The sequence below is a fragment of the Anguilla rostrata genome, chromosome 7 (genome assembly GCF_018555375.3).
Source record: "Anguilla rostrata isolate EN2019 chromosome 7, ASM1855537v3, whole genome shotgun sequence".
Classification (NCBI taxonomy): domain Eukaryota; kingdom Metazoa; phylum Chordata; class Actinopteri; order Anguilliformes; family Anguillidae; genus Anguilla; species Anguilla rostrata.
This window is the reverse complement of record NC_057939.1, coordinates 12,354,411-12,426,499: the sequence shown is the minus strand read 5'-3', so window position 1 is coordinate 12,426,499 and position 72,089 is coordinate 12,354,411.

Here is a 72,089-nt window from a genome sequence, read left to right as displayed (position 1 = left end):
TTGAAAGAGGAAAATGTATTCTGCCTCCGAGCCGGCTTTGCCCGAGCGCTTCTCCTCCTCCGATGCCCGCTGTCTGTGCAGCCGCTGAATGCCATGCACTGACATGGAATTTAATTCATGTAGTAACCGCCAAGGTGGTGTTCTGAATTGACTTGGATCACAGTCCTTAATGCCACTTTATCACTACGACTGCAATGCCTACTCTTCCCATTAATAAATAAAAGTGAGGTGAGCAACCTTAACTAAATGTGATATCAATAATTTAAACACCTTGTGCTCTGTCTTTGGAATGGTACGCTTCTCTATGAGATTTACTGTACCACCATAGAATGCGTTAGTTTAAGAGTGAATAAATTGATGACATGACACTGACATTAAACTCTTATCATTTTAAACTGGAAAATTGCAAGCAGATAGCTGCTGTCTGTTCTGATTTTTATCACAAATCTTTCCACCGAAGCTAATTAATTCCTGTTCGGATTCACACGGTGTTGAAGACAAACTCATAATGCTGTATGTCAATATATTTTACTCAGTTTTGACAGGGGAAACGGGCAGTTTCTTATCTGTTTAGTCAGAGGGAACAATGTCTGTCCCTGATGGTGATGACGCAGTTTTTGCGCTCACCTCAAGAGGGAGCCGGTCAGCAAGGTGTGACCTTGTGCAAATCCATCCTCATAAATCCTTCCTGACTGCAAAGGGTGTCCCCCCAATGAAACAGACACAAGAGGCCCAGGAGTCAATGTTTCCCCTCCATCTCTCTTCATCTTTGTCTTTCTAGGCCATTGTAAATCAATGGTGCATAGGCCCGGTCATTGGAGGAGTCACAGTCCAACAGGTTTAATGTCTCTTTATATCAACTGTGACTCTAAGGACGGGGGAAGGTGCTTAAGCTGTCGGACCGGTTAAGCGTATTGGTTAGATTAGATCATTCACAAGCAGTGAAAGTGCACTGCACTCAGTCCTCAAAGTGGGTGGGGACAGGAGTGATGCGGAACTCTGTTTTTAACCACAAAGACTTTTTGTCTGTGGCCTTGAATAACATAAAACATTGCAATTGTTCGAGAATTAAAATCTTTTAAAAGTTCAAAGCACCATGGTGGTCAGATTGACCATGGCCCTTAGCTTGGATATTCTATACCCATCATGAGCCTCATCGTAAAAATGGCAGCTAAATTTAGTTTGCAGTTCAGGCCTCTATTCTCTCATGCTCCTGATTAGTCTGACTTGCCAAATGAAAACAAGCATGTATGGTATGCACGCTGTATTTACATACTGTAAGAGCACACAGACACATACTGTATGTACAGTACATACTTTAAAAGCACACACAGACACAATGGGAGTAGCTGAGTTCCTACAGGAGAGACCCAGCTGAGCAGAGAGAAAATGTGCCCACAGATATTAAGTAACAGTATCTCGTGGCTCAGTGTGTTATTATTATGGGATGCGGTCCATTCAAAGTGTTTTCTTCAGAGGGGGTTTGTTCATCTCTCGGGCTGGAGGATAGGTCTGACTTGCAGTGAGAAGGGCTGTCCCACACCCCCCCCCCCAGAGAAATGAGACGGCACAGCTGGAGAAGCTGGGGGGGTGCGGGGGGGGGGGGCGGCGGTATTTTTGTTATCTTGGGGTGCCTTCATGCTAAATTCCCAAGGGAAAAGTCACCACTTCCAGGAACCCGTGAGCTCCCATTGCTATCGCCATATCGCTATCTTCCCTCTTCTGTTGTTAGATGAGTTTCCAGCACATGAACGAAAGGCTTGTTGCTTTTCCGTGACGCGTGGCGAGGGTGTGGGCTCTACCTGTGCTGTTACCCATACTGAACAAACCAAACCTTTGTCGCTACGAGCCAGCACGCAGGTGAGCTCCGTCTCAGCGGGTTGCTGTAACGGTGATGTGTCGTCTGGAGAGGCATTGGCTCGTAATTACGTAGCGCTTATGACATGCTTACCTCACGCGGCTGTGCCTGAAAGGGGTGCTGCGGATGCCAGTCGGCTGTTCTCCCTCCATCTCTTCCCCTCCTCCCGGTCGCGTATTCGCTGGATGCGGGAGATAATGATGCGGATTCGGGTTTCGTCGCATGCCATCGCTCTGTTTACTCGGCTCCTTATCGGGCTTGTTATGCTTTACAGAACGTTCCGAGGACTCCGTGATTTCTTTCCCCGGCCCGGACTGCCGCGCAAATGGGAAAGAAATGAAAAGAAAAGGAGGGGGGGTGGGGGGAACCTGCCATAACAAATCTAGACAAGGCCGTTCCTTTTGGCGACAGAATGACCCACTCTGTCTCGCGCTTTAAATTCACAAGCGGGAGTTTCTCTGCACCGTTTAACGCCGGTGATTGGTTTGCAGGAAGGAGGAACTGAGGACATTCTTCTGTGAAACTGATTATTGACGGACTGTTTCTTCTTCGCTCCGCCGTCCCATTGCTCTTGATCTGTGACTCCAGAACCTGAGACCCGCTTCACGCCAGAGGAGGACAAGCGGTCAGCCCAGTCACAGCACGCCCGCAGAGAACACATTAATCCAGCAGGGCGGCGCCGTACAAACCGGCCGATTCATCTCTCCCTGTTCGACTGGCCCGAAAGATTCAATAATAAATAAAAAGCTGCAATTCAAGCCCTTATGAAGGGAAAATAAAAGGAGAAGTCGTGAACGTAGAGCCCAGCCATGAAGGAATTTGCTGTGATAGAAATTAATGTGTGAAGCCAAGCATAACTCGAATCAACTGGGGGAAATTCAGAGAGGAAATTCAGAGAAGCAGAGGATCCTGCCTGTCCAGACAGGACTCTGCGGTGGAAACAGAGCAGCCCTTTTAAAAGCAATAAGACAAGTGACATGTGCAGTGTCCCTCTCCCCGTTTGGAAACTGGAGACCAGGGAATGTGACTGATGTTTGTAAAGTGGGGGAGGGGGGCTGGCTAATTCCCAGCTTTGAGTACTGTACGCCAGACCGTGCGTAACACAATTAACGCGGCTCAGGGCTAGCACGTTCTATTCTGGTGCTGTTGCTGCATGTTTTCAGAAAACATTGCGCTTGTCTGACACCGCATTCCACACCCAGACAATAGCCCCCATTATGTCATGTAATCCCCCTACACATATAAAGTAGCATAGCAACAGCGTGGTACTGACAAAACAGCACGTGTGATCACCTAGCCTCTCGCCCCAGGCCCTGTCAGAAAATCATGTCATTTTAAGTGCAGCCCGCTTGACATGGGAAAAATAAATACATGAAAATATGGATAATTTCATGAATAAATGAATACAAATCTGACCATTTAGCCTCTTGATGGGCTACAAAGCTGTCTTCATCCTCGCAGCTAAATTCTGCTCTGGTTACATAAACAGCCCTGTCAGGACACAGCAGCCATTAACAGGCTCTGATTAGCTGGGCTGGCTGGCTGGCAGGCAGACAGGCCAACGCGTACGGCCCTCAAAATAACCTCCCCCTCCGGGAAGCCCAACATTAAGGTTTTAACGAATTGGGTGGAGCCCTGCTGAAGAACAGCACTGTCGCTGCCCCGGATCTCTGAGTCAGCAAATTCACTAACCCAGTAGATGATGAAGAGGACGAAGAAGAATCTCTGGTTATGTCCAACCCTCCCGCCCACTCTCTGGCTTTTTTGTTGTTTTCTTTCTGTTACTCTATCTGTCTTCCTCTCTCCATCCCCTGGGGCTCTGAATGTAGGCTCATATCCAGAGCAGTGTTGACCTTGACCATCGGAGATCTGCACGCTCATGAATCTACGCTTTCAGTTTATTTATTGGCCTGTGTCTACGAGCTTTAGGCAACCTGGCTGGGATTGGTGGAGGCCAGTCTTGCTGTGACAGAGACACAGACACTCCAAAGGCACTGCAATTCGTCCGGTGGCTCATGGTGTGAAAAAGTCACGTCCCCGTTGAGGGAGAACTTTTGGGAACGGTAACCACACGCATGCTGTGGAAGACCTTATGGTAGACAGGACCTGTTCGGTTGTCCAGCGCTTGCTTTTGGCTTGAAGATCCCTGGCGTGTCTGAGTCGGCGTAACATGGTCGCCCATCTTAAAGGTGGGGGGCTGAGATTTCAGCCGCCATCTAGTCTGTGTTGTGCTTGAGATTTTGGGGGGTTGAACCAGGTCGAACTGTCTGAGATGTCAGTGAGCAGATTGAACATTCTGAGATGTCAGCGAGCAGGTCGAACATTCTGAGATGTCAGGGAGCAGGTCGAACATTCTGAGATGTCAGCGAGCAGATCGAACATTCTGAGATGTCAGCGAGCAGGTCGAACATTCTGAGATGTCAGCGAGCAGGTCGAACATTCTGAGATGTCAGCGAGCAGGTCGAACATTCTGAGATGTCAGCGAGCAGGTCGAACATTCTGAGATGTCAGCGAGCAGGTCGAACATTCTGAGATGTCAGCGAGCAGGTCGAACATTCTGAGATGTCAGCGAGCAGGTCGAACATTCTGAGATGTCAGGAGCATGACATGAGTTCCCAGTCTAACATGAAGTGTCACAGCATTCCGCTACAGAAGTCACATCTCCAGAGCCTGTAGAGTGTGGCTGTGTCCTGGCTGGAGTGTTGTTCCTCAGAAACGTAACTGTGTCTCTCTGCAGCACAGCCAGAGAGGGCCGCTGTTCTGAACCGGCAGCAGCCCTCCCTCCCTCACAGGTGCACAGCGTTAGAGTGAGCCCGACCAGCTGAGCCCTCTCCCCATTAGCATTATGCAATAACGTGCGTGCGCGCGCTCCACCGTTAGCGGGCTCTGGGGCGAGAGGAGATGAGCCGTCCCTTCTGCCGCTCTCCGCCGATTTCACTCCAAACCCCCCCCCCCTTCCCCCCTCCCGGTGGGTGCTCTGTCTCCGCGGTGGTGCACCGCGGTGCTCTCACACGGTGGCTCCAGCTACGGGCGGGGTACGCGTCTCCCCGAAACCCCGACGGGCGCGTTTCCTTAAGCCTCACTTTCAAACAGAAAAGAAAGCCTCTCAGCTGCTATGCTACGGATGTGGAAGTATCGTCTATGGATAATCTAGTGTTGCTATTAAGCGTTATTAAACAGTCTGAGATGCTGTTTTTAAGCACGGGGTCTGCACAGTTTGGGGAATGAACGCCCTTATTCGAGCAGCCACGTTCACCAAGGAGTGTTTCATATTCTGCATGGATATGCAAAGCGTGATGATAAATTCACCTGTGGAGCTTCGGTAATTTATTGTGGAGGTTGTGATTGACTCGAGTTGATGAATCCGAAGCAGGATATGATCCTGAATGTGAACATGGAATCTGCGAGGCTGCGGCAGTGCTGTGTAAATGTAGCACTCATCTGCACTGTTCCTTCCAAGGCTGTAACAGGCCTACCGTACACTAGCCAAACAGTGGGTCTGTTTCTTATCTCAGAATTGTGGGTATTGAGAAAGTCGCCGTATCACCCAGACGCAGAGACATTAATCATAAATCGCTCCGCGCTGAGCTGGTATTGATTCACACTCTAAACGGTGCTGACGCGCGTAGCGGAATGATTATCTGCATCGCTGGTGTTTCTTGTGAACGCGTATGGCTTTATGCGTCGCCTCTACTGTTGTCGGTATTACTATTTGTTTATTTTTCTTATTACAAATGAAGATTTTTGCTGTGTGGAAACTGTGATGGGGACTTTTTGGTACATTTTTCGTAAAGTGTTTCATCAGTGTTCATTATGTCATAAAACCCTTAACATTGTCTGTACGGTTGCCTGCAATTTCTGTTCTTCTGACTCCGAGAAAGACGTCCCAGGAGTCCAAAAGTCACCCAGCCTGTTTCCTTGTGAAGGTGTTATGCTTCTGAGTTTGCTGCAGTTCTCCTTATTTGAGGTCGGTCCCTGCAGTTTTCTGAGTAAGGTTTCCTTCTCTGTGTACCATGCAAGTGTTTTTTTTCTTAGATGAAAAAAAAAAAACAGCCCCCGGGCCTATTTCGTAAGGGCCTTTTATTGTCCGTCTTCCAAGTGAGAGGATCTGCAGGCTGCTGACAAAATGTGAAAACATTCGTTTGCAGCCTTCCTGCCAAATTTTGGCGAGCACCGTGTGCTCTGTTAAATCTGTTCTTCCATGTGCATTATTTGCAGAAACATCTAGGCTACTTCCCCACACCAGCGATGCCTTTTTTTCCCCATTTTGTATATGCTTCCTTTTATTGGGGCTGGGGAAGTGTTTAACCAACAGACACAAAAGAAATGTATCTGAAATGCCTCAATCAAGTTGTCAGTATCACATTTCTGAGCCTTGCTTGCTTTGTTTAATTCATAGAATGGTAAAGAATGTGAAGCCCCAGCTTCTTTTGAAAATTCGGAGTGACAAACTCATTTATGTCAGATCCACCCCTCAGTGCCGACTTTACTCAAATGAATACACAGTGGAGTAATTATTGTGTGTCAATTTGATACCTCTCAAAGGACAAACAAGTGGTTTGTTTAAACTGAGACTTGCTGATATGAATCCTGAGTCCCCTGAACAGAATGCAAAGCTTTTGTTTTGCTGCAGATACGAGGTCCATTTCAATTTAGTCAATTCTGGAAATCCATTTGAATTTAATTAATTAACTGAAAAAACCCAATTGTTCTATTGGGGATTTTTCAGTGAATCAGTTGAATATCAGTTCATTTCTGGAATTGGCTGTATTGCAATGGATTTCACAGCACTCGAGATAAGGTCAAATTGCTTCCTGCAGTAGGACTCATTGCTTATGTCATATTCTGTGATGTCATTTTTTTTTTAGCAAGGTACAGTGAGTGAACAGCTCAGTTGAACCCTGACCCCCACCCCTTCAAAACCCACACTCTCAAACTTAATCTGTCCTCTTTAACTGCTCAGTAACCGAGAAATATACTGCACTTGCGCTAAGCTAGATGTCCATTGCCGCACACGTTACAGTCGATAGGGAAGCTGCAGGTTTTGAATCTGTGCCCTCACTGTCCGCCCTGCGCAAGGGAAGCTGTAATTAATTTGCTGTACTAATGGGAACCAAATGTACCATTTTTCTGGCACTAGGGAGATGTTACTGCCTGTAGATGGTCTCTCGCTTGTCGTCTTGTGCTACTCGTGCCACTTGATCATACAGGTATACTGCTTATACAGGCTATATACTAGCGTGAGATTTTATATTTTGTTCATAGTCTTAACTGTTTTTTTCTGTAATACATTTATATCCCCCCATTTTATCTTTTTGTTCTCTCTTTTTTTTAAACTTGCCACATCATCTTTGTCGCCCCCTCCCATTGCTACAGTAGGGTCACCCGAAAAGTGTGGCGTCAGCTGCTGCCCCCACTCCCTCCTGCTCTGCTCCTTCGTCAGAGCCTTTGGTCTTTACCCTGGAGGGCTGCACTACTTCTCCAGCTGGCAGCAGTAGGGCTGAAGGTGGACTGCAGGTCCCTGATTGGCCAGGACTGCAGGTCCCTGATTGGCCGAAGCTCTTGTGGGACTGACGTGGTCAGGATTTGATTCATGAGCATTAGGATGTGTTTCTGCATCAAGGACTAGCCGCTCACTGTTTGTTTTAAGCAGTCTGATCCAAGCATTCAAATGTTAATGTGTTTTATATGAACTAACACATACACTTGAAATAAAATAACAATATTTTCATTATGGAGTGGCAAGAGAAGCAGGATTTGTGCATAATTCTTGCCCTCTCTCAACATCATCACAGCTTTATCTCTTCACGACTGGGCAAATTTATTTCACAATCAGCTGCTAAAACAGAGATAATAGCGAAAATAAAAATAGCCTTTTGATTGTACCCATATAAAACTTCAAATACTTCACCTAATAACTGTTTTTTTTATTCACACATTTTTCATACCTCTCACTTTTAAATTTAAATTACATTCAATTGTAATACCCACTGAGCAGTCTTCCAAACTTGAGTAATATTTGCAACATTTCAGGTTCAGTGTAGGAGCGCATTAGAAAAAATAGCTCCTTTATATTAAGTATATTTATCACATGAGTGGGCAGTTTTTTGGTGAATGAGGCAGTGAGAGCAAATGACAGGTGTGACGGTTGACAGGGTTTACTGTGGCAACCGGTCGCCTGCTAGCTTGCCTAATGTATGTGTTTAACTAAAATATTCACGCATGACTGTTTATGATTGCATGCTGTAGCACTTGTAGAAAAAAAAGTTACAACAGCACAGATCGTGGTAATGTGGCCATTTAGCTTCGGGTTCTTCAGCTTCTCCACCGACAGTTCAGAATAGAATCAATGCAATAAAAAGAAATTAACGGTAACAATACAGCATTTTTATTGCATTGAAAGTTATGGTTTTTGTTGCGCTATTGTGTTTTCTACTGCGCTCCTTGCTTAAGGGGAATATTGACCACAGGAAATTATATGAAATATAAACATGTATTTTTTTACCTTTCAGCTAGCTAAAAAAACAAATAAAAAAAAACAAACGAAAAGGAACAAGTGTGCAGCCCTGTTATGTACCAGGCCTTTCTTCGGAGGAAACGAAGGAGAAAAACAACGATCGCATGATAACTGCGCCTAATTACAATGCAGCAGCCGTAGTCAGACGGTTGATGCGCAGCCTAAAGAATATTGCAATTAGAAGCAGTGAGGGGGCGAAGACATACATGTACATCCACTTATCCTTACCCCGCCCCCCCAGGAAGTCCTCACAAATATACCCGTGTGCGTACTTTCTCTGCCACCATCCCTCTCTCTTTCACACACCTCCCTTTGGGATTAAAGGCGCGTGTCGCACTTCTTCCTGTAATTTGCACCCCCGCGTGGAATTCGCAAACTTTTCCTGGCCACTCTGTCACCCACTCCCGGGGTTGTTCAATAATGAATCCGTAATGGTTCAACATCTGGCAGAAAAATAAGAAAGAAAAAAAGAGAACATTTTGCAGGGATACAATCAGCAGATATGAACAGCTGCTGTGAAAAGGAGGAGGCAGATTATGGTACCTCTCCATAATTGTTTACCATAATGGGACTGCTGTCAGGAATTGTTCTGACTATAAATAACTGCATCACCGATGAATGCCGATCATTGCATAAGCATATTTTTCTTCCCTTCAGACGTTACTGAAGTGGCAAGCGCGGAAGAAAAACCTCACCCGACGTTCAGACCAAAGCGCTAAATTACCTCCTCTGTTTAAACACTGCCTCAAATGTTTGTCTTCTTTTTTGTCTTTACACGATGATAGATTGCGCTAGCCTGGTTCTGAAATTTGGGTTTCCATCCCCAGAGTAGCTTGAATGTGCAACCAGGAATCAGGCAAGTAAATATGTATTTTACTTTGTAAAAAAATATATATATTCGTTGGACCGATCTGTCACAAGAGCTAATAATCAGTCAAAGATGCTTGTGTTTCAGAGTAGCCTGAGCAAGGCAGGTTCAGTACCGCAACAGAGGCTTTTCAGTTACTCAGTTTTTGTCATTGTGCCCCTAAACACAGCGGACACAGATAGTCGAGGCAGCCGCTATTTCCCTGCATATCTTCACCCTGAGCCATTCACAAAAGTTGTGATGGGGGCTGTTGGTAAATTGTTGACACGAGTATTCTCAAGGATGTTTTGAGAGTACTTAGGACTCAGTGCTGAGATCCCACCCTTTGTTTGGGGAAAGCTTATTCCAAGTATTCTGCGTTTCATAGGATTTTATTTACTTACGGCTTTTTAAAAATGTACTCACTCCGATGACCCTGAATTCCATTATCTATTGTGATGCGAGAGTAATGTGCGTTCCGTGCTGTTTTTACAAATTTTCACCTTTCACTTGAGGAAATGGGCTGCACTGAATTATCTGTCAGCGGTGTTATGGTGCACTGCACATTTTAGTCACCCCAGCAATTGACAGCGTGATCTCCACAGCAAAGAAACAGGCGTCTCTGATCCTCTGTTTTCATGTACTGTAACCTTCTGCATAATTTCCTTTTTAGCGGCTCGTGAGCGGAGCCCTAGAAAGTAAGAAAGAAAACATAATTAAAAGAGTAAAAATTAAGACACAACAGAGCAGGACTTGAGGCCCTCTGCATAATAAGGCCTCCTTAAGGAAATGTCTAATCACCGCTGAGACTAATTGAATCAGGGAGTGATTAATGAAGTTCCACAACAATTATGACCCTCGTGTAAGTGGAGTAATTACGATGCTCATCTTGTGGACGGTAATGTTGTAACTGTGAATTCGAAAATAACCTTCAGTTTTTTTGTTACAAAATTTTCTCATTGCAGTCAGCCAACGTGATTGCCTTAAGTGAATTACCCATAGTCATTTTTTTAAGGACCGTTCACACCACTGTTGTACTGATTCAATCATATCACCCTGTAGCCACCTTCTGTCTAATGGCTGAAGCTAAGTGTGGCTGCATATACTGTCGTACTTAGATGGGATATTTGCTGAGAAATCCAAGCTGCTGTGAATGGGGATGCCATACTGCTGGAGTCACTGTCTTCCATATGAGACATCAAATTGAGGTCCTGATTCACCATTAATTTAGTTACTGTTAAAGAAGTTGTTGAAGACTTTTTTTTAGCAATCGTCAAAAGAGTAGGGGCATTAACCTCAGCGAACTGGTCCCAAAACTCCTGAAGTGGCTCTCTCATCTGGTCACACTCCATCCTAAGAGCTGATTTGCTGCAGCTGATTGGCAATATAGGCCCATGTATTCCCTGCCTGCCTTGTGTCCTCAGGGTCATCCTGGTGAAAGAGAACTGAAATTGCCCCTACATGGGAAATTAAATAAAGGACTGTAGGGCTGCATCAGCAGGGCTGCATTGCCCAGGATTTGGAGCCACAGGCCCTCAGATTGCTCCCATTCCTTTATCAACTCCCATACATCCAGTTATCACACAGGTGCATATTCTCACACAAATATGGCCATGCTCCCAGCTCGTTTCCACTTTGTTTCTTCACCCAGCACACCAAAGCTGCTGATGCTTTTTTTTTGGGGGGGCAGGGGGGGAGAAGGGGGCATATTCGCTTGAGAAAGTTGGGAAAAAATAGTTTATCTCTGCATGTTTCCATTTCCAGCTGTGGGACACTCACACTGTGTGGCTACAGATCTATGAGGTGTCTAACTGTGAGTTTAGGGGGTGGGGTTTGGGGGGTAAAGGGAACTTGGCAAGTGTGTATGGCAAATTGCATCACAGCTGAGATACTGTATCAGTGTCGACTGTGGCCAGTGGCTGCCGATTGGGAGGGTTGAGTCGCTTAGGGGTACACATTTCATTGCTTTCTAGCGACCCCTGCTGGTCGATCAGGCACCTGTGGACTGACATGTCAAAGCCACATACGAAAGGTCTTCCTCCGACTCCATTCTATGCGATCTTGGCTGTTGTCTGCGATGTGAAAAGAAACAGCTGGTGTCACGGTGTGTCTCAGATGTCTACACACTCCCAAATCAGTAGTGTGGTTCACACATGAACACGGCTGCTGTTGCAGACAGTTGAATATTTAAAATTAGGATTGGGAATTGGACATGTTCAGCCCTACGTTGGGCGCCAAATTTTGGAAAGTAAGAAAAAAGGAAAAATAGAGGAAAAACAATAGAGATACAGTCCTCCAAGCACGCTCATAAACAAGTAAGGTTAGGCCTGGGTCCCTGTCTGAATTGTATGCTGGCTCATGATTCTACCCCAGCAGATGATGAAACATGACTTTATTTATTTATTTTATTTTACTTTCATGCAAGACGGTTCCCACCTCAGATCCACAGCCAAAGCAGCTCATTTAAATTCTCTGCACAAATCATAAGCTTGTAGTTCTAGACGCTCTTGCGGTCAAGTTTAACCAAACATTGCATTCTGAAACATTTGTGAACGTGTTAATGCTGTGGGCTTGTTGCTTCACTGAAAGGAGAGCTTGTCCTCAGACAGAAAAGCAGTATCATTTTGTTCTTGCATAAAATGTGGCGGAAACCTTGATTGGCGTTCTTTGTTGTGAGTGGTAGTGAAGAACACCAGTGCAGCAGTGATCCAGACTACAGCCCAGGATTCCCCAATGAGTCTGTTCTTCATTATGCTGGAGCTGTGGTCTAGCTGCACTGCTTTTTTAATAGCTGTCTGCAGCATAAAAAAAATATATAAAATCATCCCTTGCCAAGTTAAGGAACTAAGTGAAAGTCTTCTTTTTTTTGGATGTAAAAACAGATTTCCACTGGGTAAAATACTATAGAATACCTCCCCCCTTTTCTAACATCATACGCACAGACATACATTTCTGCTGCACCGACATCCATTAAGGTCAACAGAAGTAATGCTAATGAAAGAGATGACTGCGTGCTTTCCTGGTACAATTTCCCACTGTAATTACATCATTTTGAATGTTTTCCACTTCACCGTGCCACATTAATCGCGCATTTCAGCAATTTAATCATAATTAGTGTTAATCGGGATTTGAGCTGTTTCGTAATGCCCTTCAGTCACCTCAGGGCTGTGGAACTATGTAGATATGTCACCCCTCGCAGCTAACGGTGGCTCCCTATCGGGATCAAATAGTGTCCTTCCACTGAGGAGCCCCAGAGCCCTCTGTGTGAGCACGGAGAGCAGATTGGGAGGGGGGGGCGGAGGGGTGGGGGGAATAATGAGTGCCCAGATTCTTTACATTCACGACACGTCTGCAATTTGCATTCAGATTAGGAAAAAAACGGACTGTTCAGTTGAGGGTTTTTTTCCCCCTTTCTTTTAATGTGCTCTTTGATCTGCAGGACATGTGAAAGCGTGTTAGTTATTATTCACCTTTTTTTTTGCCCCAGAGGTGCAACTGGGGCAGGTCTTTGCCACACCTCCCTCTCCACAGAAATACGAAAGCAGGCCAAGCTTGAGTGTTAAATATTCAACGCCCCATAAATGTGCAGCGTGACACAGCCTCAGAGGTGGTGCGGTGCTCCTCACCCGGGAATTCAGAGGCGTTTGTGTGCACAGCGAGCGGAACGGCCGACGTCAGGCCTTCGCCTCAACGTGTGCGGAAGCCGTTCGCTAACAGGCCTCCTCGTGCAGAAAATTAACCCATAAATCTAACGCTCGTGGGCTGCTTATAATATGAGTCTATTATGAGCCGTGTTTGCGTTGAAGAGTGTGCGCTTTTGAGCAAAGGAGCTGCTGCCTCGTGCATTACTCATGTTATATGGTGGGATATTTACTTAAGCAGCTCGGTGCTCTGCTCAGTGGTGCATTGGCTCTGCTCCGCCGCCGAGCCGAGCCTTCAGCTTCCACCAGCTGCCCACTGGAGGCCTGCCATTGGCTGAGCTGTCGGTCTGCCCGGTGTTTCGCAAAATGGCGCTACAGCGATCCGCTCGATGACTGAGGCTGAGCGGCCGAGGTGGGGATCAGCAATTTAAACGATGCTGAACTTGATCAAAAGGCAGAATTTTCTTTTTAGTGGATATTTTGAGTGGATATTTAATTTTCTCGAGACTGACAAATTTACACGATTTCTTTGTGAGATCTCTTTAGAGTTAATGGTATTTGAGAGAAAAAATTCACAGCAGGACATTGTACACAAACAGGGATAATTTAATTGTGGCTTGTATTTGTTGTCTCTAATGCTGTCGCATTTGCTGGAATTAGACTGGCTGGCTGGATAAGACTTTTCCAGTCTATTTCATTCTCTACCAGCTAGAATTTGCATTACTTTTCTTGCAGTGCATTCTTAAATTATCTGGGTCAATTCATTTGTTTAGAGCGCAAATTAATATTTTGAACGACTTTGTCACAGCTTTCAATACCAGGTGGTTTAGAGAGCTGACGAGTCATGCAGGAAGATGCCCAAAACCTAACACCAATGTTTTGACACTGACTCGAAGAGTCTCAGTGCTACTGTGACTTCACAACTGCGACAACATAGCTCAAAGAATGCAAATGCTGTCACGGTTATTCATTGGTAAAACTCCAAATAATGTAAACAATTTAATGAAAGAATGAACAAAATAAATAGATAAATAATTTTTCTGTGGAATCTTGCAGCAAATCCACAGTGGTTGCGTCAAGGTATTGAAGTTTAAACCGAAGAATTTTTTCCAGGACAGATAGGAACAATAAAAAAGAGATACATCAGAACGGTGTTCATCTCCTGGGCCACTTCAGGAATACCACTGTCAGCTAAATCATTTATGTTATCCATTTAGATCTTTCAATTTGTCTGTCACAATTTATTTTGTTCATCTTCCAGGAGTTAAACGTTTTAATAATGAAAAAGAAATCAGATTCCGTTAGACCCATTCCTAAAATGAAGCGAGAGCAGATGCAGTGGAGATGAAAAATGCCAGTGCTTGGTGAACTTTGCCTCAGGCACTGGCTCAGCACAAACCATTTGACAGCCAACAATGCCCAATCGACTGACTAAAAAGTTCTCATTTTCTCACTAGAGAGAATGTAGGAGCTAGCACTGAACTGAATCATTGATGACAGGCTTCATCTCCAGGACCAGTGGACGTAACACACCTGGATATCTTCGGTGCTGGATGGAGGAACACCAGAAACACGCCTTTCCCTCACCTGTGAGAAAGGAGTGTCTCTTGTTAGCCGTTCTGGTGCTTCACAACACCAGTCTCAGGTACGTGGACTTTGGAAGAGACCTTGCCATCATTCTCCTGTTCCCTTGCTTCAATGATACGATCAATTGGATAATTAAGAAGTGCTCTTTAAAAAGGGTCTCTAAAAGGGCTCTAGTGCTGTTGATCTGGCTGTGTTGAAATGAGAGATTTGAGTTTTGCTGAATCTCAGGGACAGTGGAGGACATTTCTCAATTTTAAGTGCATCCCACAGTTGCTGCTCTAGCCCATGGATTGCTGCATTCAAAAATCTGCCTTTTACACTCATTCATTGGCATTCTGATAAAAATGACCACACTTTGGCTCGTTTTTTCCGTGATTTCCTGGATTCTCCAGCTGTTTTACACACGGGTGAGATTTCCTGGTCTGCCGCTGCTTCTCATTCTCAGACATGGTCACATAATAAATACATCCAAACAATAAATAAATTAATAAGTCATAGAAAATGCAGTGATTGATCTTTTCCCCCCAATAACACGTGCTCTCCAGTTGTGTCTGCTCCATAATAACATTATAAAATTCTCCTCCGCCTGGGCTAGGCGATACAGTGCGATAATCTCTGAGTCGATATTTCTTGCTCTCCTTCGGTCTATTGCTATCTAATCTGCAGTTGCGATGTTCCAGGCTTCTCCCTTTTACACTTTCCTGATAGCTTCTGACAGAGCTCTGCCTTGTGCTGAGTGGCCTGTGGGGTGTGAGAGTCACTGGCTCGTGGCCAGGCTCACCACGGGAGTGTACGCTCAACGTCTGCACTGCTCCTCCTGTACAGGGTACGGCTGGGACTGCAGCAATTCCAAAAGGCGCACAAAACAGGAATATTAATGTTTCGCCCAACTGAAAGTCTTCCACTGTGGACTCCCGGTCATGGTTGGATGAAGAGGTGAAGGGTCGAGCCTGTAACTATCGGGGCCAGCCATTGCTTTGAGGGAACAAGGCCCGGATTTTAAAAGATTAATTAAAAGCTCCCAAGAATTTACTGAATTAACGACACAACGTTTTGGTCGCAAAGGCCTACATCAGGCAGTTAATTCATTAAATTCTTGGGTGCTTTTAATTTTGGTGTGCGGATGTCTTATGTATTGCCAGTATCTCTCAGTAAACGATGAGAAACGTTCCACAGCATGCCTGTGTCACACATCCTACCATCTGGCTGCAGGTTTACATGGCCACAACATCACTTTATGGTTTTACCTTTTTGCTGAGTACTGCAGTTGCATTGAATACATGCCAGAGAGCCAGAGGAGCACTGATTAATTGCCTGTCTGCTGTGTGTGTGTGTGTGTGTGTGAGAGAGAGAGAGAGAGTCAGAGAGTGTGTGTGAGAGAGCAAAAGTATGAAAGAAAGAGTGGGAGATGCATAATAATATGATGTGAGCGAAATACCAATGCTCTGAGACAGAGAGGGAAAAAGAAAAAGATTATAAGTGCTGTTTTGTTATATTTCCCTTCTCAATGCTCATTATTAATATATATTTTCACATTTTCACATCCATCTGCTGTTGCTCATTATTACATGTTAAACTTTGGCAATGTGTTTTGGCAAAATTTGAGCTTAAAACTGTCTCTCGCACAATGCACGCTGGGATAGGCGCCAGCACCCCCCACGACCCTGCCCAGGGTGAGCGCGTACAGATAATGGCTGGATGGATGAATTGGGGAAAGACAGACAATTTGGAGAGCCAGAGATTGGGCAGCAGAGAACCGTTCTCTTCTTCTGATTTAGTCAGAGGAGATAACGTAATCACCCATGCAGAGTGACGAGCACGAGTCCGCTTCAGGTCTGGCGTGGACCGATCCGTTCTGCAGCTCGGTCCTTCCACTAAGAGCCCAGTTCTGCTCACAAGATATATTCGCCACTTGTATCGACCCTGCGGGAGCAGAGATAAGTGGCAAATCAATGCATTTGATCAGTATCAGAACCGGGCTGTCAGGACCCCGGGCTAGCCGATCTAGCGGCAGCTCAGCTGCTTGCGCACACAGAAATGGAACGTGCTCTTACTGGACCTGGACCCACCCAAAACTCGACTCAAACGGCAGTGAAAAGGTTTCCACACAATGGTTCCACGGGTCCGTTGCAGAACCCCAACACAGGCAGGGCATGAGGCAGGGTGGGGTGAGAAAATATGTTCTGCTGGATTCACACATTTATTTATGTCTGTCTGACCACTTGAGCTGTGTCCCGCCAAAGCAAGGAATTCAGTCGGGTAATTAAGAACAGTGAGGAGGTATAGGAGCCCAGGCCTGGCCACCTGGGGCGACATAGCTCAGGAGGTAAGACCGATTGTCTGGCAGTCGGAGGGTTGCCGGTTCAAACCTCGCCCTGGGCATGTCGAAGTGTCCTTGAGCAAGACACCTAACCCCTAACTGCTCTGGCGAATGAGAGGCATCAGTTGTAAAGCGCTTTGGATAAAAGCGCTATATAAATGCAGTCCATTTACCATTTACCTTTATCACCCCTGAACTGGACCTGCCACAGTGAAAGGGACACTTACCATATCAAACATCACTCCAGCTATTCCACTTGTAGTACTCCACGGCTGACCAGTGTGCACATGATATATGGCACGGCATTGACCTGTGTGTCAGATAGACCTGGAGATGGAAAATAGGCCCTCTGATTGGGTGATATGAGGTTTTCCATTGTGTGCGTGCATGTGTGTATGCGTGTGTGTTCACATGTTTGCATGGTTCTGCAAATGGTGTAATGTGTATGCATGCAAGCCGGTACATGTGTGCATGCATGTGTTTGTATGTGCACTTGAGTCTGTTTGTGTGTATAATGGAGACACACAAACAGACTCAATGGATGTCATTTATATAGCAGTTCATTTTTACAGTGGACTTCTCCAAGTACTTTACATGGGCAGTTTTGCGAATTAAAAAGACCTGTATGCATGTACCCCGTACAGTGGGGGGAAAAGTACATTCAGTCTGCAGCACTGCTTCAGCACACGACTGGGTTGCCAAATGTTAATGAGACTGTCTCATTAACTGGCCCATCTGGTGGGTTCAGAGACCCCGCGATTAATCCCGCAAACATGTGATTCCAACAGCTGTGGCAGCGCAGCTGAATTCCACCGGCCCTTTCATCACTCCCTGGCACTCTCCGTTTCGCTTGCGCCGACGTGCTCATCTGTACCGTATTATCGTTCATTTGTTCAAGCGCACTCCATAACTTAGGCCCAATTATTTAGCTTCACAGTGCATTTTAAGTGCCGCTCTTTTGCGCAGCACAGTATTTACCAAAGCAGTTTGTGGTTAAATGTCTTGTTCAAGGGTGTCGCAGCAGTGTTCTAAATTGAAATGTGTCCCGCCACCTTTTGGTTACCTGCCCAGTCTCCTTACCTGTGGGAAGCTAGGGTGAGGACTGTCATTACCCCGCCTCCGCCCCCTTCCCCCCTCCAAAAGAACAAATCAGAGGCAAGAAAGCGGCAGGGTAATGGCTTCATTTTTTGCGCATGCAATATTCAGACCGCACTTCGCTGTCCGACATTTGAGCTGTGAGGGGGAAATTATTAATTAATGCTGGCTTGTAGCTGCTCCATCAATTTGGCGTTAATGCTCGCTGTTCTACATTTGGAACAGTGAGTGACTTGCTTTATCTGACAAAGTTCAGACATCCACGCCAACTCTCCGAGGACCGGCGGTCTTAACAAGCTTTGTCCGCAAAGCAGCAATAATCCTTTAATAGTTTTCCCCATAATTCCATTTCCACAATCTCCACATAATACAGTGAAGCAGCGGGAAAGAGGAAATGGACACAATATGCTGTTCTTATTATTGATATCTTTTTAATAAGAGAGATTATTGTATTGTAGCCGCCTGCATTTTTCATTACTGGTGCTGAAATGTAAAGGCCTGTTGCAGCTCCAATTAAGAGAAGACGAAAACCGATATTTCAGTCATTAAATGTCCATTTTAGAGGAGGGCTGTGATGTCTGGGGAACTGCTTCCGCTCTGCGGGACATTTGTTCACAAGCAGACAACTGCCCATTATAGTGAGGGTGCAGGACCTCCCTATGCCGGCTGATTAGATTGCAATGGTAAAAACTGTTACTGTCGGGGAGAACAGAGAACAGATTTACAGCCGACCTCCGAGGCGGCCTCCTGCAGGGTGAGGGGGGTGGGGGGGAGGGGGGGTGGGGGGGCTGGTTCGAGGCCGCAATGACTGTGACATGAGGACAGCCAGCAGCACTGTTCCAGGACATGTGGCCAATCCCAGCCCATCTGGGGAGATAAAGGCGGGAAGAGTGACCTGCGGGGTCCACAAAGTCTCTGTGGAGAGAGAGAGAGAGAGAGAGAAAGAGAGAGAGGGGGGGAGAGACGGAGAGAGAGAGCGCTAGGGAGTGATAGGGAGTGTGAGTGAGTGAGAGATGGGAGATTGCAGAAGAGGAAGAGAGCAGGACTGAGAGAGTGAGTGAAAGAATGATGGTGAGTGAGAGAGTGATAGTGTGAGAGTGAGGGAGAGAGAGAGAGTATGAGAGTAACACAAAATGAGGGTGGGGGAGAGAGGGAGGTGTGACTGAGGATAAAGCAAACACCTGAAGTCAGTGGTCATGGGTTCGAATCCCAGGGGAAGTGGACACTGCTGCAGTCCTGTTCCCTTGAGTAAAGAGAACACCTGATTCACTCAGCTGCAGGAAATGAGTAAGTGTGTGCACTTACAGAAAGAGCTTACCCTGGATAAGGACAGTGGCTTACTGAATAAATGATATTTGAAATATAATACATAGGTTGTTTTTTTGCTAGATCAAGGCTCTTCCTGGGAGAAGTTATGTTCTGAGATTATTATCTTTTTTTTTTACTTCAATGCTATTTTTTCCTGGAGTAGATGCCCTTGTCCAAGTGACTTGCACACCTAACATTTGTCATATTATCAATTTATGAGGCAGCAGAGAATTTGCTGGGGAAAGTTTGGACCATGTAAGATACCAAGCCAGTGCTAAATAGTATAAAGATGTAAGGTTTCCCACATTTCCTTGCCCGAATATGGCACACATTGCAGCAATAAGTGCTAAGGTGAACAGAATTTTTATTGTTGATGAGCTTGGGACTGGGGGATCATTAGGTGTAATGTTATTTATTTTATACAATTTAATGCCAGTTATCTAGAAAATTCATCATATTCATTGCAAGTTATTCACCAAAGTGCTAACCACATGACAAAGGGAGTCTCATATGGGAGAACCATTTATGCCTGAAATAGGTGATGAGCTGGCTAATATGGGATTATTGTTAACCCCAGTGGTAAAAGGTACTGTGCAGCAACTTTACTGAGGAAATTCAGGTGCTCCAGAATCCAGGTGCTCAAGTGCTTGGATACACCTAGCAACTATTTTCCAAGCAACAAGCCACACCGCATAATATTGGCAGGTTCTTTGAGATGGGAGGGGAGTTCAGGACAGTAACTGGTAGCCTCTGTGCATCTGCGGAGTAGTTATAGGGCCCTAAAGTGGTGGCAGCTCAAGCTAAAGGCCCCTGGGGACAAAGTCAATTGTGTCGTGCAGTTGACCTTGGAGTCTTAATCAGCTAATGGCCTGGCCCAAACTCAAACCAGGGCCACTGCCGGCTGCTCTCATTTTGCAGCTACTAACCTCAGTTTGAATTGAAACCCGCAGCTTTCCAGGCCCATGAACACCAGGCCACGCCTACAGCCTGAGGTGTCACCAGTCTGAGATGAAAGGAGTTTATCTCAGAGCGGACACATGTTCGGGAGCTTCTAGCCGAAATCCTGGAATGAGGTTTTGTGATGGTTTGGTCATTCAGGAGTCAGACTGCAGTACATTTATGCTTGTAGTTGCATACTTGTTATTTATTTGCTTTCTTGGCTCGTGTCCACGGCAAGTTTATTCCTTTTTACTGCTGGATGTTTACCAAGGTTTTTCCAGTGGTGCCAAGCTAGTGACCTAACTGAGATTGGGCCCTGACATCTACTGATCACAACCTGAGTCATTCAACCACTGTGTCAGGCTCAAATCTTTATTCTCCTTCAATGCCGTATATTATCTTGTGCTTCACAGAGACCAGTACAGCTGGTAGGGCTGCTGGGAAGTTCTAATAGTGAGTGAGCAAGCAAGCAAGGGACGTGTGCAGTAATGCATTGCAGGAGTTCCCGCAATTCATTTTTAAGGTTTTCGCCATTTGTAAATGTGGGGATGAAATAAGTCATCCCACAGGCCTTTAGGGGTGTGTTTTCGGGCTCTGCAGTCGATCCGAGGACGCTCCAGTTTAACACTCCTGTGCCTGTGTGTGACCCTCAACACGCCCCTCGAAATAAAACACCATGTACTGCTGCCGCACCTTCCACTTTTACTGCGCCCCCTCAGCCCTGTTGACACACCGTTTAGTCTTAATGCATCCGGCAGTATATGCGCAGTTGTAGAACTAGAGGTTAAATCTCATTATGTTGCCCAGATGCCGACGTTTGCTAGATCGACACGAACAGTCATTAGTCAGAGTTACATTTCTATTTATGGCATTTGATCTAATAAATATGTGCTACTGTATATCAAATGGGTGAGATTTCACAGTGCATAACTGCAATGGGCACAAAGTGAGCAGTGCTGTTATATTTATTCTGTGATGTGTGTCTTCTGTATTCAAGGCCTTTTTATATACGTGGTGATTTGTGCTTTTTTACATATGGATTTGTGATGTGATGTTTGATTTATTTATTTATATCGTCTGCAGTTTGATTTACAGTCACTTGTGGTAAGGCATCATAATTTAATAATTGCGATCTGATAAGGGCATGTTAACACCCGAGCTCTGATTACCACACTGATTGCGTACAGGTGTTACTGTACGATCTCTTAAACTCCCCTGTTCCTTACCTGAAGAATGCTGATGGATCTCGGCATCGCACAGGGAAGATGCAGATGGTGAATTAAGGTTGCGTAGTTTCTCTGTGTATTTCAACAAGGTACTCTTTTTTGCTGGTTTGTTTGTCTACAGAGGCATCACTTAACTTAGTCTGTTTGTAGTTGCTACTGCTTTACGAGTGTTGTAAAAAGGGCTATTTTTTGACGATTTACCTGTCCGTCTTAGTTGGTTATCTTATCCATTGTATATTATCTCTTTACTGTTAATGCAGTAACAATTCCTCCAAGAGAGGGTTTGAAAAAAATGTAGGCTGCAGTCCAAAGGCTAAAATATATGATTTGGGAAGGGGGCCCACTGAGACCACATTTGCACAGAGCCCAGAATTATCTGCTGTACCCCTAAATATGGACATAGTAACTAGCTGGCTGTAGGCCTGCATACGGCTTTATGTGTGTTGGTATTCATACAATTATTTCTAATGTCGTATTAAATTATTATTATTATGTATATATAATGTTCTTCGCTCATCTCTAATGATCATTCTAAAACTGTTTACTAAGCATAATATCAAACTAGTGTAAGTCTTAAAGTGAATGTGTCCATATCCAACCACAAAATTCTTAAAATAAATTTTTTTTAAAATATATTCAGGTTTACATCTGCACAACTTTCAATAGTTTTCAAAAGTGCCATTCACTTGTAAATGATTTATCCATTTTTGCCAATTCTTTACTACTCTGGCGGGTTTGCTTCCAACAGGAAATGAGGAGTTCCAAAGGATTCTGGGCACCTTCAGTGCCTGCAGCCTGCTGTGTTGTAGACCCATTCCCCTGAGTGAAATGGAGGGAGGCTGGGCTAATTTGGTCTACTTCCCTTTGCATTGTTAATGGATTGGCCCTGAACTCAGTGAATGAGTAACTATCAGGTCCCAAATAGATTCCCCCAATTGGGAGTGGTGGGGAAGCGTGATTTGTGTATTTATATTTATATATTTATATTTGTTTATATATAAATGAATAAATTAGATTTCTTTTTTTTAAAAAACAGACTGGGCAGCATTCCTGGCTGGTATTTGGAAGGCTTCTGCCTCTGACTGGGAGAAGTGTAGTCTGATTACAAATGCTACGCTCTCTGCCGCTAGAGAGAGTGGCACTTGTAGAGGACGCTAATCGCCCCAGTAACTTGTTTACATGAGCGGTATAATGAAGATTGGGTTCTGAAGAGGTGGCAGCCGTCCAGAGCTTTTTTGTGTCAGTTTGGCTAGTGGGCGGTTTACTTCTGCAGTCCAGGCGGAGTACATGTGCTGGAGTCTAGGAGGGACAAATTAAAAATATAAAAACCGCTTATACTTGTCTCTAGTAATTGGCCTCAAGTCCATCTTTTGGTTTTGCAGGGTGCTGTGTTCAGTTTTTTTTTCTTCTACACATCAATCATCTAATGCGCAGGTGTCAAACTGCCGTCCGGGGGGGCCACAGTGTCTGCCGGTTTTCGGGGTGTTCTCTGCACCAGTGGTTCATTTAAATCATTGATTGGCTAAAGAAGAATGAACACGCCTTGATCTCAATGCCTTAACTGGCAGCTGCTTGAAAGGAAACCACAAAAACCTGCTGACACTGCAGCACCCTGGGAATTCATTTGACACCCCTGCTCTAATGGGCCCGTGTCCTCCATCACAATCCCCCCCCCCCCCCCACCACCCCCCACCACCAAAAGAATAAGCAGCTCCTATCACTCTGGCATCTAGTGGAGTAGCAGAGGAAGTCAAACTTTTGCACTCACCCCTCTCATTGTCCCTGCCACCCTGCCACCCCCGGACCTCGTCTTTGCAGTTCTTTCACAAAGAAAATACGAGAGCTCTCTGCCAATGCAGCTTGCAAAATTCATGCATGGAGCCTTTCTAGAGAAGCCGTTTTGTTCAGCCAATCATGGATATTACTTGCAGCAAGTCAACATGGTGAATGTTGGTGCTGAATCCTAGGAACTGGAGCGTAAATACTGAACATGTGAGAATGTCATGTACAGCGCTCCCTTTAAGGTTGAATATACTTTTCTTACTGTATAGTGTGCTATAGTCTTATTATGCGCTGCAGTGTAACCCAGTCATGGCCACCGTTAGAAATAATGCAAGGAAATGCAGAACAGCCCTACATCAATGATGAACCATTATGACCCATCCACGGTGTATACTGATCAGTGAAGGTTGCCCTATCCACAGGCTATACTGCTCTGTAAATTTTCTCTGGATTTTAGGAGATGTATGACTCCAACTCATTCTGTTTCCATGGCTGATGCTCCTGGGACATTTAAAGGTCTAATTTTAATACACGATTGGGTTTGCGTAAAAAAGTAATGATGTGCTGGTTAATAATAGATTGCAGTAAAACATTTTTCTAATTTCAATTTAACCACAATTCAACAAGGTTACATTAAATTTTAAAACAACCACATGGAGTCCTTTCAGTGGAATCAAAAGGAAAATAAAACCGCATCTTTCTCATTGAGTGTCTTACATGGCAGTGACGGATGGCTTCTTTCCTGTCTCTTACAGGATTATTATCTGCACGTCTGGGTACATCGAGGCAAGAAGCTCTGGAGCTGAACATTGTGTGCATTCCTCAAACTCCGATTTGGTGATTATATTCCACACCGTGAGCCACGCGGTACTACAGGTGAGCTGGCACCGTTCAGAATGGAAGCAGCAACATCTCTCACCGACGACAAACTGGTGAACTGCGGGTTAGCTGGTAATTAACTGAGAGTGCTGACGCAGCAAAAATCAACTGAAATCAGCTTAATCCCACAGCAAAGCCAGCTGCGTCCTGCGTGCGCGTGTGTGTGTGTGGGCTCCTGTTCGTAGCCGTCCAATGACATCGCGCGGACTGCTACCGTGCCCAGGCTCACGAGTCGAGCTCCCTACCCGAACGCGCCGCTTGAGAGCGCGCAGGGCAGGGCGGGGCGGAGCCGTGACAGTGAGCGATGGCGTTCGCTGCGGCTCGATCGGCTGTCAGCGGCGTCTGAGAAGCGCTGCGCGGTGCGCTCCGTGAGTACCGCGCGACGGCAGCGCGCGTCCAAGTGCCACTCCGGTGATCCATTTGAGAAATTACAGAGTGCGCAAAGCTGTCCGTTACCTGACATCGAGTTCCAAATATTTACGTTGAGTCTAGACGGCAGCTGCCAGTCTCTCTCTGTCTTTCCTCCCCCCCCCCGTCTGTTTAATTTCGTATTCGGGGGTCCCGTCTCTTTAACAGATTTTAGCACGTTGTCTCTTGCTGTTAGTCGTGAACGTCCCCTGTTTCTGTGTTACGCTGTGGCTCCTCTGTCTGTTTTCTTCAGTGGAGAAGCAGTGCTGTTGCGTAACTGCTGTGTCACACAGTTAAGTGTAATAATCTCTGAAACCATGCATCAGGCCCTTTGATGGATTCGAGTTCTATTCTCCTGTGAGCTTCCTCAGTAGTCCCCACGCTGGATTGATTCATCTATATTTGTCCTGTCGTGTACCACAAGCCCACACAAGCCCCCCCCACCCCTTTATAATGTCTTTGTTTAAATACCGTTTACCGATGTGTAACCTCATCTTTAGTATTCAGAACAGTGCCAGATAAATAAATAATAATACTAATAATAATAATAATAATAATAATCCCAATTTGGAAATAAAATAAAATGACTATGAAATATTGAAGGTAAAGCATTTTAATACTTCACACACAGATGTATGACCCTGTGCTATTGGTATCTACGGTAACAGCAACATTACCACCTCCTGTTCCTGGGGGCCTCATTTTCCCAGCAGATCTATTTGAATTTTAATCGGCTGCACGTAAAATGATGTGGGTGGGCGGGATAGGCGATTAGAATGCTTTATGACATCATTCACTGGAGTCTTTAGACAGAAAATAGAGCAGGTAATGTTAATTGGGTCCAGTCCCTGGAGATCAACGGCAGATGCTCTTGGTGGAACATTTAGGTTTACTCTAAGGCTTTTTCTAAGCACATAAAATATTAAATAAAATCGCTGCAAGACTCAACTGCAAGGCAACATGTCGAAAAGTGATGGCTTTGTAATGAAATGATTCATACTCCACAGCACAGAGAATGCTTCAGAGAACATTTCAGGCATTTCAGGGGGAGAATAAAATGACAAAACAAAGAAATGATAACAGAGCATCATATTCTCCTGCTCAAAAGGCAGACTATCTCTACATTTCCATAAAACATTCATGAATGCCCAAGAAATTTGTACTGTCTGTTTGCCACCCCACTTCCCCCAATAAAAAAAGTAATTCTCTCTTAATCCGTAATTTAGTCATATTCACTATGTGGAGGGCTGGGAGGTTAATATCTAACAGACAACTCACGTCTCTAAGAACTTCATAAATGAACGGCAACAGTAGAGCATCCTTCATCTAGCCTGCTGTTGTATATAAAATACTTTCTCCTGAGAATGAAGAAAGAAAAGTAATTTTATGAATATGAGGGCAGTGTATGTGTGTATATAGCCTACATACTGTACATAAGCACGCACATGCAGTGCCCTCTTACACATGTGCATGCGTGCATGAAAAAATAAATTCCCATAGAGGACACTGTCCCTTTAGACCACAGATTATAATAGAATGCTGTAGTCCTCTAATTCTGCTAATGTGTGCGTGACAGTTTGTGTGTGTGCATGTGTGCGTGTGCGTGTGTGTGGGAGAGGCTGTTTAAAATGAAATGTTTAAAATGATGAGATTCTTGGGAAACGCATCATGCTGGGAAAATTCTCTCCCAGAATTTTCTCAGCATGATGGGGGCTGGGCCTTTAAAATAGTGTTTTAGAAAACACTAAGAAAAAAGCAAAGGCACAAAGACAGTTGCATGACGCTGTCGAACAAACTGAATTTTCTGCTTCGTTCTTCTGAAAGCACGGACCATTCCTTCTGTCAGGTGCACTGAGGAGCAAGAAAACTCCATTGCCTTTCAACAAGAAAACATGAGAATACCACCACATTAAAAATTTAAAACAATGATAATAAATACCCAAATCTTCAAATATATATAGGAGAATATAGCAGATCAATATTGATGCTGGTAGTCGTCTCATAGGCTTGCTGCTGCCTGGGATAGGCATGCCCGTGTGGAGGCTCCCTTCCGTGTGCGGCAGAGTCGTTTATTAGGCTGGAGCTGTGTCTGCAGCATCTACGGCTCACCTGCTGGGGAATCGCTGAAGGTTCTGTGCAGTTCAGTCAGGTATAATGAGCCTTTAAGAGCAGCGTGAGGCCCCGGGAGAGAATAATATATCATTTACGATATCAGTATGCACCTGAGACCTCTACTTCCATATAACTGGGGAGGAGAAGTGTTCCTAGAGATGGCATCAGGCTCAGATAGGGTTGTTTTTGGCAGTCCTGTGGTTGGAAGGCATGGGTTGGCTTGACTTTGATAATCCCAGGTCCATTCTGCTTGCCTTGTTCATGTGATGTGTCATTTGTTTAATGCCTCAACTGCAGAGACTCAGTGCAGCCCTGTTTATTTTGGCTGCAGCTGAACTCGGGTGGATCTCTGTGGCAGCCATCTTAAGTACTGTAACTGCTTCAAGCTCAACGTCTGTGAGCTGCAAATGAGGAGTCCTGTCAGTACACACAGACACACACTCTCTCTCTTCATCCCCCTTTCTCTCTCTCTCTCTCTCTCTCTTGCTCTCTCTCATATACAGATGCATACCCGCACACACACACGCACACTCATCTACCACACGCATATCTACCCAGCAGGCTGAATAAATGACAGACACATGCTGTGCTTCCAACAGCCTCTCATTTTCACGCTATCCCACAATGCAGGCAGAATAACTGTTCCCGGGCGGTCTGTCTATACAGTAAAGGGGCGTCACATTTCGGAGCTCTCACACATCGTACCAGCACCATTACCCACCTCTCATAAGGGAGATCTTATTGTCCGAAAGGTAAAGACGGATTGCCCTCTGTGGTGCTCAGCCTACACACAGTGTGGTGGCCATGATGGGGCCTTCTTGCATGAAGAAACCACATCTGATCAGCGCCATGTCCTTCTTCCATATGAAAAAACCGCCTCAATAAATAGCAGCTGAGAGGAGCTCCTTCAGATGATCACTTGAGATAAGTGACGTGCCTAGAAAGCGAAACGCGCTGAAGAGGGATGCAGTGCTGCTGGGAAAATACCAATTATGGTAATCCGGGTTAATCTGGAGAGCCCACCGGGCCATCATGGCTGTGTGTGCCGGGCTCAATAACATCAGGGCCCACACGCAGAGCCCCAGCTCCACCAGCAGGAGGCGCCACTCATAGTGATTTGGCAGCATGCGCTCTGACCACCAAACAGCCCACTGTCCTCCTTTTCAGTTCGCCCTGCAGATGAGAAGAAGAGAAAAAAAGAAGAAAGAAGCTTCCAGAACTGTGTGCGTGTGTGCGTGTGCACGTGTGCGCGCGCACGCGTGCTTGCATGCTTGTGCATGCTTGTGTGTGTGGTTTTAGCACAGATTACATTGCTAGTCCCCCTGTTTATAACTAGACTTGGATTTATTATACCAAAATATTTTGTTACTTAAAAATCAATCAAGCATGGTGTTCAAGGGGGAGTTGATACAGATTTTCTGTAAGGATCGGTGTGAGTAGATTATTTACAGTATAGATTTTTGCCTGAAAGAAGATACCCCTCAGGGATCGGTCATAAATTGAAAGGAAAGGTCCAGGTAAAGTACATTTACTGCCTGCACATTTACTCAACAAGCACCTGAAATGTTTTTCGGGTGAAACAGTTTGATCTCAGGGTTTTAATCCACATTTACTAGCCCTTAAATCCCTATGCAGATTAGAGAGAATGGATAGTGGGTGAGAGAGTGTGAAACAAAATTTCAACTTTGACACTATTTTCTAAAGCTACCACTGTTGCAGTGAGTACTATACTGACCAGTTTTTGCCTCATTAGGGTGAAAAGTGACATGAAAGAAATTTCCCCAGCAACTATTCGAATGCAATTTCAGTCTTTTTAAAACCATGCGAAAATCATTTGTTTTTGTTGGCATGTGTAGAGTGACCACTTGTCGTGCACCCATGGAAGTTCAGTCAGTGTCTGATAGACCTATCCCATTCAAAGTGAGCACGTAAGCAGTCCATTAAATATTTAAAGTGTCTGTGTCCCATTATGTATGCTGAAGACTGTGGTTACTTGTAAAAAAGGTCTCTCTATTTTCAATCCATTTACCTGCCATGGAATTGACTGGCCCTCTATCTCAGACAGAATGGCCAGATTCCGCTTTTAAAGGGAAAGAGCCTGAGAAGACGTAAAATCTTAAAACTCGCTCTTGTCACACTGTCCGCCCCTCTCCCGAGATGGGCGTGCTGCTGTGCAGGTGCGAGGGGCGGTTTCCTCATTGATCAGCGATACATTAAATTCCTGTGACGGGCTGACTGAATGCGAGCTACAGGAATATGGGCTGAACATGGCTTTGCTATCTGCGCTGTCACATACTCCCATCCCGGATGTCTTATACGGCTCACGTTTTTATCTCACTTCCATTTATATGGGTATGTATTCACCTGAAGTGATTCAGGTTATATGCCTTTTTTCAAGGGTACGAGCACAGCGTTCCCTCCTGGGAGTCAAACTCGCAACACCGCGGCTGAGAGCCCAGTTCTGTCCTTGTCCCAGTGTCGCTCCAGCCTGGTATTAATCGGCGTTGAGGTCACATGATGACCAAAACGTGCTTTACTGTGCTATGTGCTCCTTTATCGCGACCAGTACTAGGCGGCCCGGGTCCGTTTTAGCAGTCTTCACATTTCGCTCCACGGCTCTGAATTTGTTAATTACTGTCAATATTTTTACGAAATTTAAACGAGTGATTTTTGGATGCAAAATGGCCGCTGTATGTCAGCAGGCAGAGTGGAGAGCCACAGTGTGCAGCTCTTTTACAACAGGCCTTGGTCTCCTCTAAATTATTTCTGTGACGATGTGTCTCTTGCTCTTCTTCTCAGAAATGATGTGCTTAATTTATGAACATATGTCACCATATGTTCTTCAAATTTTATTGTCTTGCATCTTCATGTATTTTTATAAAAATGAACAATGGTAATCTATACTAAAACTGCAACTCTTCATCTTCAGCTTTAGATTAACATCAGCACAAGCATGAAGGCAGATGCCTGACTCAGTTGTATGAGTCATATACTGTACAACTGAGTCGATTTACAGTGAATGGTGACACCACTGCCTTACCCCATTGGTTACAGGATATCAGAGCATTATGACATCACACTGTTTGAATAGGTTTATCCCCCTCAAACCTGAACTGTGCCTCTACTAGCCCCTCCCTCTCTCCTCTGACTAAAGCATGTCATGTTGCAAATGTCATGTTTAAAATATAATGTAGGCCCTCTGTACAGCTTGCTGACAGTTAAAATATCTGTTCAGCTTTAATAGAAAAGTGAGAAATTCAAATTTTTGTGAAAATTCCAACTGTGACTTGTCATTCGCGATGGCTCAGAATGGGAGAAGAGGAGAGGATAACAGAAGACTGGTATTAAACAATGTCGTAAAGTATCACACTGACACGGAGGACAAAGGCTTGTGTGGCTGTGGCTTGCCTTTCTTCCCGATGTATTATTTAAAGCCACGGGTGTCAAATTTAACCAGGTGGGCCGTACGTCAGCTGTTGCCGCCTGCATAATTTCCTGACCTCGTTATTTGTTATGATCAGTTTTAAAGGTGGAGCATATTGATGTTGTAAAGCTCAATATACACAGAGGTTGTAAAAAAAAAAAAAGCACAGGAGGTATTGGCTCAGTGCTGGAGGTGACCTGCAGTCAAGCGAGTTGAGCAGGATGACGGCACAGAGTTCCGCCACTGCACACAGCTCCCGCGCTCTCTTCTAGGGAATATATGGACTCATTTAGTCAATGGCGAAAGATCTGGGTCAGCTTTTAGATAACCTGCATAGGAGAAACGGCTGTGTGAGCAAGCGGCTCACACTCAATCTCTCTTTCTCTCTCTTTCTTTCTCCCTCTTTCTCCCTCCCTCTCTCCTCCATCTCTATCTCTCTGTTTCTCTCTCCCCCTCTTTCTCTCTCTCACACACACTCTATCTCTCACCCACACACACACACGCATACATATGCTTTCTGCCAGCTGTCTGGTAATCCTGTGTGATCATGTCTTCGTCATACCTGCAGTGCAGTTAGCCAATCCAGGATGAGCGCTTAAACATGTGACTGGTGATGCTGAAGTTGATGAAGTCTCCTCCAGGCCGCGATGCAGAGTCACAGTCTGAGGCCTAAGGGATGAACCGCCTGCCTAACAGCTATTCTCGAGTGCCTATGTGCATATTGCCTAGGCAACCTGGCTAAAGCATTACAATAAGACAGAAGGGCAGAGTCTAGCACAGGATTTGAACCTAAAGCCACTGGAGGCTCCCTTTACCCTCAGTCTGACTCACGCACAGGTGTGAAATGAAGGTTATGTCTCCTGGATACGAGGATCTGAAGAAGGTGCAACGTGCCTTCCCCGTCCTCGGTCCATTTAGATTCCTTCGTGGTTCCAGGATACGTTTCACATTATAACCCCGCATTGACCTTCACCAGCCCTATAAATACAAATAGCTCTCAGCAAGGCAGCTGTTTGCACCCGCTGTGCTTTCTGTCACACACGATCAGTGGCCAGCTTGTGTGTGTGTGTGTGTGTGTGTGCGTGTGCGTGCATGTGTGCATGCGTGCATGCGTGCATGTGTGTGCGTATGTGTGTGTGTGTGTGCGTGCATGTGTGCATGCGTGCATGTGTGTGCGTGCGTATATGTGTGCATGCAAGTGTGCATGCTTGCATGTGTGTGCGTGTGTATGTGTGTGTGTACGTGTGTATGTGCACGTGTGCACATAAAGGTATTTTTTCCAGTATTTCATGAATTCATTTGACTGCTAATTTATTTTTTCTTGAAAATATCGATTGCAGACAACAGTCACTTGCCATGTGAAAATGGAAGATAGATATTTGTGTTTTGAGGAGAACTTCATTTTAATTTTTTTGAAGCTAAATAAATGTTAACCAGTATCAGATTGTGTTTAGTCATCCATTTGTTTGAATGTTTAGCCTTTTCCCATTACACGGGTAATTTGCAATTTCAAAATCTCGGCAGGAGACGAGAACTAATTTCTTCTTCAGGTTTTTCATCTATCTCAGGAATTCATAAACTTTCTCAGCCCAGTACCCACTTAGCCTATATGAGCAGATCCATGATATGTGGCTCTCAACTGACAGATATATAGCCAAACATGTTCAAATACGGAATCAAACTTTTTATATTTTTAATATGATGTACATAAGTGACACATTTATGTGCTGCATTGAACAAGAGTAGTGTTTAATTTGATTGGTATGAATATCAATGTGAAATATTATACACTAAACAAAATTATCTGGATACCCCTTGGTCTGGGGCTGTTTTTCATTGTTTCTGTTAGACCCTTTAGTTCCAGTGAAGGCAGATCTTACTGCTGTGACATTCTTGATGATTCTTGATGTTTGATGAACAGTTTGAGGAAGTTTGAGATGAACAGTTTCCTGTGTCGTGACAAAACAATGCCCCCGGGCACACAGAGAGGTCCATATAGAAATGGTTTTGTCAATATTGGTGAGGAAGAACTTGATTGGCGTGCACATCCCATCCAACACCTTTGGGTTCAGTTGGCAAGCCAGCTGCGAGCCAGGCCTAATAGTCCAATCAGTGCTCGACCTCACTAATGCTCTTCTGTCTACCCCTACAGCAATGCTCCAACATCTAGTATGAAGCCTTCCCAGAAAAGTGTAGGTTGTTATAGAAGCAAAGGGTGGACCAACTCCATATTAATGCCCATCATTTTTAATGAGATTTTGGGTGTCAGGTGTACACATATATTTTCTGACCAGGTAGTGTAAATGGTAAGTTATTTTTATCATTTATCTTGTGACCTACTGTACCTCAGCCCCTCCCTCAGCGAGACGTCACGTGATTAAGATGTACAATGTCATTGGCCGAGCACAGGTTAGGCTGATTATCTGAAAACAGATAAATAATCCTACCTCAGAGGAAAACTGACAGAAGAACATTTATTAAACTTTGAGTTTCCTGTCAGTGACACACACGCCCATTTTTTATTGCCAGCTCCACGCCTCTGGGGCGCTCCCTCATGTGTTTGTCGCTCTCTGTGTTTCTTGATCGATGTCTCTCAAATGAGAGGCTCACAATGGAGGTACAGTGTGGGGGATTTAAAGGGCTGAATGGAGCGGATTCTGTTCTGGCAGAGCTCCAGTCTCCCAACATGGAGGCACCGTGCCGCATTCAGAAAGGCTCCTGTGGCTATGGTCACAGCCTCCAGTGGAAGTGTGCAAAACCTCTGGTACACATACACACACACAGGCATACACAGGCATACACACGGGCACATAAACACAGGTGTACACAAACACACGCGCACATACACATACCTGTACGTGCACACGCATGTACATGTGCATACTGTTCACTCTCAAACATAAACACACACACACACACGCACAAGCAGGCATACACAAACACATGCACACACTCACAGGCATATTTATACACACGCACATAAGCACACACACACACACATACCTGTACGTGCACACGCATGTACATGTGCATACTGTTCACTCTCAAACACAAACACACACACACATGCTCATTCTGCTCACACACACCGTGCGGTTGAGCATTCTGGAAGCATCTCGAGCAGTGATTCAGATGCAGTGTCTGGAATGTTCCGATAACCCGTTTATTCGTAGGAACGGCACAATCGCGACTTCTGTGCTCTGCGCTCCAGATGGCCCCAGACACCCTGAAGGAGATTTCCAGTAATTGCCCGTCGTTCATATGGTTACAAGGGGAGAAAGCCTTGACCTTAGATGTGTCCCAGAAAAAAAAAAATTACTGCATGCCAAAATGGCGCCCGGAGATAAGGGGTGTTTATTTAAGAGCGTGAGCACTGCTGGCCTCCAGCGCTCCAGCACAGCCTGAGTCGATGTCATCATTAAGTGTTTTCGGTTCGGGATCGATAGCAGTGTTAATTGCGAAATTCTCGCGCTATAACTTTTGCTGAATAACATTCGCTATCTGCTAAGCAAATGGCCCTTATTCTGGCCGGTTACATGTTAAACTTTCGTCATTGACATAAATATACATGTCAAGCACCTTGCTCAAGGCCACAACAGTTCTCCCCCAGGATTTTGACCGACTAGCCTGGTAGCAAATCAAGTGCCTCCTGCCTCTAGGCCATACTACCCTCCTAAGCGGAAGCTTCATTTGATGAAGTGGGAAGTTTTTGAGTGCCTGCCCCAAAGCTTCAGGCACCACACCTGTTTGCTGGTGTTGTGAGCTCCTTCCTTGTGTCTGAGGTAAAACTAAGTTGTCATGCCGAAGGTGGAACTCTCACTCGGCTCATCCTCAGGGGGTCTCACGTGTCATCTGGATGTTGTCAGGACGACTTAAAACATTTCCACTTTTTTTTTTTTCTGAAAACTCATTTTGCGAATTGAAAAATTTGAAAGAAATTGACAATGTGTCAATTTCAAAGTAATATATTGAAATTTTATTTGTTGTATGATACCTGGAGGTTCCCTGGGATAAACAGATGGTAAACACCAACAAATAATAGTTTAGTTTTTTTTACACCCCCCCCCCCCCCACTTTGTCATATGGGACTGTAGCACTAGATGGGTTCATAGAACAGACAGGTAAGGCATTAGATTATAAGTACACATGCTGACAGTACGTATCCAGAGCATATCCAGAGAGCTGCAGAGTGTGGTAGAGTCTATAAATAGGATAAGCTGTAGGGGAGGAGGGGTTTCGTACTGCAGAAGAACTACGCTGCTGCGTGGGCTCATCCACTGCCTCCTAATGGCGTTTTGGCTAAGGTGTCAGGGATACCTGGAGGTCAGTCAGAAATGGATGTAGAACGCCCAAAACGGATGTGAAACATTCCCTCTTCCTCGCCTCAGTGTTTGAACAGCTGGATAGTCCCAGTGGAGCCATTTACATTTCACACATTTCACACATTTGGCCCTTTTCAATTACGCCCCCCCCCCCCCCCCCAGCCCCCTCCCCCACCCACCTATTTGTGCTCTGGTATATTCATCTTAGGCTGCTGGTTAAACTCAGAATTCATGCTGTAAATGCATTTATCCATTATATAAAAAATACTACCATATTTTTCAACAACTGCTGCATGTAGTAATGAAATTGAGGAAGGAGGCAGTGTGTAAGTTCATACACGCAAACATGTAATAATAATCATAATGATGATAAGGATAACACAAAGTATTATTGTTGGCTTTAGTTTAAGAGGTTTAAAAAAATCTACTTTTTTAAACGGGACTGGAGTATGTTTGTATTTTGTTTGTACAACATTTATTGTGGTCAAAATGATTTAAGTGAAGTGTTAATTGACCCGTCTGACCACATGGGATCAGAACAATGACCAGAGACCGTAAAGACTTAGCTTACTGGAAACTGGACATCTGGCAACACTAACAGCTTCACAATAGCTATAACTTAAAAAAAAGCGAAACCACAAAACTTGCAATTGATGGCATGATCTACAACTCTGGAATAGAAGTAAACAAATTAAATGCTACAGTGTGCTGCACAACCTTCTAGGATATGAACAGCTAGCTTAAAACAAGCCTTGGGTTTTCTGTCAGATTGCTGTCTTGCAAATCGGTGAGCAGAACAAAGTAAAGATTTACTAAGCAAATATTAACCAACCAGAAATAATATCACAGTATCACTGATAATACAGGGACTCTATCAGCTATAGCAGGTAGCTCATTGCAACATAATAATTGGTTAATTCATATTGATACACAGAAGGTAGCGAGTCCACTGCATTGATTTGGGCTGTTGGGATCGATTAATACAGTTGATTTTTATTCAAGTGCCTGCTAGAATGAAAAATGCGTTCAGACTTTAGGCTTGCCCTGACAATGCATTATTAATCCCGACACCCATTGCATTGCTCTTTCTGCTGTTTGTGCTCATGAGACTTCCCTTCACCTGTACAGCCTGTACAGGAGGATGATGGCTTTCTCATGCAACACAAGTACAGTGGTGCCATTTTGAACTATTTCACTTGAGTGTGCAGACAACAGAACTGGACCGGTGCCTTTATTTTGAGAACAACACATTTGTTGGACTTTCGTGTATTACCCCGTGTTAACAGTCACTTTATTGAGGTTCCCAGATTACCTCCAGTAAGTTCAGGTGGATTGGGTGTCATCCATGGAAAATGAGACGAAGGGCGTAGGAGCGAGTTGGATATTGGGTGGGTCACATTGTGCAAAGACATTTTTTGAAAAACACCTTTGAAGCCGTTTCCCTCCAATAAAAAGGACAGGAAACAGGTTTCAGTGCTGTGAAACTTATGAAAAGGATTGTGTTTCAAGTCTGAACACTCTCCATAAATTGAAAAATTCACAAGCCCCTGATTTTAGTTTGGTCCAAGGTCACAGGATTAGTTGATTTTTCCCCATGTTGAGCAGGTTATTTTACAAAATCCGAGTACGGGGTGGGGTGGGGGAGAATGAAGTTTAAATTTGAAAAGGTCTCTCAGTCAGCCCGACAAGAGATTCTGAATCCTGAACACATACTGACTGGTAAACAAACTGTCCCTGCCAATTGAAACGAAACAGTCGTCTGGAGAGGAGCTCTCATCTTTTCAAATTCGACAGCGTCACGGGTATCCGCGCGCACCCATGTAGAATCAGAGGAGCAAACACATTTCTGGAGAGCTACTTCGCATTCGCTTACCACTGCCTTAGTCCGACAAACACAAACTTCAGCCAGACGGGTTCTTCTTCCGCCCCCTGCACCTCGCCGAACGATTTTCTTCATTCCCCCCCGCCCCCCCGCCCCCCTCCGGCTCGTTTCCAGATGGGGCGGCAGCCGCAGCCCGCGCTTCCCGCTGTACTCTTCTCTGCGTCAAGGGGGGGGGCGCTGGCAGGTGCGAACAGACCTGCCAGCTCTACGCCACGCCGAGTAGACCTGTTGTGTTCTGGAGCTCGCCGCAGACCTGTCATCAAGCGCTTTACTTTCAATTATGCCTGTCGAGCCCCGCGTCAGCAGCTGCCAGGGCGTTCTGGCTCCAAAACTATTAACTCAGTTCTCACTCGAAAGTAGAAAGAAACAATTTCTTTATTTATTTTTTATTTTTTCCAGTTCCACTCGGGAGCCTGGCTCGGATTCGCTGGTTTCGTTCGCAGCCACGCCCACTTTGAGCGCTCCTCGGAAGCGGATTGGATCGGAGCGTGCGCTGTCACGGAGGAGGCGGCGGCCGTCTTAAAGCGATGAAATCCGTGGAGAGCACATTAATGAGACCGCGGGAGTTTGGCGCTGACTGACGTCGAATCAAAACAGCCGTCCCACTGGATTTTGACAGCAGTCGTTTTCTGTGGTTAAAAAAAATAATATCCCCTTTAAATTAATATCCGCTTGTTTTCTCTCAAGGCTCCAGGATGCCATCAGCTCATTTGGCAACGGCTAATTAAGGTTAAAATGCAATTCCAATCTGCTTCTCCGTTTTTGTAAAAAGACTGAGGCATACAGTACTGTGGCTTTGGTTCCATTTTTACTCTTTATAAGTAATGTCTGCACGTGAATAAATAAATTTAAGGAATGATGCGAAATGGCGAACAGTCACTGCCTGCTTAATGAAGCATGAATTACTACGCCATACATACACCATTAACAGATAACTCAATGGTGTTTAGGCCGACACGGAGGTCTTGAGGCATACAAGTTAACGGTGGCACTTAATTGATTGTAACTGCCTAATCTCTAGCTCTGGTGTTGTTGTTTATCATTCTTGGTCACTTTTGCTAAAATGTTAGCGAATGTGAGAGAGAAGAGCCCGGGGGTTTGCACAGAGAAAACGCTGCATGAGTTTACGATACTGACGAGGCGCTGTGAACAGAACCTCGTATTCTGAAGCGTTTCGGGTCGTTTCGCCGGAATCTGCAGCGAGCTCTTTTTCAGTTCCGTGTGTTTTACGAACGCGCTCTTGCCGTCGCTAACGCTCGCCCCGAAGCCTCCGCGCGCTCCCTTTATGTTCCCCAAGGGCAGACTTGGCATTCAAAGGAGTGTTTATTCCCATCAAAGGGACTCCTTTGGAGAGACTTTTTCCCTGCTGAGCAGGAGGATTAACTGCAGGTGGAGGGATGGGGATGAGGAGGATGAGGAGGAGGAGGAGGGGGGCGGTGAGGATCTTCTATAAGATGAAGATGAAGGGGACTCGTCTTGCGGCATTCGTCCCCGACCTGTGGAGACCGAGGCGGGCACGGCCCGATCTGCTCTGCGAAGATACAGGCCGGGCCTCAGAGACAAAACCCAGGCCCGATAAGGCTCTGTGCTCTCCCCACTCTCTGTTAGGAGAAGCCATTTACTCCCCCCCCACCCCCCATGCAATAAACAAATAATGTTAGCCTTTACTTGCTCAGTTTGTAAAATAAAACTTTTTCCCCCCGTCTGCCCTCAGAAGATTGCATCTGCTCTGTTTTGTATTCAACTAAAAATACCAACAAAAATATAATAAAAAAAACAAAACTTGTTGTTTCATGGTGTTTACCACAATTAACTTATGGTTTGGCATTTCGGCTGTAAAAATGACTCCATATTACACCCTTAATGCCATCCCAGGCATGCAGGTATGCCTTTAGCACTCATGGGTTAACTGCTGCGCTGTCATGTTATCGTGGCAGTGTGAGCTAATCCTCATTATCTCCCCGACTGCACAGAATCACCCGATTTCTCTTACGGGACAGTTATGATTACACCGCGGCCTATATCACATTTATTTGCTTTGCCTCTCGACTAACTTTCCACTTTCTCCGTGAACCTTCTGCAGCAGCCTTTTATACCGAATGCTTCTAGCGTTAAGTGAACATTTATCTCGGATCGCTTCTACTGTTTTCTCTAACCTTGCCCAGATTAACGGTTACAATTCCGCGGGGTTTGATGGACTAGAAAACCTTTAGGTAGAATCTCACTTATGAGAAGAACGGTGATTTACACTGTGTGGATTACCGCAAGCTTAATGCGGTGACTCATAAAGATGTCCACCCACTCTCCCGCATTGAGGAGACTGACTGACTACACTCTCCAAAGCTACCTACGACTCCACCCTAGATTTGGCCAGTGGCTATTGGCAGGTGGACGTGGCACCCTCTTGGTCTGTATGCGTTTCATCAGATGCCCTCTGGCCTCTGTTAGAATCCCACTTGTTGCCACGGTGACACCGGAGGGTGGGTGAGAGTAGAGAAGCAGTCCTCTCTCTGTCGGTTAGAGGTGCCCTAATTAATGCAGCTCATCCACGGCGTCTGTGGTGTACTTCTGTTCTGCGGCTTTGGCAAACAAACGACTGTGTCAGGGCCCTTAATGCGATCGCCGCGGAGCGCTTCTGAAGCAGGAGTCGAGGACGCTGGGATGAGCACGTTCTTGATTTTCCATTAGCGTTAGCTCCATGGTGGTGAGATAATAGTCCTCTCACGTCGCCCCTGGTGCTGCATTCACCTGGGAGAATTGCCTCGTCTTTTAAGAACTTTTTCTTTTCTTTTTTTTTTCCCATGTCTGAATCAGCAATGCCGACGCCGACTACAGAGGGGGAAAGCGTTGATTAGATTTCGCTTTGTGACGAGACAGCAGAGAGCGATCCTGTCCTCTTTGGTTTCATACCTGTATTTCTCCACCGTAGCAGGGCAGCGGCCTGACAGGAAGTGCTGGCGGTGAGCGATCCCCAGAGAGGGGCGTGCGTCGCCGCCGCCGCCGAAAGGAGGGCGAAGAATCGGGCGAGCTCGAGGTGCGCCGTGTCTGCGCGAGAACGGGCGTGTCACGGGGCGAGGAAACCCCGAAACCGCAGGTGGATTACGTTACGTCTGTTTAAAAAAAAAATAAAAATCTGTTTATTTGTCAGGCGTTGCCTTTTCGTTTGCTCTCATGGAGAAGGCTAGCATGACCTAGCGCAGTAAATCCATCACAGCGGAGATGAGAGCAACAATCAAAACGCTGTGTGTAGAAATGATGTAATCGCTACATAATTGCATCGCAAGCCCGCATGAAGAGTACAACAGTAATCTGCAGAAGCAACATCTCTTGTAGACAAAGTGCTTTTGTTCATGTAGACCGCAGAGAGATGATGTAATCATAATGCTACATGATTGTACATGTGCAGTATCAGTGATCATAATGCTACATGATTGTGCATGTACAGTATCAGTGATCATAATGCTACATGATTGTGCATGTGCAGTATCAGTGATCATAATGCTACATGATTGTGCATGTACAGTATCAGTGATCATAATGCTACATGATTGTGCATGTACAGTATCAGTGATCATAATGCTACATGATTGTGCATGTACAGTATCAGTGATCATAATGCTACATGTACAGTATCAGTGATCATAATGCTACATGATTGTACATGCACATAGTATAGTATAGTACTGACGGGGGGGATTGTGTGTGTGGTATAGGACTGGTGTCGCTGTTGTGTGTGCGCATGTATGCGTTTTGTTACGTTCGTGAGCAGTAACACAGGAATTGTATTACAGTCAGGACAGGCTGTCGTCGTGTGTGCAGTCAGGCTTTGGTTCAGAGCTGTGTTGATGTGTAACGTCTTGGGTGGTTTGTGTCATGATTTCGGTGTTGGATCGGTTAAACTGGAGCGGTGCGGTGCAAACATACTGAATCCTCACAAGAACGCTGGGGAACAACTGAGTGGGCGTTCGCATCGTGTTTATGCATGTGCTTAAAATAGCACTGTGTGACTTATTACATAACGTGCCATTTCATATCTTCTGTTCAAAAAACACACTGTGACAATTTAAGCTAATTTTCATGTAGTTTGTTTTTATGAATGGCTGTCTTTGTCACAAATGGTAAGTGGTAATCTCTGTCAAGAGGTGGTCTCTTTCTCTCCTTTTCTCTCCATCTCTCTGAGTTGTAATGCTTGTGTAGGCTTGACTGAGGGTATCAAAATGCTACACCCCCCCCCCCCCCCTTAAACCTGCAGGGTAGGACATGTCTCCTCCAGATCCAGGGTCCCCAGTGTCTTGAGTGCTATCTGCTCCCTGCAACTCACAGGAAGTGAATTCCAGCCTGCAGGTACTCTCCTTTACGCCGTGTGTGAGCGAGCCTGTACTGTATGTGACGTGCGTGTGAATGCAGGCATTACTCATCTGTTTAAAGACGGTTAAAGGAGAGGGTTACCCATGCCTCCTGAGCGGTGGCACAGACGTGCAGGCTGTCAGATCCCAAATGTTCTGCACCGTTTCAAGATTCATAAGCACCATGAGTGGGAACAAAAGTCACCATTCACAAAAAAACAAAAAAAACATTTAATCTGTGCCGACACTCATGCGTAGTGTAATATGTAGTGCTTTGGATATTAATACGAGGAAAATGGGATCAAGTGAAAATTGCATAAGCACACAATCACACGAAGCAATTACCGTTAACGACCTATAAAACGCACTTTCCTGCAATGTACCGCTTAACACGGGACAAGAGCCTCGACGCTGTAATTTAAGCGCTGAGCGCCCTGTTCGCGAGATTAGCCGAGGTCTTGCGGCGCCCACAGGCGGATCGATGATCGGAGAGGGCCCCCGCGTGATGCCGAAACGTGCTCCCGAGAACAAAACAATTTAATACCGCATATCCGTTCCTCCGGCTAAGTGCTTCTCCCGCCCAACAGGCTGTCGATAAATGCAAAGCCGGGCTGTGGTCTCCGGAGGTTCGGCTCCCTGCTCTTGAAATGCTAGCTTGGTGGCCTAGGGTGGTTAAAAGGAGTGTAGCTGGAGGCTGTGCCCGCCCAGGCTACAGTAAATCACGTCTATGGCTTTCTCCTCACAGCTCAAATCCGCCCCCTGGGATTGGCCGGGGGGGGGGGTCATCCTATAACATTGTGAACAGGGAAGCTGGCCTGTGATGTAACCTGCATCTGCAGGTTGGGAGGAGTGGGTGACAGAGTCATATCTCTCTCCACACTCAGGTATCGCTAATGCTAGTCTCATACATCATATGGCCTCTGTGGGAGATTGTATAACAATAAGCAAAGGTACTATTTTGGGGCCAATCTTTATTGCATATGAACTGGGTGATATGGAATTTGGTGTGTGTGAGGACCCCAACTGTAGAACCTCCACGATACAGTGTACTGTAATTACATTGGGGATGAAGGTTGCTCTGCACTCTGAAATGTTCATAATATTGAATTCTTTACTAATTTAAGTGAACAACAAGTAACCAAACCAGCCAGTGAATCAATATAATTGACTTTTTAAACAATTTTTGACAATTTTATTTCACATGGACAGGGCTTAGCAACAGAAATGGTATAGAGAATAAACATTCAGTCTGAAGAATGCATGTTTTCGTAGATAAGGCTTCAACGGAAAGCTTTGCCAATAAAAGACGACAGAATGAGGCAATGGTATGGGATCAAACAATGCTTGATCTAAGACAGTAAGACACCCCGTTACATCAAAGTCACAAAAATCTTACTGTGCTACTCAGTTAAGTGGTGCCTCCAGCAAAAAAATACACGGGCCTCAGTCAACATTGTAGCATACAAACAGCACACTTTCCATTACTTTTCAGTACAAGCACATAGAATAGATTTTTAGGAATTCATACATCCAGTGTTATTGTGGAGAAAAAAAAATTATCTAAATGTTTACGACACGCACGACTTGAAGGGAAAGTGTTGACTGAATATAGAGGAGGGTTTGTCACTGATGGGTGTGACTGATTGGTCCAGGAAACATGGGGCGACATAGCTCAGGAGGTAAGACCGATTGTCTGGCAGTCGGAGGGTTGCCGGTTTAAACCCCGCCCTGGGCGTGTCGAAGTGTCCTTGAGCAAGACACCTAACCCCTAACCACTAACTGCTCTGGCGAATGAGAGGCATCAATTGTAAAGCGCTTTGGATAAAAGCGCTATATAAATGCAGTCCATTTACCATTTACCATGTTCTGTATCTTGAGGCATAGGACAAGTGCTTTTTTTGCAATGTTTATTCCTGAGGGAAGAAAATATTTGTGTTTTCCCTGAAAGTGTTCAGCCCTGCTTACTTGCACTGAACCTGAAACCCTGCTCAATAGGGTTCTCCTACTTTCTTCCTTCTTCTAGACCGTTTCAAGCTACTTTAATAAACAGCAGAAGTAATGTCAGTGTTCCTAGAAAACTCCCAGTGGGTTGAGTGTAGAGGGTTGTTTACAAGTTAGTTAACTAACCGGATGATGATGAAGATCAATGTATTTGTACTTTCTACTAGTATTTGTGCTTTTATGGCAGGGTAAGTCATAGGTCATAGCTAGCTAGCTAATTGGCTAATGTTTGCTAACAATAACTAGCCGGGTCTACACATTTTTGGCCATGTTCACTGTTATTATGAAGTTCAATAATTCTATTTGAAACGATCTATAGGAAATCCAGCTAAATACACCCAATACAGACTGCTCTGTGTTTTGAATTGCAGAGAGCATGCACCTAGTGTCGTCTTCAGGGTTTCGAGTCTGACTTGATATCCGCGCATGGTGTTGACGTGTTCAGTGTGTTAATTAATTAGGGGTTTTAATCACCACGCTTCTTATCTGGGTGTACCTCAGGTCTTCAGAGGTGTGAGGGAAAAGTTTTTTTGGGAGGGGATTTTTGTTCCTCCCCTCCTGGACCTGTAAAGCACTATGCGGCATTCATTATCGGACACAAAGTCGACCGATTGCCTGTGATGACCGCAGGTGTACTGTAGGTCATCAGCCTGGGCTTTGAGATGCCTCCAAACCCCACCCTGCTGTCCAGATCCCCGGCATCGCTATGACAGCGCGTAAAAAGCCGACTCATCCATATCAGGATGAGACCAGGGGTTAAGGCCTGCTGATCCTCCCTTATTCTGGCGTCTCTAATCCCCCTAGAGTGTACTCTAGGCTGGGGGATTTTACGGCCTTGCTTTGCTCCCAATCCTCCTTCACTTTCTTATCAGCCACTTCATTAAAGTCAGCCCCGGGAGCTCCAGACATCAATATTTCTTGGATTAGCTGAGCTGTAACCGGGAGTCTGAATGTCTTTTCTGGGATAGACACATACTAAACTATTCAACGTAAACCGGGTGCTGTGTTTAATCTGGGAGATGAGGAGGAGTGTGAGGGAGCACAGCTGTGCTTGGGTAGGCCTCGCTATGGTAACAAGACCCCATGGGGATGGAGAAGCAGACTCCCAGAAAGTTCATAACTTTCCCGCAGCTTTGTGGCAATGCAATTACTTTGTGTGGGACTAGCTACTTTAGAAGCAATGATGCGTTCAGTGAAATGTTTAAAATTTTATGAAAAACCGTTATGAGCTTTCATATAGTTCTGTACGTCTTGAAAAATTTCAGGCAAATTTAGTTTTAGTTTTTCCTCTTTGGTCTAATACTTGAATGTGGCCATTTTTTATTATGACAGTTCTTTATTAGCCTACGTCTAGTGTGCTTCAGTTGTGCAACATATGCGCTGTTGGTCTGTGTATTATAAATCACACTGGATTAAACATGCGCTAAATGATTAGTTGCAAATGTAAATATAAACCACACAGGCACACAGATGGTGACTCAATTTCCTTGAGTTGAACGATTTCATTGCGTTCTCTCTTGAGTTAATTAAAAAAAGTCAGCGTCATGCAAATTAAAGGCAGAGAGGTTGAAACATCGTCACACCTCACAAGACATAAATCACTCGGGACCGTAATATAGAGCGCTGCTACCTGTGCCTTTTCGGCCAGCGCCTGCCGTAAATTACTTTGTGAGTTATGGAACAGCCTCTGTGAAATATGCCTCCCTGAAACTTTGCGGGCGCCGTGCACCTTACCGTGGTTTTCTGAGGCAGGCAGAGCAGACAGAGCGTACTGGTCACTGGTCTGAGGAGCGACAGCGAGTGGTGAGAGTGGTTGTTAGGGGTTGTTAGGCTGTTAGATCATCTCCTAACACGTGTCCCTCTTTTGCGAAGCCACACGTTACTCACCTACTTGCATCATCTGTTGCACTGCTAAAGAGGTGGTGTGAATGTGCCTTACTCACAAGGCGCAGAGCAAGCAGAGACACATTACCAGACAGTGACAAATGGTACGCACGGCTTAAGCAAGTTGTCACAATGACGGGAGGAACACGCGTTGAGACGCATAACATCTTAACCAATTTAACGTGGCGCAAAAAGGAGAGTGTCACAGCGAGTTTTAAATGGTGCTCATCAGTCCCACGCTTGAATTAACGATGAAACGATTCAAGGGGTTGCACACAGAAAGAAAAGCCTTGCGTTGCTGTGCGTGTGTGTGTATGTGTGTGCGTGCGTGCGTGTGTGTGTGCAAATGTGCCTTATCTCAGTAAGCCTGCGTGTGAAGGTTGCCAGATCTGTTCTTGAGCAGCGTTGCCACATCTCCATGTTCTCTCAGGTTTCGGCTGCTCGAGAGGAGCCAGCAGCGACAGGCAAAGAAACGTGGCTCTGGAGGTTCAGTTAAAAGCCGCCGTCTCTGCGCAGAGACGCAGTCGCGAAAGCAGAATCTCAGCGGGAGGGGAGGATCTGTGGCTCCCGCTGGCTGGCTGCCCCAGAAAAAGAACCCCTGTCCTACACAGGGGACGATGTGAACCGCGCGACCCCGAACCAGTCTGGCGAACGTCACACGGCCTGTCCGTTTCCCCCCCCCCCACGAGGATGTGATGCGAACGGGACTGCGGTGGCGGAGTCTGACGTGCTCCGTGCACACGCGCCTAGTTTTTCAAATCTTCTGTACGCAGCGGGGTGAGTGAACGGCCACAGCTGTGTGCCAGGGCATCAAGCCATGCAGCGGGTTTCTGAAAAGCAGAGGAGATCACAATATCACACCGGAGACACCATTTATAATAGATTAACATTATTGCCTTGTTATCACCAATGGTCCTTTTGTAAAATAATTTCCAGCAAAGAATGTTAAAGACATGAGAATGGCACTGATAGCGCCAGATAATTGTGGGGGATTTAAGGCTAATTAAGCAGGAGAAAATGCAATTACGGTGCAATCACGGTAAAATGGAGCTCTCTTGGAGAGAGAGAGAGAGAGAGAGAGAGCTCTTATTCTTTCCACAAAAAACCGTGATAGTGCAACACAATGGAATCTACACCTGCAGAGCTCTGACCTGTTCTTTGGGGTGGCATAGGGAGGTTGGGAAAAGGTTTTTGTAATGACTGCTGTAGGTTTAAGATGCAGGCGAAGCACTGCTGTTGTACCAGTGTATAGTGCCTTTCATCTCAAAGCCTTAAGTCCTTTTCAGTGCAGTTCAGTCACCATCAATGGGTAGCACGCAAACTGCACCCAATGCACTTCAAAGTTCCTTTGTCAGAACAACCGTAATGGTTGTAATGTCTGTGTTCATTTGCTGTTTGACAGGGCGGTTTGATGGAAGTTTTTTCATCAGCCTGTGTGTAATTTTTCAATCAGAAACGTAGCATAATTATACACTGTGCATAATAGTACTTTCTTTGGATTCAGTGCTCTACAACAGTCCTTTTTGTTGTCATAATGTAGAGTCATATTATCAACATTTTTCTTTGAACTGGCTAACAGTGAAATTGAAATATGAGTGTGACTGAGACTGTCTATGCGTGCTTGTATGTGTGCATGTTTGCCTGTATGTGTGTGTGTGTATGTGAGAGAGAGAGAGAGAGAGCGAGCAAGCGAGGGAGTAGGAAAGAGAGAGAAAGAGAGAGAGAGAAAGAAAGGGAAAGAGACAGAGAGAGACCGAGACGGAGAGAGAGAGAGCAAGAGTGGGAAAGAGTAGAAGAGATAGAAAGAGAGAGCAGAGGGGGGACGAGAGTTTGGGAAAGCTGTTGGGCTGTCTCTCAGATGATTTGTAGATGCTTGTCTCAAAGGGCCCTGTGAAGCTGTCTGTGCTGTTCTAACTCCAGCACATCATGGGTGCAGCCAGTCTGAGCAAACGGTGCCGTCTGCAACTACACCGGCATGCCCCAGACAGACGGCAGGCCACAGCCCCACTGTACAGCCCCACAGCGTTGCCGTGGTAACCACCCCCGGTGATCTGGGGACACCTGAATATATCTATACACCAGACACTGCTTCCAAAAAAAAAATAAAAAAAAACAGCGAGCAAACATAATTGGGAGGTCATCGTTATTCGATGATTATAAATGCTAGCTCTGTCACCGCTGCCTGTTTTCCACATTTCCCATTTATAGGACTGCTGTGCTGGTGCTGGGCTGCCTGTGGTTGATGAAATGAAATGAGGGGGAGGAGGCACACGCTGCATGGTCCGGATTATGGGAATACAGCCGGAGGGTATGATGTAGTCGCAGAACCCAAAACCCAAAAAGGGTCACAATGTTTTTTTTCTTTTGTTTTTTTTTTCATGATGCGCAAGTTGTGAAACCCGACCTCTCGCATCCAATCAATAGACTTACAGAACAATATTGGCATCATCTTGCATGATCAACTAACGTGTGTTGTAAAATGGTCACTGAAAAGAGACGAGGATTCTGGGTAATGCCGTAACGCTCACTCTAGAAAACAAATGCTTTCACTTTGAACTGAAACCAATTCTCATACTATTCTGGTCGCCTTTTCAGCCTTGTGTAAAAAAAAAAACAAAAAACAAAACTGTTTCCCTGAGTGGGATTTTAAACGCACTGTGTCCAGATCCTCTGCCACTGGCATCTGAAGGGGGATCAGAGTGATTGCCCTTCAATCAAATTACACGGCTGTCTCTTTGTTATCAGGGTGCACTTCCGTGCGTTTAATACCCTTTCATCCACTTTCGCTCTAATGAGAGTAATCCTTTCATCAGCTCCAGCGCTCTGATATCACACTTTCGCACCAAGCACGCCGAGGCACAGACACAGCCCACAGTTCAGCTTTAATATAAGTTCACATAAACAAACAAATCGCTGTAGACAAGGAGAGATTGTAGCGTTTAGCTCGTGTCAGTTTAGAGAGCAAACATTAATCTGGATATTATCGCAATCCATGTGTAATCCAGTAAGCTTTTATCTGCACTGGATGTCTGAATGCCTCACTGCTAAGAGAGCGATTGTGGTGGTATACATATAGCGCTTTGATCGATAGCATACAGCTCCTCTCTGCAATTAGTCATCGACTTACTTGAATGTTACGTAGGGATCTCAAGTTATTGTGGTCTGTGGTAGGCCTGCTGTTATTTATGGATGGGATAATGGATATAAATTCACATCTAACTCCCCCAAAATGTGTCAGTGGGCTAGAGCATAGCAGTTTCTGTTGCACCCAGATTTTTAATGCCTAATTGGAACGGTCCCAATGCTGGAATGTCCTCTGTCAGTTTGGGACGGTGACGACTAGTACAGTCATCCTGCAGTTGTATCTTTTATTGGTTTTACATTTTTGTTATATGACTAATTCCTCTGCAAACCAGCAGCCACTGCACCTTTGCAGCTACTGCACTGGAGGACTGTCAAGCTAGAGTGATGTCACAGGATCTGGAGGTCACACGTAGGAGCCCTAACTCCCCACATTTTGGTCTTGGTGTTGCCAAGACAGGCAACTTGTTGAAACTCGTTGAAATAGGGTTAGGGGTTCAATGGGAAGGACTACACACAGTTCACCCCAGTACTCACAGTGCACCTGGATGAGACCGAAAGGGAGGTTTTGCCATTCTAAGTGAGCTGTTCTCACCTTGATACAGAGGACATTTCACTACTGCCACCTTTGTGATTTAGTGTGTCTGAACTATCTGAAAGGGAACATCATTGCTGTAAGAAACTAGCCAGCCTGGCTCATAGCGTTCGTTCATGTAGCATGTGAACTTTCATTAGTGCTCTGATAACGTTTTTACTGAAGTACAGCTGATTTCAGAGAACGAGAATGATGCAGTTTACCAATAGGATTTTTTTTTTTTTATAACGACCCACTTCAACCACTTTCTGACTCAGTCATGTCTTGGGTGAAAAATCACTTTTTTCTATCAAAGAAAATGCCTCCAATTTAGCAAGGAGCAACATCCCTCTCCCGCCTATGATTTCAGAATACAAAAGAGCTGGAGAGGAAGGAGGAAGAGCTCAGTCACTAGCGATACGGTGGAAACCTTAAATGCCCTAAAGTGCATTAGATCCTTTGAAACACTGTAGAGATGTCTTGTGAAGCTATAATGGCTGCATTATCAACCCTCCCGATAAATTAATGATGGGCCCTAGTCTCCAAGGGGCAAGCCTATGAGGTCTATATAGTATGCACTGAAGTCAGTATACTAAGTGAATATAATATGCTGTAAACTAAGTGACTATAGCTGTCATTTGAGAATATGACTGTACGTGGTCTTTGTATTTTTCAAAAGCTTCTTTTTGTGCTAAAAACTGATCATATCATGACAGTCTGAATTTAATCTGTCTAGCGCAGAGCTGGCAGTGTCTGAATTTGACTTAGGGTCTCAGAATATATGGGAACTGCAAGCCTCTCCTTTTCCCATTTCCTTGTATCTAAAAGATTATCAAAGCTAGTGAAAAAGGCATAACCTCTAACTCCATCTGCAAGAAACAGCACAGCTCTAGTCTATTAAAGTTTCCATTTGCTCCCGACTTTCTGTCTGTGACCTCCCAGTGTACTGCAGTATAATGTGCCTTAACTTTGCAAAGTGGCCACCCATGTCTCTCTCTTTCATTGCACACACAATGGCAGGCTGTGGATGTCTTTAAAATGGAAAAAACTGCTTTAGAGTCAAAAAAATACTTTTTGGTGGAAGCCCAGGTAAGCTATGCCTGTGATGAAATGGATGAAGTTGCTCTTTTATAAATATTCATAACAGGGGAGAAGAGAGCTAAATCTTTTTTGTGTTCCCGTTAGTATGGATTGATTGCATGATTGTCAAGGTTGCTGTTTTATCGTTGTGGGAGAGAGGCTGCTTTCAGACACAGAGCAGGCCTCATTTAATCCACAGTAATGATATGGACATATGGCAGTGGATGTTTTTTTCTCTCATGGGAATTCATCAAATATTAAATGTGCAGATCCCATTTGTATTCCCCCTCAAAAGAACCATTAAAAATATTATGAAATATAAAGCCATTTTGTAACTTTAATTAGTTTGGAGGAGGTTATCTCAGTGCAGTACAGAATAAAAATGTTATTTTTAAGTGCAGAATAAAAATTCATTTAGGATGTGTCTGTTTAGGCTACAGTAAGGGTGATTTAAGAGTGTACAGTATTTCTGTTTGTGTTATAATCCAGATAAGAATGCAGATATAATCTTTAGGCTGTTTTGTTTTTGGAGTATACTGTAGGTTCCAACTATGATGTTTTAGAATACTGGAGCAGATGGGCAGTCAGATTTTCTCAGAGAATGTATCATCTTTGAAATGTGATCTTTTTCTGGCAAAAAAAATAAAAAAACGGTAATCAATGAAAGCCAAGGAATTAATGCAGAAATGTTAATTGGTTACTGTAACCATGACATGTGGTATTGGGGGATGTGAAATTTGGCTCGAAAAAGGCAATGGCTTCTATCCAGCAAAGCAAACGGAGGACTGCATTCTCAGAATAAAACAAAATGGATCAATCAATCAAAGCTGTTGGAAGTATGACAGAAAATTAGCATGGGGCTCAACCCAGCATGCCAACCCAACCTGTGCTTGAATCTCTCCACTTCCACTTCCATTCAGTATATTCTGTCTATGCCACCCTTAAGTAAGCATTCACACGAGGAAACGCTGATGCCATGATCCACATTTATTGCAATTACTGTAATTGTTTTGATCTCCATTGCTCTTAAAACCTTCGGAGCGAGACTTCAAAGCTCACCTGACGTCACGGCTTGCTCTGCAGTGGAGGAGCAAAGAGAAGAGACCACACAACTGTGCGGTCTTTACACGTCCATAAAACTCTCTCTCTCTCTCTCCCTCTCTTACTCTCTCTCTCTCTCTCTCTCTCTCTCTCTCTCTCTCTCATTCTCTCTCCCTCTCTTCTTCTCTCTCTCTCTCTCTCTCTCTCTCTCTTCTCAGACAAGTTAATATTCCTTCCCATTTTTTCTACTTCATAAAATCACTGCTCCTGGAGTGTTGGGGCAGGGGGGAAGGAGGAGGGAGCACCTGGGAGGGAGGGAGGGAGGGAATGAGCATGGAGGGAAAACGGAAGTGGCTGTGAATGTGAGATCCACTGTGAGTTTTTTTAATTGAATGGAACAGTCAGAGAACCAGCAGCTCTTTAATTGTTGACTTACAATGACTAAGTCTTGTCATTAAGGGGCTGGCAGATTCTGAGATTTTAGTAGGAATGACCACAGGAAAGTTTTTAAACAATCTTTTGGCGAAAAGCAGCCTCCAGCTGGCTATTTTTTGGGGGTCATTACATTTCAGCGTTTTTCCCATAATCCATATAGCTGGATATTTACTGAAACAAATCACTGTGCTGCCATGTCATGTTTAGGGAAGTGTGAAGTGAACAGCTTCTGACTAGAAGGTCACTGGTTCTAATACAGTGCTGGATCTCTCAATATTATTGTTGACAATATGAAATTATATAACTTTGTAAGTTCCCCTGGACCAGGGAATCTTCTAAACTACAGCGCAATCTGCTTCAGTAGCCATTGGCGTGGCTTCAAGGTATTTTAGCAAGTAATCACCGTATTTAAAAAGGACTTGCGTTTTCTCATTAACACACATTGTCAGAAAGGGGAGCTCGCTCCCATGACCCAGGTTACCTTCCCTTTGATTTGCGTTGCAATTAAAATCATGAGCAGCCAATTTAAAACTTTTGCAAGGAGAGTTGCGTAAACATTAAGACTGGATTAAGTAACTGTAATTACAAATGACATTGCTTGGTGCCTGTATTTTCCTGACTGCTTTAAGTGTGTGTGTCTCCCTACATTACCAAATTAGGCATATATATTTCCCTGACTTATTTAATTAAGTGTGAATGTGACCATATCTCATTGCTTTAAGTGAGTATGCTTCCACAGCGTATTGCATTAAGTGTGTATATTGCCCTGACTTATTGCCAGTTCCCAGGCCCTGTGACATTTGTTGGTGCATGGTAATAGGGGAGAATCATTCATAGAATCATAGACTAATTGTTGTGTGTGATGAAACCCTTCCTGTAGAGATGAGCTCATAACGTGGGCACATTCATTTAGAAAAAAAAGAGAAGAAGAATGCTCTGTGATTGCCATCTGGATCAGAGAATAACTCAGAGGCTTGTGGCTCACCCTGCAATTACACGAAAGCAAATTGCATCCTTATGAAAGCAAGAAGTAACAAGAGCTGGTGCAAAATGAAACAGAGATGCCGATCCCCCCCCCCCCCCCCCGTGAACTGCTTTGTGAGCCAGGCCTGTTGATATGGGTGTTTGAGTGTGCGCAAGATGGGTGTACGAGGGGGTGGAGGGGTCATGTTTGGGTTGGTGTTTGGGTGGGTGTAAGAGTGGGTGTATAGTTGGGTGTTTGGGTGGGTGTGGTGTGTGTAAGGGTGGGTGTTCAGGTGTGTGTAAGGTCAGGTGTTTGGGTGGGTGTGGTGTGTGTAAGGGTGGGTGTTCGGGTGTGTGTAAGGTCAGGTGTTTGGGTGGGTGTGGTGTGTGTAAGGGTAGGTGTTTGGGTGTGTGCGATGGTGGGTGTAACAATGCGTGAAAGGCTGAGTGTTTGAGTGTTTCTTCATCCTGCAGCATTGAGTTAAACCCATAATTCCATTCCCAAGGTTTGGAATACAAGAGACGTATGATACATTCCAGTAGTGGGTGTGTAGAAAAAACGTTTATTGTTGGCATTACAATATTTCTCCTTATTTTCCATTCAGAACGGCTGAAGGCCAACTGTAATCCAAATGAGCTAAGTGTGTTTACTGTGGCTTGAGCCAGAGAGGCAGTATATAGAGAAAAATGAAATGAGCTACAAATCGATCCAATAGTCATCACAGAGGAAAAGGTACAGTGAGAATCGTTGTGGTCCTCTCGGTGGTTGTTATTAACACCAAACGCATTAATTAACAGACAGAATCGGCCTCCGGCTGAAAGCCTGTTGGATCGGAGAGTTTGAAACGGCAATAAATAGCTTAATTTCACCTGTGCAACATAGTTAAATGTGAGGAAAAATATTATACACAAACAAGAAGGGCAGAACTGGGGGGGAAAAAAACACAAAAGATAGGAAATTAGGACAGAGGAATAGAAGAGTGATAATGCAGCAGCTCCAACAGTTACACCTCAAGTGGAGTGCCTATCCGATCGGAATACCGAATTAGCCGATCGGAAGCCCGAACGGGGCAGAATCACCGCCACGGTGTTTTGTTGTACCCCTCTTTTCCCTCCGTTTCTCTCAGGTATGGTAATCTGTCAGGCTGCTCGGGTGGGCGTTTTTTGCGGGTAGGAGGGGGGGAAAAGCCCACCTGAATGCCTTTAGAATGAGTACTTAGAGCACCTTAATGCTCTTCAAAAAAACCTGCTATGTGGAACACAACCCCACCAGGATTATGTTGCAGTTCAAACCTGGAAAGGTAAGACCATATACCAAGGAGGGGGCGGGTGGAGGGTAACTACCTCTTAATCATACTGTATCCCAGAAGCACAACACAGCAAACTGGAGCCAGGGCAGTTACTGATGATGAAAGCATGTCTACGCACTCATAATGCCAGTAGGCATTTTCTTAAACAGGGCTCAGTGACATTGAGATAGAGTAAATGAGGCGTAAAACGGCTTTTAAGTCTGCGCAGTTTGTGTTGCGCTGGCTGGGCCACACCGTCTGCATGAGCAATCAGAGTATGCCGTAAATTTCATAGGTTTGACTTGGCAATGTAGCTAATGTTCTTTGATTAATTTCGGAGTCAGAACAGAGCTCGCATATTAATTGGTGGCAAATTGTTTGCTGAACTTTGAAACTAGCTGGCGCATAAACGGCAACCTGCGTTCAGGGCGTGAAGGGCAATTGGGTGACAAATATTTGGGCATGTAGCTTCGATGTGCTGACTTTCGCTCGCTTGTTCGTTCTGTTTTTTGTCGTTCTTTTGGCGTGCTTTCGTTTATCTGTTATGGAGGCTGTGACAGATGTTCAGACAGCCGTGCGTGATGGCTTTCAGATCTGACAGCTGTAATCCCTGAAAAAAAAAATTATATATAATATCTCCGATTAATTAATGTGAGACCTTAATAGTCCACTGTTGGAGATACTGCAAATCCTTTCCAAAAGTCCTTTCTTCCTCTGTACTGAAAAGTTTCCCTTTCACTTTAGTCCTCAGATTATCTGCACCTGAACACTAGAAAGAATCAATGGTGGAATTCGATTGCTTTCCTATCTGCCTCCACTCCCAGTCCCTACCCATAAGCCCATGCAAATTTAGCTGACATTAGCCATTCTGCTATAGAGTTGACCAGAGATGGAGGTGCTGAAAGGTTTAATGTAACCCAGACCCGTGACTTTGACAGGGGCAGAAACGTGGAAGTGTTAATTACTGATGGGTTATTGTTTTTTCCCATTTTTGTTTAATTGTTTAATGTGCACGGTGGTGCATTGGGTGGCAAGAAGGTCCTCGATTCAAATCCCAGTTGGGGCCTTTCTGCGTGGGGTTTGCATGTCCTCCTCCTGTCCACGTGGGTTTCCTCCCACAGTCCAAAGACATGCAGGTTAGGTTAATTGGAGAGTCTAAATTGCCCCTAGGCATGAGTATGTGAGTGAATGGTGTGTGTGCCCAGTAATGGACTGACAACCTCTCCAGGGTGTATTCCTGCCTCTCCGCTGGGATAGGCTCCAGCACCCCCTGCGACCCTGACCAGGAATAAGGGTTAGATGATGGATGGATGGATGGATGGATGGATGGATGGATGGATGGATGTGTACTGTCCCAGTTCCTTAGTCCAAGGTGTGGGAGGAGGTGGAACGGGGGAAGGTGGACCCGGCACAAAGCTGGTATATGGGGTTCATCCACATGCAGTAGCAGTCACGACTGTCCCCCCTCTGTTCCCATGTAGACCGCTACTGGGTACCTGACGCCTGGGTGACAACAGAGGAGCCGGCTCAAACGCCGGCGCCCGCTGCGTCTCCCTGCAGATAAAGCAAGCCGCCCCGCCGTCGGGAATCTCCCCTCCGATTAGGGATTCTCTTTGTGGCGGGGCGCGGCGGGGCCCGCTCCCGCAGCGCTTCCCCCTCTCTTTCAGAGCGGCCGGCCGCGGGCGGAGAGGGGTGGGGGGGGGGGAGCTACTCGGTGCTTCACTGTTGTTCAGGGCCTGGAGCCGGAGAGCAGTGGGGCGCTGACTGACGCAGCAGGTTGTTAAGGCCGGGCCGGGGTCGCCGAGCTCGTCGCTATTGGAGACCGGCCTTGGATGAAAAGCGAGCCAATGAGCTTGGGGTCCCCGTTTCGTCCCGGCCCTTCCCAGGGTGTATGAAAGCAGAGCCGCCAGCGCTCACTGGGCTGGCCCAGAGGTAGCCCTGGGTTACGGCCAGATTTATGGCTCAGGTGATGAAGAGGGACCGCGGAACCAGCGGAGCCTGACGCCTGAGCCGATTCTGCAGTGAACGCGGAGTTATTATCCTGTTCGTTTCTGTTTTTTCCCCACTTGCTTTTCTCCCCATTTCGAGATGTCCAATCATGCTCACGCTGCAACGCAAATAGCTCAGCTCAACCAGGCCAGACAAGCATGCGCAGTCCTCTGAAGCATGTGATGTCAGGTGCGCAATGCAATGTTGTCATCCCAGCCAAAATCCTCCCGTCCCTGGGTGATGCTAGTCTGTGTGTGGACCTGCAGGAAGGCTGGCCGCAGTTGGCACTGGCATGACCCGGGTTCAATACCAGAGCGGATCCATGCACTAGAGCAGCGCCTTGAACAGGAATTTCTGATGTGTCTCTGCAGAGAGAAAGTCTATGGCATGTTATTCCCTCTACAGTTCATCAACCTACACAGTTTAACATGCAGGACCCTACACACCATCTACAGCACCCTAACTACACCTTTTACAATACATTGTAACCCACTTGAAAGAAAAACATCCATCCCAGAAGATTGTACTCTTGCATTCATTATATTATTGGAACAAGCAAATGGGTGTCAAGAAAATGTGTTTATAAATAATAAGAACAATTTATTTACTTAACATCGGTGAATAATATCAGTGTATTTTTAACTACAGCATTTAAAGTACTGTACAGTCAGTGAAACAATCTTACAATAAAATTTTTTAGGAATGAGAATTTGCAGCTTGTGAACCATGAATTTGATTCTGCATCTGAACAGCTGTATTGGCCACATGGCAGCACAGTCCACTGAACTGAAACTTAAAATTAATGTAAGAGCCCTTCCAGGCCAAATTTGGCACTGAAAGCAATCATTTCTGGCCAAACAATAGCCTCCTGTTACAATGAATTATAATAATCAGGCTCCCATGATAGTTAAAAAGAACATGTAAAAATCACTGAAATGTTTACTTTGCATAACTCCAGTCAAAGGGCTATGAAAGAATTCATCAAGTACACTAGCCCAGCTTCCTCCACCCTAGTCAATTTTAATCAGATTTTCAAAAGGGAAGTTGATTGAAGAAAGGTTATGAACCACTGCTCTAAACCCGATAGGAAACTACTGTACGTACACCCTCATTAACACCTACAGCCTTAACACCAACATCATCTCAAAGACATAACATTTCCTGGGGTAAAATCTATCTTTCAGAGATACTAGTAGTGGCCTTTATTTTTACAGAGTGATCCTGATCAATTCAATTCGATTTGCAAAATTATTACTATAATCATCCATCCATCCAGTATCTACATATACACGCTTATCTTGGGCAGGGTTGTGGGTGAGGGGCAGGAGTACATTGCATTGGGTGAGAGGCAGGACTACACCCTGGACAGGCCACCAATCTATCGCAGGGCCACTATAATCATGATTATTACACAACGCATTGTTTAAGAACTTTGGGGTTAAGACACCCTGCCATTTATATTCGGCATTTATGTCTTCTTGAAGAGTCCTCCTGGAGATCCTTCTGCTTCTGAGTGCTTTTCTCCCCATCAAGGAGCGCAGAAGGAGGTGAAAGTGATGGGGGGTGAGGACAGGTGGGGCGCCGTAACAGAAGCCCAAAGATGCCCAGCAGACAGAGGTGGTGATTCAGGAGGCGCGGAGCGTAAGGGGAGCTCTAAATCACCGCTCGTAATGTGGGGAGGGCAGCGGACGCCCCGACGGCAAATTCTCCCGGGCAGCGATTAGACGGTGAAATAACGTTATCGTGATCACGCCGTTACTTCCTTTGTGCGGCGGCTAACTGACCGAGCCAAGCGCCCGTCTGGAGACGTTTCACACAGGAGGCCCGGCCGCGTGCCCTCTCTCAGAATTAATATTTGCGGTAAAAATCAATCGCATTAATTTTTTATTGTTTTTTTAACGGGGAACTCGTTAAAACATGTCAGGACAAAAAAAAAATTGCAAGGAAAAGGATTGTTTTTGTGAACTTTGGCACGGCGTAAATAGCTTGCTAAATAGGTGTGTTCTCATATGCCTGTAACCATATCACATTCATTAGGAGCAACACCTGCGGTATTGATTCAAGTAGGCAATCTTATGAGAGAGGTAAGTAATGAAGACAAACTGATTCATTTACACAACACCGAAGCACTAGTTTTTCTTCGGGGAGGGACTGGTTCCTAACTATATTGGCATGTTCATTGCTCAACAGCATTAATCACTACAAACATCTTTTGTTCTGTGACACTGATGTTATTTTTTTTTTTGCAATTCGATCTTATGTCCTGACATGTCTCCCAAAACCAAAGTTTTGCATGTGGCAATTCTGGCACGATGCCAGCGATTCACACTCTGTGCTGCCCCAGAGCACGTGATTTTGAGTCAGGTCCATGAGTTGTTTTGTGAGGCCACTGAATCATACTGGTAGGAAAACATAAAGTGAGAAGCTAAAAAATCAATGTGCAATCCCTCAGAAATGAAATCGTTTATTGGGCAATAGTCGGAGCTGATTATAATAGACTGTTTTTAAAATCATGTGTCTCTACCCGTCAGTGTTCTAGGAGTGTGACTTTGCCCCCCTGGCCTGTAAATGAGGGGGTGGAGGCAGGTGTGATTGCAGAGGTTCAGGACTAATCACCAAATACTGTATTATGTCCTCATAATGGCTACTCTATATTTGTGCTCATGACCTCGAACCATAATGGAAACTTGTGGGAATGGCTGCCGATGTAAGAAATCCAGTGCAGAGAAGACGTAGTTTTGCATATTCTGCTTTGGAAACAAGAAGAGTCGGGGAGAGGGAATGTGGAGGGCAACATGGCCTCAAAATGCAAAAGCAATCTCAGAAAGATATTTTATGCACTGTGATTTATGTTTCAGACTGGGAAAGCCCAGCGGAAATCTATTTTTTCTTCATTTCTCCATTTCTCGGCTGAACTCAGAGATGCACTTCAACTTAAAGTAGGAGTTAATCCACTTCATGCATTAATTATTTTGTTAATGGCTTCATTTCATATGTGCATTTCCAAAGACCAAAGCTGTAAATTGCTCGCTGAAATGTCCTTAGGAAAACAAGCATTTTATATACAGTCAAACAAGCCCAATTATAATCAATTATTTTTAATGTTTGCCTGTTTGATTAGACCTAATTACAGAGTAATTACGTAAGTGACAGATTCTGAAATAGAAAAAAACATATTAAGAAACATTCAGGACCCCTTGCTAATGAGACTGTGTGTGGAAAGATGCTGCATGATGTACTGCACACGTGCTGCATTCTGCGCAAGCTTACTTCATTTGTGCAGTCAAGTTCATGCCGATCCAGCTGATTTACTGCGAAAATGGATTTTTCTCAGGCCAAGTTCAGCCTATGCAGCTCACTCAATGCCTGCCAATGGATTGGCGGTGTTGATTAACATTGATTTCTGATGCGGTGCAGCGGTGTGGAAAGGGCTGCTCTCAGTCGGAGGTGAGCAGTCTGGCTTTGTGTACTACAGGAGCCAGGTGTGATCTGCTGTGTCCCCGGGGTCACTTACAGCCTCTGTTGTGCCCGGGTTCAGAATGCAAACATGGTGCAATGTCTACAGGCAAGAAATAGCTCTAAATAATTAAAAAAGTAACTGAATCAGACGTGCAAATCCATTGTCAATGGTCAATGTCAAGTAATGTTGGTGAATGTGTTGAGTTTGAACAAGCAGATTAATAAACTTCCACATCTAGGGATGGGAGTATGTACACTGTTTTTAACTTCTTTCTAACTAATATTTATTAATATATATATTTTTTAAATCTTACTGTCAGACTGAAGGTGAGATTTGTAAATAAATAATAAACAGCAGGTCATCCCAAAGTTTAATTTAAGGGACATATTTAGAGCTGTATTAAACTAGAGTTTTTACTTAATGTAAAGTTCAAAGAAAAATACATTTATGAAATATAAAGAAAGTCAAAGGGAAATTGAGAATGAGGTCCTTCAGTCAGTGCGTCATGCAGCTTTTTCAAACACAAACAGGTGTGTTGTGCACAGCACTATGGTGACAGAGTCACAACACGCTGTAAACCTTCCCATCATCCTCGGCATTCCCGACGTCGACTGGCCGCATTTCGCCGATAAGTCCCTCCGGTCGGCCGTCCCTCTCCGTGTGTGCCTGGCATGGGGCGCCAGGGAATGAGCACTGCAAGCATTCTGTGGCTTGGAAAGTTCCACAGTGTCACATGGTATGGGAGGCTAAGGTCAACCTCAGCACCCCCCGCCTCCCTCCTCTCCCCGTCCCTTGGAAAGCAGGCTGGAGATCACTATCCACACCACAGCAGGAACCTCTGCCAGGCTGTAGTTTGGCCACTCAGGAGCGCTGAGTCCAATGGATTACACTCCTTTAAAAACTGAACTCCCACAATTCCTTCACAAGTCTTCTCAGTCCTGACCTTGGGGGCCTCGACCCCAAAACTATTTGTGGTTCCGAAAACAGACCCCTTACTCTAGTTGCCCCGACAGCGTGGAAGGAGGTTGGGGGGGGGCATTGATTTTATTTCTTTTTTTTTAGCTTCAGGTCTAATCTCGCTCAAGGCACCCAGAATTCAGGCTGGTTTCCAATGCTAACAAGCTTCGCACTGTGCACAGATGCCACATGACAAGCCATGAACAGACATCTCCAGGAAGAATGGGGGAAAAAAGTCTTTTTTTCCTTTTTTTTTTCTGCTGGCCTGGTTAATCGCATTCGGCATGCACTTTTGTTTGGGAGACAGATTTATGCCGGACCAGAACGAGTGAACAAACGGCACACATTAGAGCTTTAGTGCCATGGCTATCTGGGCTGACATTATAGCCTGGTGGGAGCATGGCAACGAGACCGAGATTGCTGTGCTTGTCTTTTGGATAGCGAGTGTGAAAATGTTCACGTGCTCTCTGTAATCCAGAGAGAGAATCATTTCACTTGTGCCGAAATTAAAATGAGGTGGGAGGCCCATTATGTGTTAATTATAGACATTCAAAGAAAAATTGGCAAAGCATTGCTTTCTATATGGTACACTGACAATTCTCAGCCTAGTGGGTCCTTCACCCAGTAGACTGAGAATTGTAGTTTGAGTAAGTAAGTTTTTAAGTTGTAAATTACTGCTGGAACCATTTCAATTACAGTCCCAGAAGGCAGTATATAATTATTGACTCTTGAATGAGAAATGAACTATTTTAAAGTCCTTGTAGAAAACAATTGTTAAAATATGTAAAAAGAAAAAAAGTTTTTTTTACATAAAGCTTGAAAGAACTGCAAACTGTTCCAACAAGCTGAAATGTCTGTTGAGCTCAACAGTTGCCGAAAATTCTGTTTTTTACCAGACAGACTGAAGCTCGATTTTGACCACCTGTCCTAAAGTGTGCATGATGGAGGTGCAATGCACAGTGAACGCAACCTTTTACATCAATCAGCAATTTGATATCAGGTAAGAACTAATACTGTGTTCTCACAGCTACACTTCAGTACATCATTTTGTTTCAGCAAGTTCACTGCCATGCTGTTAGAATGTTGTGTGTCAGCTTGTGGTCATTGGCTGGCGGTAGTGGTAGGCTCAGCTTGCAGTTAAAAGTAGTGGATATGCTTTGCTTTCAAATGGGGGTGGTTTTGATGTAACCACCTCTATATGCACACTCTCAGGAAAAAAGGGGTCTTTTAGCTTGCGTCCATAGGGAAACCCTTTTTATGGAACCCTCTCTAGTAGGTTCAAAAAGTGTGAAAGCTCCCAGATTGAATCATTTTGCTCGACAAAGAACCTTTGAACTAGATAGGGTTCTTCTGTGGTGACACAGGGGATCCCTTTGGAACCCTTTGTTCTGAAAGTGTATTTACAATTGTTTCAGTGCCTTATCTGTAAAATATATTCACTGTATTCATGTCACATATCCAGGTCAGCAGACAGTGTGCAGCACCACACCCCTGGGTTTATAGCAGAGCAACGAAGTACAAGGGTTAAGGTACCTTTCTGAAGTGTATAGCAGCTGATATAAGGTGATACAAACCGCGACTCCCAGGAGGTTCTGACAACCGAGAAGAGAGTGAGACATCAAGGAACTCACAATGGGTGGAGCTACGGCATTGCTGTCACTCGTTTGTGCTGTCAATCACGCTTTGGTTTCCATGGCGAAATATTATGATTCATTCGGATCAGCGAGCAGCAGATAAACACTCACTTTCCCATCGCTGATCCCGGCCGCTGCCCCACGCCCTCGCAACTGCACCGCGCCAAGAAGTCGCTCGCGAGCGAAAGGGTTTTAGCGTCCTGCTAGATTTTAGTGAATGATGTGAATCGTGAATTTCTGCGACCGTCTTTTGAGCTGAAGGTCATTTGAAACTCGGCTTTTTCTTCGGCGTGGAGCCGGCACTGAGAACGCAACGTCAGATTCCAGGAAAAACACGGGCAAATGGAATCTGTCAGAAGTGCAGCGATAAAAAAAAAAAACGAAAAGTACGCACATAACGAACTACGCAACGTGAGAGATGTGTTACACGTCTGCCAGCGAGGGGCTCTCCGGCGGGGGTCGGTGGAACGAGGAGGACCTCGAGGTGTCACGCAGAGATGGTGCGAAAGAGAAAGGAGAAATCAGATTCTCCTCCAAACACCGCGCACCGCAGGGGGCGGGAGCGTGATTCCGGGCTGCTTGTTTTGGACCCGCTAGCCGAGAGTCGCGTCCCAGAGGAGAAATGAAGCTTCCATCGCAGAAACAAATACCGTATAAATAAAAGTATAATGAGCTGGCAGGCAAAGTTCCCATGATGCTCTCCTTGAAAACGATGGTTATCTGCTGTGAAAGCTGATGAGGGTATTTAAGGCTCTTGCTAATGTTTCTTCTTTTCTTTCTTGCTTTTGGGGTTTCTTTTTTCCTTAATAATTAAATGGTTTTTCAAGTTGAAGTGATAGAGAGGGCGTTTGACTGCATCCATTCTAGGAGAGAACGGTAAAATTCCTGCTTGGAGGGGTCAGGCCATATCTATGACATCACAGTGCAAAAGGGGAGGAGTTACATCACCCAACTGATTAATGAGGAAAACAGTACCAATTTTACTCTGCATGCTTGCAAAGAGGACAATGGCTGACATTCAGCAATCAGAAAAATTATCTAATCGGAAAATAAACATGCTGGGGAAGGGGGCACAGACCATAATTAAAGCCTTGAAACCAACGGCAACAGACAATGGCAAATAAATGTAAACAGCTGGCAAAGCAGCGTGGTTTAAAATCGTGCACACATTTCCTGCTAGTACTGCTCGATTCCAGCAGATGAGCTCATGCGAGCTCCACAAAGATGCCTTTCCAGAGATTTCTCATACAGTGTGCCTGAGCCAGAGGGCCCTGTTGTGCTGGAGCCAGAACAAAGGGCCTCAACAGCTGTTTGATAATATGCATCTATTAATTACATGTTGATGCCTCAAGTCTGGCCGGGCATGATCCAAAAAAAAAAAAAAAACAGGTTTTTTTTTGTAACCCTAGCACTTGTTACGTAATTTTATATTGCACAATATTAACCAGAGAGAATCCAAATCAGACCTGACAGAATTTCTCTGCCTCTCACACACAGACATGCAGTTTCTCTTCACCCTTCACCCCGTATTTATCAGTATGCCTGTTAAATCCTTGGCTATCCTGAACTTTGTGTTTAACTTTCCGAACGGTCTTTTGGAAAGCATATGTTAGCACAATAATAGGATCACAACTCTCTCTCACTCTCTGTCTCTCTTCTGACTGGAGAAGCAACATACACGTGTGCATGTGCACACACGCACGCACGCACACGGAGTGGGTAAACCATTCCATCTCTTAATGACTATCAGCTGAAATATTGGCCTGATTTGTGTGGCAGAGCTATCTCAAAATTGATGTTTCAGAACAGAGATTTTTTTTTCCACCTTGAGAAAGTATTTGACGGCATCTCTGCTGAGGTCCTCCAGGTTCCTGAGAGTGTTCCCTGGGTTTATTCGCAATTTTCATTATCTCCAGGCCTGCTGTTTGTGTCAATGCAGCAAAGCTGTGAATATTTAGAGGCCCATGGTTTAACCAAGAGACACCTCTGTCTGTGACAGCAGAAGAGAGGTCCACTGTTTCCAAACACCAAGTCATTTTCCATAGTGGCAAATCCCATTGGTGTTGCTAGTGTTGCTTGTTGGCTATGTCAGGTGGAGGCATTATCAGTACTTATCAGTATAACATAGATAATAGCTATATTATACTGATGGGTGGATGCAAGTGATAGGCTAATTATGCTGGTGGGAGTGATCTATACAAAGACCAGAAAACCTCATGGTGTACATTTACTGTATTTGGACAAAACCTGCTGACATTCCTTCACTTTAAGTTTGTAATTTAGTACCTCTGGTAATATCTATCAAACTAATTGAGACAATTGTTTCCTTGTAAAATATGCTGATGCACCAAAATATAAAAAGTGAAAGCACAAATAGTGTAGTCTTCAACAGTTTATGCAGTAGCTGATTCAATAAATGCAACACAGTGACAATAATTTAAGGAAGTCTGTTGTGTTTACTTTGTTTTGTCGTCATGCTATCGTAATGGTCTCTGAAATAAACAAAAAATAAACTGCTTTATAAAAGCAGAAGTTAAAAGCATTGCTTCTTTAAATTCATAACTGAAAAGGTTTAGGACGTAGCTCCATGGCTGTCAGACAGAATGTAGTCCCCCGGTATTAATTATTCCTGCATTCAGCATTGTGCTGCGCTTCACTGTGTCCCGTGCAGTGTTGGGTTGTGTTGCATTACATTGCTGTGCTGTGTTGTGCTGTTTTGTGCTGTGTTGTGCTGCACTGTGCTGTACTGTGTTGTGCCGTCCTGCACTGCTGTGCTGTGTTGTGTTGTGTTGTGCTGCACTGCTGTGCTGTGCTGTGTTGTGTTGTGTTATGTTGTGCTGCACTGCTGTACAGTGTTGGGTTGTGTTGCATTACATTGCTGTGCTGTGTTGCGTTGCTTTGCTGTGCTGTGTTGTGCTGTGTTTCATGGCTGTGCTCTGCTGTGTTGTGCTGCTGTGCTGTGCTGTGTTGAGTTGCACTGCGTTGCATGGCTGTGCTCTGCTGTGTTGTGCTGTGCTGAGTTGCACTGCGTTGCATGGCTGTGCTCTGCTGTGTTGTGCTGTGCTATGCTGCATTGCATTGCAGTGCCTGCTTTCTGCCGTCTGAGAGTGCAAACAGAAGGCGAGGGGCCGAGGGGCTCCGTTCACCTCATCTGCCGCATTTGTTTGCTTCATTTTGTTTGTTCTGCCGCTCTCTGGGCCCCAGAGAAGAGAGAGCAGGGCTGCCGAACGCTCAGATGACAGGGCCTGTGCTCCAGCGCTCCCCTTTCTCCCCCTTCAGCAGAATGAGAAATATGCTTTCACTCCAGTATTGAAAGGGGGCATGTTTAACTACGGCCCGCTGTCTCATCTGACGCTGGGAAATCTTGTTCTGGTTATTTCTTTGTTGGCAAAAAAATAAATAAATGAAAGAAATGCATGCGTTATCCTCTCAAGCTTTTGGTCTACATTGTTGCTGGTGATTTATTTTCCCCCATTGACTACGTATTATAGAACGTCGTGCTCGTCTGTCTGTCTTTTGAAAACTGCAATCTCTTTTGAGAGCAGAGCTGACCGTGGCAGAATTACCCTGTCGAAATCATATCATCTTTCGGCTGCGGTCGGTATAAGATTGAACGTAGGCGTGAGTGCTACTCTCAGTGGTAGGACAGTGAACATTTGGAAAACACTAAGAAGGAGGCTCTCACATAAGTTATGGCGCAGGCTGGCATTACTGCACTCTGCATTAATGCGCGGGGATCAACGCAGCCGACGCGGCGACGTTACGCAAACAACCGGGAGCCCCTCCCTGCGGGCGTGGACGGCTGTGTCACCACCGGCCGACGCCCTCCTTAATGCCAGTCTGGCGCGGAGACCGTGTGGGTGAAATGGCCGAGCCTGAAACCCAAAGGTTGCCAAAGGTGATTCGGTTTCCAAATGGGACTCCAAGTGCGGTTGCTCGCTTAAGCAAAGGTGCTTCGGTAAATATCCAGCCATACAAAATAGATAATATTTAATAAATGTGGGTCGTGTAAGGCGTCTGCGCTGGGGATACGTGTGTTAACAAAATGAATCATTTTGAAACCGATGTTCTGGTATTGGTTGCGCAGAGGGAAATGAGGGTTGTTTGCACTTTTTCATCACGTGCTGCTGTAGACGTTTCCCTGCTTTCTGAGTCGTGTAATTCATCAGAATACATCATTTTAATTAATCTACAGTTAATCTACCATCTACAATTAAGATAATTAATCTACATGTAATTAATCTACATGTACTAAATGTGACTAAAAAAACACTCTTAATCAGTAACCATCACCCGCGACCTGCCGTGCTTTGGTAGTGCCAGTCCTGCCCCTGTCTCTGGCTCAGGCTGGTGGCAGGTGGTTCAGGCTCATCTGGAAGGCCGCAGATATCCTGCCTGCCAGGGTGAAGACGTTGGGAGGACTGGCTGGGGATGATGGCCTGATCCTGGGCTTTCCTCTCGGGCTGGAGGAAATGGGGCAGGAAGAGTTTAAGCAAATATGGGAGACTCCCCTCCTTCTGTCGCTCCCCCGCCCTCCTGACCTAGGTCTTCTCCGGGGAGGGGGAGGGAGAGACGAGGGGGGGGGGGGGTTCAGGGTGGTATGTGCAGAGCGAAGTGCAAAGCATTTACTCTGGCAAGAGACCGAGGAGGCGTCCAGGCGACCGCCGATCGGACCACAGAAATGCCCGCCTTCCTGAAGGCAAAGGGAAATTAATGGTGTCTTAGCACTGACCTTTCATTTATGCCAATATCTAGACATTTCAGAAAGAACTACAGGCACCACACCTTCCCTGTCCCCAGCCTCCACTGCCCCCCCCCCCCCCAGAGCCAAGAATGCATGCTTCAGTTTAATCAACAGATTTTCTCAGTGTCGCTCAGGAAAATAGAAAGCCTTAGGTTTAGAATGGAGAGAGATTAGTCTGTTTTCTTTCATGCGGTTCACAAAGCTTCAGTGTCCCTTTCCCGATTGTTTTGGCAGAGGTGACATTGGTGATCTCATTTCTTTCCAAGTACTATCCTGGTCCCATCTTTTGACTTGTACTTTTGCTTATTACCTTGTTTTGAATGAAGTACCAAGACAATGCTGATTCTCCTGTGGGATTTTTTTTTCTTTTGTGCCTTATGTGAATTTATATAAATGTACAATGTGCAAAAAATATCTTCTTGTAGGACAATACATTCTACTTGTATATTCAGCCAAGATAAAAGTTAAATCCTCCATTTCTATGCAGCTTGGCACAAATCATTCATGTAGTTCCTGTAATTTAATTTTGTTATCATTTTTCCCATTAAAATGTCAAAGGACACAATTGAGCATTCTTTGAGACCTGAATATCCTCCTCCACAACACAAGCTGGACAAACTTCCACACAAAAAAACTATTACAAAAAAACTGCATATCCAGCATATCTATGGGAACATCAAACATGAGAGAGAAAGTGTTTTCTGTGTAAGAGTGAATCTATATGCAATATGCAGACAGTGATTCCATTGTCAGACAAAAAAACTCTTTACAATAAACAAAAATGACAAAAAATAAAAATGAAATAGGGATTGCAAATCCTGCCAATGGAGGGCAGCTGTTGAAAGAGAAATTCTTGTTTTTCATTCACAATGAAATTTCCACTATGCACAAACTACACATGGACACTCTCACAGGAAAAGGTCAGTTAAGTTCATAGCTGAAGGAAAGGGACTCAGACATAAGCTCTCAATGTTCAAACATTTCTTCATCCCTGAACACCGGAGTGAGAGAGAGAGCGAGACAGACTCCATGGCATTCTTGGTAACTCCTCCAGCTTTGATCCCACCATTAATTTCCTAACTGACCTTGATTACTGGAAGAAGGCCGGGATTAACAGGAAACAAAAGGCATAAAATGGAGAGGGCTGAAGCAGCCAAACTTTGGCCATTTGTCCCATTTTAGCATGATGGAGCAGAGTGGAGCTTCCCAGGCCAGCTTGCAGAGATCCACCTCTTTCCCCTCTGGGGCACTTAGAACCATTAGCTTGACTGATATGATCTATTTAACTGCTCTTGGCGCACGAACGTGATTGGTTCTCTGAGTCTTATTCTTTAAATAAATGGAGCCTGCTGGCGAAAATATACTGCAGCAAGATGTGTGAGAAGACAGATGCCATTCATGCAAAAAGGAAAGAAGACTGGATAATGAACACATTATCCCACGTTCATTGTTGATCCTGTGAGCCAATGTGTGATTAAAAGTAAGAAATACAATGTCATGTGACCTCTTAAGACCCGGAATTTCAGTTGTGTCCCCTGTAGGTGACATGAGGCTCTGGATCTCGAGAACCATATATTCTTCTATGCTGAAACCTATCCTACAAGGGACATTCAGTAAAAATAAATACTATTTTTGAAAATATTTTCACTGTGACAACATTTTTGTCATCCAAGACAACTACATTATATCAAAAACATTTTTCTGCCAGGTCTGAGGAGGATAAACAAACATGCATACTGTATGTTTTTATGTATATTTGTGCCCACCTCCAGTGCTTGACAATTTTTGAGAACGAGTTCTGACAGTTTTCTAAATCTCCAGCTCTAGTATTGTGACAGTACGTAACATTATGTTTAAAAAAGCATATTCTAGTCTCCAATTTGAACAAAATTGGAGCCTTCAGTGTGGTTTATGATGTTTCTTTTGTGTCTCTATATTGAAAGAACCTTGTTTTCAATTTTGTTAAAATTGGAGACACGGCACTTTCAATGCAGAGACACACAAAAACATGACAGACCACAGACTGTAGCCACCCTGACCACAGGAATGAGACACCTTGTCTGTGCTGTGCACCTACGGCTGGCAGCAGGGGTGTGGTCCGGTGTAAATCCCCAGCAGACAGACTCATTCAACACCATTATTTAGGATTTGTTTTTCTGTAAATCACCGCAAACCAGTCGGGCGCCTCCATCGCACGTCGATGCAGTACAGTGCACCAGCCCTCTCTTAACTGCAGGATAAGCCAAATTGCCTACGCTGTTTATGCTATTGAGCAACCGATTGCCTGACTATTGATGACACTCCTTTCCTTGATTAATGGCCACTTGGACTGAGAGTGCAAGCATTACTTGATTTGTTTGTGCCACACACACACACACACACATACACATATATATATTTATATGTACACAATATATGCAGTCAAATTCAGTTTCAAAGAGCAGACAATGAATGGGTGGCTGCAATAGGAGTGTAATAATGACTCCAGAAGTCATTCCAGAGACTTATATTTGCCTCCTAATAAAATGCCTTTGTCAACCCGTTGTATAATCTTTGAAATCATGACCAAGGAGTGATCACATTTTAAACGATGTTTCTTATAAAACATTTAAGACTGTGCTTTGGCTTTTTCTCTTGGCAAGATGCCACCCCTTAAAAGGCCTTCATAGGTGCAACCATTCAAGTAACCGTGGGTGTGTGATTTTAACTCTGACATAGCTACAGTAAAATGTGTAACTACTATGTAAACATACATTATAAATGTGAAGTAACTCTGAAACTGCATGGTCCTGGGCATATGCTTGCTTGTTATTGAAACATTATGAATAACAATACAAGTTATAATTTATCCATTGCGATCAGTATTAGCACTGTTTATATTTAAATGTTGAGCATATGGTCTTTTCTAACACCTCACAGGATTACAGACCTTGCGCAGAAACTTAAACAGAAAAGTTGGACACAATTGCCTATTGCACGTTGCCCTGTGGAGCTACTGGCCATGGTAAGCACTGCCATGGTCCGGATTTGGTCCAAGGCTATTTGGCTCATTCATGCACCACAACATAGTGCTTTAACCGAATGAGCATCCAGCAGCTGGTGCACATTTCTGTGATATTCCCTGCATATGAAATTGCATTTACTGCATTTGTTATAAATTAATATATTTATGATGTATTTCATTCCTGCCTCTCTCCCAATGCACACTGGGATAGGCTCCAGCACCCCGTGCGACCCTGCCCAGGATAAGCGGGTATAGATAATGGATGGATGCATGATGTATTTTAAGGTGGCATGACTTATGACTGCCTTCAGAACCACCCACACCGGCGTTATGCATTATGAATCAAACTCACTAGACATTAAGCCAAAAAATGACCTGAATCTTTTGATTCACTGGCTGGTTGACGGACATACATGGAAAAATGTGCGTTTCATTTGCTCATTGTGGACCATTTCACATTCATAATGCATAATTAATTTACCATAATGTGTTGTGAACACGGTCTTGATGCATTGTATGCTTTTGCTTCGTAGTGAGTGCGGTATAAAAGTGTTGAATATTTTTTCTCAACAGTTTTGGTCAGTGTGAAAAGGCAGACAATCATCTTGAGTGATTTAAAAGGCGAAGGGGAAAGGACCAAAGCACGAGCACATGGAACTGTCCCAGTTCAGATTTATCGCGATTCCCGTCCCTGCTTTTCTGCGCAGTGGTGTTTTTTCCCCCTCGGTCCTGATCGATGGCGGGCCGATGAAGAGGTCAAGCCGAAAATGAGCTGTGCACTTCACTGCGCTTGCACTCTCCCCCCCGTCCAGGAGCACAGCGTTTCCCCCCTGCTTTTACCCGCGCCGCTCTGGAGCTTCCCGCCCAGCACAGCCTCTCCTCGTCGCCTGCGTCAGGTTCAGCCAGGGGGCCCCTGTCTACCCCTCCATCCGCTTGACCTTCAAACCAGCGTCACAGGCCTCGTGGAATGTTCCAGCAGCTGGGAATGCCAGGAATATTGTGGCGTTGCTGGGCACCATACGGGGCATCACTGTGGCTAACATGTGAAGGACCTGGCATTGTGCCCTCCAGCTAAGTACTGCACTTACAGCGACCTGTAACCTGAATTATGTCAGAAAATATCCGGCAATATTGGCGAAGAGCATGTCAAACGTGGCCTATGTGAGCCATCTTGGATAATGGTGTCTGTCAGTACTGTGCAGGGCTGGGGCGATCTTCAGTCACATCACGTCTGCCCGACACACGCAGGCCTGACGTGCTCCTTGTGGGGACGCTCTCTGTAAGTGAAATATTTTGTCAGGAAGGCCTTCAAAATGTGTGTGCGCTTTAACTATGACTGTATGCCACAACGCAATGTGTTGTTTAGCCTAGCTGTAGCAGCCATCCGTCACCATCCGAGACGCTTCATTGGCTGAGCTTAATCAGCTCCTCCTGTCTTTTTTTTTTTTTGAGTGGCTCTCTGGCTGGGTATTATAATGTCACTTTAGAAATAGTAAATTGACATGAATATTATTTTTACATTATAATATTAATAAAAGCATGTAGGCAATAACAGAATCATCACTCAGTTTAAAGTGAGCTCACCTGGAGTGCGCTGCCACAGTCAGAACTGCGGCAGATCAGAGAGAGATTCTCTGACACTGCACAGCACAAAGCCCTCAACAGAGCAGGCACAATACCCGCTGCGTTGGCTGACTCATCTTTGTTAGTTCTGATTGCACAGGCCTGCTAGGGGAAGCAGACCCCTAGCCCATGTGACACGGAGTATGGATAGAAGAGCCAGATCGGCGGTGGACAAAAGGAGCCTATAGGTCTAAAAGGGGAGGGTCTAATGGGCTGTTTGCTGTGGAGTTAGCCATAGAGTGTTGCTGTGGAAAGTCTTTTGATTGACACTATACATGTCACTATACATATTGTGCGTCCTCTGATTGACAGCAGGTGGCAATTCCACATTCTGTCTCAGGATGCCTCATTTCCCCAGCACGACTACTCACTCCCATTTTTCAGTTCGGCTTTTACTGCCTGCGCTTGAAAAGTAGCATGCACTGTAGGTGACAAGATTTTTTTTTATTTCTTCTTGTTTTAAATGCACACCCAGTGAAGTTAATACTCGCTTTAATGTACCAGCTCGGAGCCCTTGACAGAGCCCAGACTGGCATGTTGACAGCTCTGTCGGGGGAAACACGATGCCTTGGCGCAGTTGGCACAGCCATGCAGCGAGCCCTGGCATCGAAATGAGGTCAGCCTCTCTCATTACGCGCTGGACAGGAGGAGTGACGTAGGAACAACAGGTGGATTTGTCCCCCCAGTAGAAACTTGAGGCGCTCTCCCTCTCTCTCTCTCTCTCTCTCTGTCTCTCTCCCTCTCTTCCACTCTCTCTCTCTCCTCTTACACTCCCTCTCTCTCTCTGCCTGCTGATGACATCAGAAGGAGCCGTGTCTACAGTTCAAACAGCAGATCAAGAGCAAAGCTCTGTGGGACCCTCATCAATAATCAGTACGTGTGTGACTCGCTGCTCTTTCAAAGCACCTCCAACCATTTTGATATTTTCCTAAAGCACAAATACTCATCAGCATTGATTGGCACTTGAGAAAGTCATTAATTTTCGTGAAATAAAACTACATGGGCCTTACTGTCATAACAAGATTTAAAAAACACAGAAACATTTATATTGCACAAGCTGAATATGTTTTTAAATAAAATAACTATTGAACAAACCAGAGATTTAAAAAAAAAAGACTTTCTTCAAAAATGATCTGCGGTTTAAAGTTCCTATTTCCCTGAAGTCTCCTACCGGACAGATCACATTATGGTTGATCGATAAAAGTGCATAAAAAAAGACCTTTTATTGAAAACCCTGAATCTGCTCGCGCTTCTCTCTGAAATATGGACCGTGGAAAACACGCCCTTTATTTAATGGCTGCCTTACTGTCCCAAAGCAGGAAAGGGGGCTTTTAACGGTCCCCACTGACACACAGGCTAATCTGCTAAAGCCCCTCACACTGAGCCCATTATTGATTTGGTGGAGAGAGGGGTGTGTGTGTGTGTGTGTGTGCATTGGGAGGGCAGAACCAGCCATGCCTCACAAACACAGAATTTACATGCATGCCATGTCTTAGACACTTTTCACTGGGTTAAAAAAATAAATAAAAAATAATGCCACTCCTCATTATGATCAACTGTGTCCTTCACATTGCCCCCCATTGTCCCATTTAAGTCATCACACGCTTTGGTTTTGAATGCCTAAAGCTGCATCCCTGACATACCAAGATATAAATCCATTTAGGATTGACGGAACAAACTATGTTCAAGCCCCAAATTCAATTGCAGCACTCAGGAATTTTCTCAGGAAAACAGGTCTGGCAACTACGCAACACTTCAGAATAACCTCAGGTTTTCATACTCAGTATTTAGCATTTGCCATATGATGTCAAACTGAGATCAGTAATTAAAATCAATT